This window comes from Alnus glutinosa, chromosome 9, assembly GCF_958979055.1.
Source record: "Alnus glutinosa chromosome 9, dhAlnGlut1.1, whole genome shotgun sequence".
In the NCBI taxonomy this organism is placed as follows: Eukaryota; Viridiplantae; Streptophyta; class Magnoliopsida; order Fagales; family Betulaceae; genus Alnus; species Alnus glutinosa.
In genome coordinates this window covers 613,770-682,733 of record NC_084894.1, presented here as the reverse complement: position 1 = coordinate 682,733, position 68,964 = coordinate 613,770, and the positions used below count along the sequence as shown (strand labels likewise).

Sequence of the window (68,964 nt, the reverse complement as noted above, 5' to 3'; positions counted from 1 at the left end):
AGCAAGAAGCTGTGAAATGTGATTATTTTTTATGGTGTGATCCTGAAATGTGTGTATACGGTCTAAGAGTTGTGTCGAGGTTGAGAAAGTGGCACGAGAGTTTGAAGCTTGAACGGGAATTGAGTGGAACCCAGGTCTCGGATGAAGCAGATAAATATAAGTCTGAAGCTGAGATAAATAAGAATGAAGCTAATAAATGCAGGGAAGAAGCTGAGAAATACAAGTCGAAACTAGAGAGACAGAAGATGAAGCTTCGGTCAGTAGAGAGGAAGTACAAATTTGCCTTTGTTTGTTCATGAGTGATATTTGTGTTGTTGCTTGTATATCATCAATCTCACAGCCAGTGCAATGCATCGAGGATGATGTTGGCATGAAACTTTTTTGTAATGATGTAATGCCTTGTAATGTTTTAAGTGTTGGTCGGATTGTGTTCAAGGGTGGTAACTGGTTTGTAGTTGTTCGCCGGATTATGAATTTCCCTTGATAAGTGTATTGTAGTTGTTATCTTTGAAATATTGTTGTTCATGGGTGATATCAATTGCTATGTTGGTTCCAAAGAACTTGTAAATGACCAAAATGGTATGTCTTTGTAAACTTGTTACTACAATTTGTTACCAATTATCGTTTTTGGTTCAAAATTGGTACCAAAATTGGATGAATGTTATTGGTCATTTAATTGGTCTATTTGTTAACAAGAAGTTCACAGAGTTATAAACAACATTTGGTACCAACAAATTAAGGAAATAATGCCAATAACAGACAATACCAGAAATAGCATCATAAACAATTTGGTTTCAAAATGGTAAATGTTATCATTGAGTGATATTCTGTAATGCTATGTTGGTTCCAAAGAACTTGTAAATGACCAATTTGGTATGTCTCTGTAAACTTGTTGGTACCATTTGTTACCAATTATTGTTTTTGGTCCAAAATTGGTACCAACAGATTAAGGCAATAACAGACAATACCAAAATGCCATCATAAACCACTTGGTTTCAAAATGGTTTATATATGTGTTCCTGTAAACCTGTTGGTATAAAAAACCTGAATAGGAAAGCTAGACTCATCCAATCACAAACCAAACAAATTCCTCCAATCATTACACAAAAGTCAAATGACATCAAAAACAAACCAATGCATAACAATTCCTTAACCTTCCATTACTCAAATAACATCAAAACACATCAAATGTAGCTACTAAAATTACAAATTAAACCCTTCCAAAAAATAGTACCATAAGTTAAATAACATAAGTTACAAATCATAACCATGCTGTTAAATATCATGAGTTAAGTTAATACATCCTGAAAACCATGTTGTCCATGCCCTTCCAAAATACACAACACTAACTGAAAATATACATCATAACAATGTTGTCCATGCCCTTCCAAAATGTACAACACATATCCAAAAATACACATCAGACTTGCCAAATCTTCTTCTTTCCTTTATCCTTTTTGCCTACAGGTGGAGGAATGTCAGAACTTGTTACTTTTATCTTGCTTATGTCAAAGTCAGGAGGAGTTAGTCTGAAAGTTATGCCACCTGCAACCCTGGGAGGACCCCATGAGCATGCAGGTCCACCTCCTGGAACCTTGGGTGGTCCAGAAGGGTTCCTAGTGAGGTCAAGCATCACCTTTCCTCGAGTGTTTGGGTTAGTTTGTGTAGGATGTGCTCTTAATCTTCCACCAACTCTGCTTCTAGTTGCCAAACTGGTACTGGCCTCCTTCCTAGTATATCTTGTGCTTGCTCCCGTTCCTCTAGTGCTCTTCTCACCCCTACTTGGTGCAGTAGATGTAGTGCTTGTACCCTCTCCTCTTGCTCTTACCCTCTTTCGACCCCAACCCCTTGTTGGTACAGTAGGATTGTCAGTAGATGGGGCAGTAGATGTTGGTGCACTGAAATGGCCCACAGATGGTGCACTGGAGGATTCACCCAACTAAAATGAACACATCAAATGTCAGAAACCATCACAAAACAACACAAACATATTAAACTCACAGTATAAAGAAGCATATGCCTTTAGGTACTAAATGTATGCTAAACAATCACAAAGAAGAAACATTACCCTGTCAAGATTGCAATCAGTATCTGCAGCATGTTCTCTGTAGGAAGTTCTCTGTAGGAAGTTCTCCTACGTTGTTGTCTTTCAACATGCCTCATCCTAACAGTGCATGTTCTTGTATTGTGACCATATTTCTTGCACATCCCACATTGGTTCTTCTTGCCACCCTTTCTAACTGAGAATGGATTTGATGTCTCATCAGCACCTCTATTTCTAACTTTCTTAGGTCTACCTATAGTTGCTCTTGACTTAAGTGGTTCAATCTTCGGTTGATTTGTCCTAACCCATTGCTCCTCACTTGGTACAGGGTAAATGATGGGTGCATATGCCTTTAAGTACATCTCCTTTCCAAAGTAATGACTCAAATAATCATCTGGGTTGCATCCACCATGCCATATTGCCGAGATGGCATGACAACATGGGATGCCAGAGACATCCCATTTTCTACACCCACATGTTCTCTGGCACAAATTGACCACATACTTCCTGCCCTTGCAATCAACCTCAAATAAACCATCACCAGCAAAACTTGGTGTATAATGGCTGGCCTCATCTTCCTCTATCTCCAACTTCTCTTTAATTTTTGGCCCCACATTCCCCTCCATGGCCCTTATAGCATCTCTCTTCCTTTGGTACCTTCTCATTAAGTTGCCCCTGATTCCTTCCAACATTGTCAAGATGGTCTTATCCCGAAACTTAAGGATCCAGCTATTGAAGCACTCAGCCAAGTTGTTGTGCAGAAGGTCACACTTTGTGCTTGTGTTGAACCATCCTCTACACCAGGTTCTAGGGTCAACCTTTTCTAGGTACTCATGTGCTTTAAGGTTTAGTCCCTTGAGCTCCTCCATTGCAGCATAAAATCCAGTCTGTGTGTAAGATGAAACAGCTCTCCACAGCAGGTCCTTCAATAACACCCCCCCTATGACCATTGTCTTTGAAATTGGCATATAAGTGCCGCACACATGTTCGATGTTCAGCATGAGGACACACCTCATGTAGGCTTGGTACCAATCCCTGCACACATGAAAACAATATCTCTATCAAATTCATTAGATTTAACATACCAAATCACATACAAGACATGTAAATCATAAAAAAAGATATATTTAATATTTACCTTTTGTCTATTTGAAATGAAAGTCCACCCATGTGGACCCCTAGGGCCAAGATCTGCTAATAAGGCCTCGAGAAACCATGTCCAGCTGTCCTTAGTCTCTGCCTCCACCACAGCTATTGCAATTGGATACATGTTATCATTGACATCCCTTCCAATAGCTGCCATTAACTGTCCCTTGTAAACTTCCTTTAAGAAACATGCATCAAGGCTTATGATAGGCCTACACCCATCTCTGAATCCATTTTTCATGGCTGCCAATGACATGTACATCCTCTGGAATCTACAAGGCACTTCGGGCATAGGTCTCTCAACCATCAGAATAACACAACTCCCAACATTTGTGCTTCTAATTGCTGCACAGTAGTCCCATAATCGATAGTATTGCTCACCCAACTTTCCATAAATGGTCTGTTGTGCCTTCTTCCTAGCCCTATATAAGGAACTATCCTGGATTTCAACATTCCACTTCTTCTTCACCTTTTTCTTCAGGACATCTATAGGCATGTTCGGCTGATCCCGAAAACAGTCCATGCACTCCTCGGCAACCCAATTCAAAGTGATCAAGTGATTCTTGTACCTCCTAGGGCATGTATGTCTAGGCCCAATTGAAATTAGCATGAACGTGGACTCATCTTTCAACTGCCTCCCATAAACTCTGCACTTACAATTCTTGTCTGCACACACTACAATGCATTTAGTCCTGGAATTCTTTTCGTAAGTCAAGTCCTTCCCTTTCAATACAGAGGCCTACTTAATGGCTTTTCTAAACTCATACACATCCCGAAAAGTGTTACCTCGCTGCAAAATCGGATCTTTCAAATCATCCTTACTAAATGGAACCCTCTTGGTGACACAGGGCCGTCTTGAAGACTCAACCTCAGCTGCACCCTCTTCATCACTAGCAATAGGTGAGATCAGTCCATCACTACCGAAAATATCTGAATAATCCTCACCTTCACCCTGTCCCCCACCCGCACCTTCACCTTCACCTTCACCTTCACCTTCACCTTCACCCTCACCCTCTTCCTCTTCTGCTTCACCAACTGCTGCTTCTACTCCAACCTCCTGATCCACAACATCTTTTGGTTGTAGTCCAAACCCTTCATCTACTCCAACATCATCATATTCTAATCCCACCTCTGCATCTAAATCATAAGCATCGGAGTCATCAGTTAGAACCTGATTCCAGAATGGGTCACTTCTGTCTACAGACACTCTCTCATATTCTTCTTCCTCTTCCTCATCAACAATACCCTTTTCTCCATGTACTTCTACTTCTACATCTACTACGCCAAAGTCAACCAAATATAACTCTACAATTCCATGCTCCCTATGGTGCTCCACCATTTGAATGACATCATGATCAGAAGAAATAAGTTGTAGCCTTTCATCCAGACTCTTGGTAGGTAGATTATAGTAAATTAGGTCACCAGGACCATACCCATAAGTCCTAACTACCCTCTCTATCTCAATAAATGACAACTCATCTCTATCATATGGGTCAGGGTAATGTGATATGTCCCCACCAACTTATGTGACCATATGCTCCCTATTAAATCGGCCACCATGGTTGTAACGATCCACCCCCAATGACACAATATTGTCCGCTTTTGGCTCCCCATACCAGACTTCCCAGGAGGTCACCCATCCTGGGATTGCTCTCGCAGAAGCACACTTAACTGCGGAGTTCTGATAGGTTAATGACCATCACGGCTTTAAAACGCGTTGTGTCATAAAGGGTGCATTTATACATATAAGCACATCCTCATTCCCAGGCGATGTGGGACGTCACAATCACCCCCTCTTTGGACCCAGCGTCCCCGCTGGCGTCCCTCATTGGGCTTGTGCACGCTCCCACCATCTCAGACTGAGCAATGGCTCTGATACCATTTGTAACGATCCACCCCCAATGACATAATATTGTCCGCTTTTGGCTCCCCATACCATACTTCCCAGGAGGTCACCCATCCTGGGATTGCTCTTGCAAAAGCACGCTTAACTGCGGAGTTCTGATAGGTTCATGACCATCACGGCTTTAAAACGCGTTGTGTCATAAATGGTGCATTTATACATATAAGCACATCCTCATTCCTAGGCGATGTGGTACGTCACAATGGTGCACCTCAAACATTAGCAATTCTGGATACATTACGTGTCCTACAAATAGACAAGTTGACAAAACAATGACACGTCCTAGTGAGCAGACAAAAACAAAAAAAAAAGTAAAGGCATTGGGTCCACAAGCAAAGTAAAGCAATTCTGCATACAGCATGCATAATAAAGGCATTAGCCAGCAAACCAAAACAAAAGTCACCCCATAATGGCAAACACATCAAGACCCACTAACCACAACAAATAGTGTTAAAAAAATCGAACTTTTCTGCAACCCTAAGCAACAAACCCAAAATGGGACCACAAACAAAAAAAAAAAAGGGAAAAGGAAACAACAAACCTGAAACAAGATAATGACAGGAACAAATGGGACCACAAATCCAAACAAAATAGGACCACAAACCAAAGAATATATAAAATACACCATCTCAGCAACTTCAATAAGACTTAGATATTGCCGATGACCAAAGACATGGTCCCGTAACAACCTAAACCCTAAACAACGGGAAAAGTGTCCCTAAACCCCAAATAACGCCCAGCATTTCGAAAATAAAACAAGTAATCCACAAATAAACAAATATGGTTAAATAAATATTCATTTACACTGAAAAAAAAAAAAAATGAGCAAAAAAGTTCATTACCTTTAGTCAAAATCAGCCTTTGATGCTTGATTCTTGTTGTATACTGTCGAAACAAGCCACAATGTAACAGCACGGTTAGGGTTCTTAGCGCACGAGTACGGATTGGGAGCTCTAGGGTTTTCGGATACTTACAAAGCAATTTGGGGGAAAATAGGAAAATACGATACGATGGCGGAATTTTAAGTTCGAAATTGTATCCGTTGAAGTCATGGGCAAAGAAAACCAAACCCATTAAAAAAGTCACGTGGAAGTCACGTGAATCGACTTCCGTTGCTTTTTAACGCCGAAAACAGACGGAATGCCCTTCTGGGATTCATTTTGATAGTTAAAACCCCGGGTTCGAGAGAAATGATAATTCAATACCCTTCTGTAAAAACGCGGTATAATTCAATACCATTTTGTGAAGTTATTCCAATTATATATATATATAGGGGCGGAGCCACACTTTGGCTTGGGGGGCCCCAAGCCAAAGGTCTCCCCCCCCCCCCCCCAAAAAAAAAAAAAAAAAATCTAAAACAAAAAAAATAATAATAATTTTTACCCTTATTTTTTAAAAAAATTATAGTTTTGGCCCCATCAAATTATTTTTTTTCAATCTGGCTCCCCCAAAACCTAAAAGTTGGCTCCGCCCCTATATATATATATATATAAAAATAAGGGAATCATTAGAGTAATGCATAAAATTGCAACAAGTGACGTTATTTCATACTGTCAAGTGTATTTTTAAAGTAGAAAACGTGCGTTCCATTAGAAACCGTTCTATTACAAACCGTGTATTCAGTTTTTATACCCACCTAATTTTCCCATTTCCGACTTGCTCAATATCCACTATCCACCGCCTGTAACCATTATTCATTAATCTCTTTTGTTCTTACCCACTACTTCTATCATACCTGGGAAACTGTGTTTGCATGGTAGTGTTTAAAGAGAATGTAAATAATGTGCAGTAGAGAATGGTAAATAATTTGTTTTTTCGTCTTTATTTTCTGTGGGTTTTTTCTTCAGATTCCATTTCTGGCCTTTTCCTTCTAATTTTTTAATTCTATTTTAAAATTAGTTTCTTTTACGTTATATATATATATATATATGGTAAGGATGATGAAAAGAAAATATCTCTACGTGATAGGACTTTTTTCTATACTTATGAATTTCATTGGACTGATAAAAGTGTACTAAAAAGACACTTCTTCTCTATTATAGAGATACTAGCTCATAACCTGCGCAATACGCGGGATTGTTAATTATAATTTAATTTCGAAACTTAAAAAAAATATCCATTACACATAGATCATTGCATGAATATATAAATCATATAAAATTTTACTATCAAAAGAACCATAATTTTAGTTTTAATCCATATAAATTAAAACATTTAAAATATTCTCAGATGTGTAGTTTAAAATGGAAAGAAGTGTAAAGAGAAAAAAAAAAAAAAAATTGCAAGAGAAAAACCTGGATTCTGATTATCAAAGCATTAATAGTAAGATTAATAGTAAAAATCCCTGATATTGTTAGTATGATATGTATTACGTTTTTTAATTTTATTTTTTTTAGTGTGTACCATGTAAGACTTTGTGTACAAAGTGTGTGCAAGAAACATTTCTCTAAATTAAAACATGTTAAAATCTTTGTTCCCATAGGTGTAGTTTAGAATGAAAACGAGTATGAAGAAAAATAGTAAGAAGAAAATCATGATTTTGATTACCAAATCATAAAATAGAAAATTAGGAGGAAATTTTTATATTGTTGGTATAATATCTATTATATTTCAAATTTTCAATCCTATATAATTATGAACATTCGAAAAAGTAAATGAACGAAAAAAAAAAAATTAAAAAAAAAAATGATAGGTTCACGCCATGTGTCACAATTTTAGGCCAATTCTATGTTGGAATTTGGCTTTTATATATAAGAGTAATTTTTCTTGCACAACTTTTTTTTTAGGAAAACAAATCCAATGGTTAATCATTAAAAAAAGTAGTTAGAACTCAACTTATATATATATGATGAGTAATATTTCTTGTACAACTTTTACATAACTCTGACAACTTTTTTTTAAGATTAATTATTGAATATTTAGGGCTCATTTGTAGGAAAACAAATCCAATGGTTGATCATTAAAAAAAGTAGTTAGAGTTGTGCAAAAATTGTGCAAGAAACATTACTCTATATATGTGTGTGTATGTGTGTGTGTGTGATGATGATAAGGAAAAGTTTTTAATTTTAGATTTTTTTTTTAAAAAAAATCACCACTTAATGCTATAATGCGAAAAAATCTTTATTTGAATCTCATGAAGATTCACACTCAGGATGTTTTCATTCAAGCACAATAAATTTATTAAAATCATGACAAAAACTGGTTCAACCTTTAAAATTCACCGGTTTTTTACTTAAAAGACCGGTTCAGTGTTTAAAAATGATGGGTTCACGCCACGAGTCACAATTCTAGGCCAACTATAAGTTAGAACTCCGCTTTATATATATATATATATATATATATATATATATGATAAGGAAAAATTTTAATTTTAGATTTTTTTTTAAAATTCTCATCACTTAATGCTATAATGCGAAAAAAATCTTTATTTTGGTCTCATGAAGATTCACACCCAGGATGTTTTCATTTAAGCACAATAAAATTATTATAATCATGACAAAATCGATTCAACCTTTAAAATTCACCGGTTTTTTACTTAAAAGACCGGTTCATTGTTTAAAAATGATGGGTTCACACCACGTGTCACAATTCTAAGTCAACTCTAAGTTAGAACTCGGCTTTTCTATATATATATATATGATTACTCAACACAGTGACACTCTACATTAGGGTTAAATGTCATGAAAGAAGAAATGGAATCCATGGCTAAAAATTAAGTTTGGGATCTCGTTAACTTACTAAAGGGAGCTATAGCTGTAGGCTGCAAATGGGTTTACAAAATCAAGAAAATGCTTCCGGTAATGTTGAACGATATAAAGCTAGACTTGTGGCCAAGGGTTTCACACAAAAAGAAGGCAGTTATTATCATGAAACCTTCTCTCCAGTATCAAAGAATGATTCATTTAGGATAATCATGACAATAATAGCTCATTTTGATCTAGAGTTACATCAAATGGATGTGAAAACAGTCTTTCTGAATGGTGATCTTGAAGAAGAGGTTTATATGAAACAACCTGAAAGTTTTGATGATAACACTCAGAAAGCTTGCAAACTAAATAAATCTATTTATGGGCTAAAACAACCCTACCTTCAATGATATATCAAATTTCACAAAGTTATTACCTCATATGGTTTTACTAAGAACTTTGTTGATCAATGTATATACCTTAAGGTCAGTGGAAGTAAAGTCATTTTTATAGTCCTATATGTAGATAATATTTTACTTGCAAGTAATGATTTAGGTTTACTACATGAAATCAAACAGTTCCTCTCTCAAAATTTTGAAATGAAGGATTTAGGTGAAGCCTCTTATGTCATTGGCATAAAGATTCACAGAGACAGAAAACAAAGAATATTAAAACTGTCTCAAAAGGCCTACAATTGAAAAGTTTTAGAGAGATTCAGACTAAAGAACTGTTTGGCTTTTATAGCACATATCATTAAAGCAGACAAATTCAGTAATGATTAAAGTCCCCGAAATGTATTGGAATAAGAGCAAATGAAAAACATTCCATGTGTATCTATAGTCGGCAGTTTATTGTATGCACAGGTCTGCACTAGACTTGACATTACAATGACAGTTGGAATGCTCGGTCGAAATCAAAGTAACCCAAGATTGGAACATTGGAAAGCTACAAAGAAAGTCAAACAGTATTTGCATGGACCCAAGGACTACAGTTTGACATTCAAACACATTGACCATTTAGAAGTGGTTGGATATTCAGATTCAGATTTTGCTAAATGTGTAGATAGTAGAAAATTTACTTCAGGGTATATCTTTCTTCTTGCTGGAGGGGCTATATCTTGGAGAAGTAACAAGCAAACTATAGTTGCTACATCTACAATGGAGGCAGAATTTAGTATGTGCTATGAAGCCATTACACAGGCATTATGGTTGACAAATTCTGTTGGTGGTCTCAAAATTGTCGATTCTATAACGAGTCCAAACAAGATTTTCTGCGATAATCATGATGCCATATTCTTCTCTAAGAATAATAAAAGTGGAAGCAAAATGGAGGAACATTCTTCTAGATGATTCTGGTGAATTTGACAAGCTTCTAGAGGAGATACATAAGGTTACTTGTAGGGAACCATATTCTGAGGAATCTGGACCAAGGATGGTGTCTTTGGAGGGAAGCTTGTCTAATGTCATTGAGAAACTTCAAGACTATGGGGGTTTGGATGAGAAAAAATCTCAATGGATAAAATTAAGCAATCATCCATTGAAAGGTTTCAACCAGAAAAAATGAATATGTTTAATAACCGCTCCTTGACATCTACCTTTGCATGAACTTTACTGATGGTGTGGCTGTGGGAGCTGGAAGTCCTTTGGCAAAGTCTAAAACCTTATAGAATCACACCTTTTTATTTGATCGTCAAAATCTAAACGGCTTAAAGAAACCAAATTTTGTGAATTCATAGAAGACAGTCGGCTCGTCTTCAAAATCGGCAAAAGATGTACCTTGTGGTTTTGATGAGTTTAGTGGGACAAAAGTTGGCCAAGAAAGTTCAAATTTGTTAAAACTGAATGCTGAAAAAAACCAAGAAGTGGCATGGAGACTATTTTCAGCAACTTGGAAATTTCTCCACTACTCTGCCATTTGCTCCTGCAAGGCAAGCTTCCAGTTGCCCTCTAATGTGCCAGTCCATGGTGTACAGTTTTCTGCAATGCTTGATGAGCAACAATTCTTCTTGGATGCACAATCTATTCTGCCTTATTTTCATCCAGAACAAATAAACCAACCTGAGGTGCATCAGCACTACCAGTACCTGCCACAGCTTCACTGTCAGCGGTTTGAAGCTCAGCATGCTATTAAAGCACATAGATATCTCATTGATAGGCCGATGAATTAGAGCCCAAGGCAACTATATTTTGAGTTGCCAATCTCTCACCAAATTGACAAATCTAAACAAAAGCCATTTTGGAACCATTATACAAACTATAGGAGTTCAAACCAATCAAATGCTTCTGATTCTTTCGCAGATTTTAACGCAATGAAAGTTTTGGACAAAGAGACTAAACAGAAGTTTCCTAAAACATTTAACTCTGTTGATGAAATAGCCTGAAGTGTTTATCTTATTGCTAAAGACTAGCGTGGTTGCGGCTTCTTACAGTGGAAACTCGCCAAGGGCAACCCATAAGATATTGAGAAGATTTTTCTTGAAATCATAGATTATATTGTGGAGCTAATGACACATTCTTATGGAAATTACGTTGTACAGATGCTGCTTGAGGTTTGTGATAAGGCTCAGTGTATCCAAATACTTCAAAGAATCACAAGAAAATTTTAGGATCTTGTTTAGATCTTGTGCCATATGCATGGGTTGGCTTCTCTCTCCCTTTTTATCTCTAATATGTGTTATTGTGCAATTAGTAGTTATTGTTTTGCTGAATTTTTCTTCCCAACCACAAGGCTTGGGCTGTTACCAAGGTCATTGAAACCCTTCAGACTCCAGAGTAGTTCTCCATGCTTGTTTCTGCACTGAAGTCTGGTATTCTAACTCTAGTAAAAAATATGAATGGCCACCATATTGCACTGTGCTGCTTACGGTGTCTAATGTCTGAATAACACAAGGAAAGGACTATATGCCTTGTCCACAGTTTCGATAAGTAGTACTATATGTGCAAATGCAATATCAAATCATGAACCATTTTCTGTTACATTGTCCAATAGCTTGGGAGTTTTGGTGTTTTGTGTATTCCTTATTAGATGTGTTATGAGTGTTTCCATTATCACTATTTCAGATGTTCTTTATCGAAGATTTGGTAGAAAGAAGCCTCGGGGCTTCTTGTCAATTACGTTTATGCTTGCTGTAGCCCCTGTGACTTTAGAGACAATCAAACTTATGAGGTTGGTGTTGGTGTTGGTGTTGTTTGTGAGCTTGGTATATGTTTTTAGCCCACTTCCTAACATGGTATCAAACGCTGGTTGTCTGTGAGGTTCCTATTTCATGTATCGGTAACACTTAGTTCTATTAACTTCTCTTGTACATGTCCATGGCTCTTTTATGCATATGTAAGTTTGATAGAGTGTTATTGGCTAACCTTTTATAATGTAAGCTTTTGAAATTAATTCTTTTCTCATAGCATAAAATTAAGTTACTTATAAAGAATGGTAAATGCTTTAGTATATTCAATTTGGCAATCAAATGTAATTTTCAACATTAATGCTCTGTTTGTTTCGATGTAAAATGATTTCGACGAAATTATTTTTAAAAAAATGATTTTCTCGAAAATATTTTTCGGCGTTTGGTTCGCAATTAAAAAATTACGAAATGCAAAAATCAGAGTTTGGCAAATGTCGCCGGAATCCGGCAACTTCCAGTCGCAGTTGCTGAATTCCGGTGAGAAAGTTTGACCGGATCCGGTCATATCCGGCCAGAATCTTTCGGATCCGGTCATATCCAGCCGGAATCTTCTGGATTCGGTCATATCCGGTTGGATCCTAGTCGTTTTGGCCAGATCCGATTGGATCAATAGCCAGATCCGCCCAGATTCGGCCTGATCCCGGCAGTTTTGGTCAGATCAGGCAATATTCCGGCCAGAATTTGGTCCGCCGGTGACCAGATACCGGCACCGACAGAATTCTGGTGGACTGATTCCGGCGCCGTCAGTATTCCGGCGACCGGATGTTGTCGGACTCCGGCGCCGACTAGATTCTGACGACCGACAATTGCTAAATTCTGATGATCGAATATCAAACATGCGTGTAAGGACGAAGAGCTTAATTTTGGAAAGCGATTTGCGGTTTTAAAAATCGTAAATCGTTTTCCGAAAATTAAAGAAGCTTTTACGGTCAAACCGAAAATGATTTTCGTTGACCATTATTTTCGCCCCTACCAAACACCGGAAAATGCCAAAATCAATTTCCAGAAATCATTTTACGCCGAAACAAACGGAGCATAAATGAAACACTAATTACATTTTTTTATGCAGTTTCTTATTGAAGCCGCAACTGGCAACTGTGTTGAACTTGCAAAGGACCGTCATTGCAGCTATGTACTTGAAAACTGCTTTAGCTATTGTGATGGTGAGTAAATGAACCGTTTTCTCAACGAATTGAAGGGTGCATACGCGGACTTGCCAATGCAGAAATTCGGCAGCCATGTGGTCGAGAAATGTATGAAGTATGCATGTGCTGAATGTATCGAGAAGCTCAGCATGCTATTAAAGCACACTGATATCTCATTGCTAGGCCGATGAATCAGAGCCCAAGGCAACTATATTTTGAGTTGCCAATCTCTCTCCAGATTGACAAATCTAAACAAGAGCCATTTTGGAACCATTATACAAACTATAGGGGTTCAAACCAATCAAATGCTTCCGATTCTTTCGCAGATTTTAACGCAATGCAAGTTTTGGACAAAAAGACTAAACAGAAGTTTCCTAAAACGTTTAACTTTGTTGATGAAATAGCCGGAAGTGTTTATCTTATTGCTAAAAACTAGTGTGGTTGCAACTTCTTACAGTGGAAACTCGCCAAGGGCAGCCCAAAATATATTGAGAAGATTTTTCTTGAAATCATAGATTATATTGTGAAGCTAATGACACATTCTTATGGAAATTACGTAGTACAGATGTTGCTTGAGGTTTGTGATGAGGCTTAGCATATCCAAATACTTCAAAGAATCACAAGAAAATTTGAGGATCTTGTTAAGATCTCGTGCCATATGCATGGGTTGGCTTCTCTCTCCCTTTTTATCTCTAACATTTGTGTTATTGTGCAATTAGTAGTTATTGTTTTGCTGAATTTTTCTTCCCAACCACAGGGCTTAGGTTGTTACCAAGGTCATTGAAACCTTTCAAACTCCATAGCAGTTCTCCATGCTTGTTTCCGCACTGAAGCCTGGTATTCTGACGCTGACTCTAGTAAAAAATATGAATGGCCACCATATTGCACTGTGCTGCTTACGGTGTCTAATGCCTGAATACCACAAGATAAGGACTATATGCCTTGTCCACAGTTTCGATAAGTAGTGTTGCATGTGCAAATGCAATATCAAACCATGAACCATTTTCTGTTACATTGTCCAATAGCTTGGGAGTTTTGATGTTTTGTGTATTCCTTATTAGATGTGTTATGGGTGTTTCCATTACCACTATTTCAGATGTTCTTTATCAAAGATTTGGTAGAAAGAAGCCTCAGGGCTTCTTGTCAATTACGTTTATGCTTGTCGTAACCCTTGTGGCTTTAGAGACAATCAAACTTATGAGGTTGGTGTTGGTGTTGTTTGTGAGCTTGATATATGTTTTTAGCCCACTTCCTAACATGGTATCAAACCTTAGTTGTCTGTGAGGTTCCCATTTCATGTATTGGCAACACTCTATTCTGTTAACTTCTCATGTACATGTCCATGGCTCTTTTATGCATATGTAAGTTTGATATAGTGTTAGTGGCTCACCTTTTTATAATGTAAGCTTTTGAAATTGATTCTTTTCTCATAGCATAAAATTGAATTACTTATCCAAAATGGTAAATGCTTTAGTATATTCAACCTAACAATTTAAGGTAATTTTCAACATTAAATGAAACACTAATTACATTTTTTTATGCAATTCCTTATTGAAGCTGCAACTAGCAACTGTGTTGAACTTGCAAAGGACCGCCATGGCAGCTATGTACTTGAAAACTGCTTTATATATTGTGATGGTGAGCAAATGAACCGTTTTCTTGACGGATTGAAGGGTGCATACGTAGACTTGTCAATGCAAAAATTGGGCAGTCATGTGGTCGAGAAATGTATGAAGTACGTAAGTGCTGAATGTATCGAAGAGCTTATTGACGATCTTCGGCTGGATCAAGTTATGCAAAGCCCTTATGGAAACTACGTTATCCAAGTTGCATTAATTTAGTCGAAGGTTAGCAAATGCATGGTTTTTATTAAAGTATTAATTAAATGATTAAATTTACTTCTTCCTATCAACTTAAGCATTAGGAAAAGTGGTGATTTAACAGTTTTAAACCATCTTTTGTTTTAGGAACTCCAAAATAAACGTTAAGAAAAAAAATGAGACCATAATTGTCATGATATGACTAGACTCTTTTTGTTACTTATTTTTATTATAACTTGTTGAGCAGGGTCAGTGAGCTCTTCATATGAGATTGTTGGTAGCCATAAAAGAGCAGGAACCTGTGTTTTAGGCAAGTCCACTATTAAAGCACAAGACACTTCTAGTGTGTCTCAACTACGTAAAGAGTCCTAGTGGGTCTCTTGATAGAGTATATGGATGATAAGGATAAGTACATAACTTAGCATGAAGAGTTCTAGTTGTAATTAGAATACTATCTAGGTGTTGTATCAGATTAGTATTACCTATCTAGCTATACCCGAATACTATAAATAAGAATTATCTTGTAAACGTGTTTATCTTGTAAACTCTATATATACATCAATACATGCTCACTAGATGAGCAAAAGAGAAACTATTCTACATGGTATCAAAGCTCCTCATAGACTAACGTCTTATCCTTCCTCTTTTTGTCCTTACCCGTCATTATGTCTGGTTTCACTGCTGCTTCATCCCCAACTCAATCCGATAAACAACCATCTTCCAATCCTTCTTCTTCCAATGTTATCTTCACTATTCCGAACATGAACCACAACTTGAATATCAAAATCTTCAACAGCAACTTCACCGGTTGGAGAACTCAGATTCTGGCTTATATCAGAGGCCAAGATGCGTATGGCTTTCTGGATGGCACTTCTCAACCTCCAGCCCAGACCATCCCGAATACATGCACTACTGCAGGTGCACCCGCAACGATGGCAAATCCAAAGTTCCTTGCCTAGTGTCAACGGGACCAAATGATTCTAAGCATGTTGATTTCCACGCTCACCGAGCCACTTGTCGTCCATACAATAGGCTGTGTTACTTCCCACAATCTCTAGACTACATTAGTCACCATATTTGCTTCTCAAGCAAGATCTCAAGTTATGCAGATCCACTACCAGCTTGCTACGACCAAGAAAGGTAGTTCCTCCATTACTGAATATTTTCAGTCTATTAAATCCATGAGTAACAATCTTGCTGTTGCCGAACAGCATCTGAATGATTTTGAAAGTGTATCCTACCTTCTTGCTGGCCTCGGATCAAAGTATGATCCGTTTGTTACCTCTGTAACAACTCGGTTGGACCCTCTTTCCTTAGATGAATTATATGGTCATCTTTTTGCCCACAAGATAAGGATTGAACATCACTTTTCATCCAATGAGCTAACATTGCCAACGACTCATTTTTCAGCTCGGGCTCCCATGCCTTGTGGTCGTGGATATCATGGACATAACCACAACAATTACCGTGGCAGAGGAGCTCCTTCAAGTGGCTATGGCCGTGGCACATACTTCCAACAAGATCTAGCAGTAGCACCCTCTCGCCCTATCTGCCAACTCTGTGGGAAGATTGGCCATACTGCTCCTAGGTGTTATCAGCATCCTGATTGGGCTCTAGCTGCACCAAATCCTCAAGCATATTACTCATCTCCTTCGCTGCCCTTTGAGGAAAATTGGTACCCGGATACTGGTACCACACATCATATCACCAATGATCTGCAGAATCTAAACCTGTCTTTTGAGACATACACTGGCTAAGATTAGATTCGCCTAGGGAATGGTACAAGTTTGTCTATTAAACATTCTAGTTCTAAATCCCTTTCATTCTCTTGTCGCAAATTCCTTCTCAAACAATTACTTCATGTTCCTCTCATATGAAGAAACCTTATTTCAGTATGTCAATTTGCTCTTGATAATTCTGTTTTCTTTGAGTTTTACCCTTCTCACTTTGTTATCAAAGACTACAAGACAGGGACTCAAATCCACCAAGGCCAACTTAACAATGACCTCTATCAACTCTTTCCTTCGCATGTGCATCCATCCACACCTCAAGCACTTGTTGGTGAGAGGACTACATCACATTGTTGGCACAAAAGATTGGGACATTTAGCCCTTCGGATTGTCAACCTTGTTCTATCCAAGTTTCAACTTCCAGTTTCCAATCATAAGGCACTACAACCCTACATTGCCTGCCCTCAGGCCAAGGGTCATCAGTTGCCATTTTCAATTTCAACTTCAAACATTTGTAATCCATTTGAACTACTTTATTCAGATGTGTGGGATCTTTCCCCAACTCTTTCAATAAATGGCAATTGCTATTATGCTTCTTTTGTGGATGCATTCACTCATTTTACTTGGGTTTATCCTATTCAATCTAAATCTGATGTTATGTCTGTTTTTATCAAGTTTCAAACCATGATTGAACGATTACTCAATATCAAAATTAAATGTGTACAAACTGATTGGGGTGGCGAGTATCGCAATCTCAATAAATATTTTCAATCTATTGGAATAATTTGTGTTTCCTACCCCCACACACATCATCAACAAGGGTGCGTTGAAAGGAAACATCGACATCTCATTGATAATACCTTAGCCCTTCGAGCTGACAATTCTCTTCCCAAGATTTGTTGTGATGAAGCTTGCCTAACTTCATGTTATTTAATAAATCGGCTCCCCACTCATTTGTTGCAAAATATATCTCCTTTTGAAAAACTTTTCTCTTGGGCTCCTGATTATAAGTTCTTCACTGTATTTGGTTGTGCTTGCTTCCCCAACCTTAGACCTTACAACTCACATAAATTCTCTCCTAGATCCAAATAGTGTGCCTTCTTAGGTAATAGCTCACACCATAAAGGCTATAAATGTTATCATCATGAATCCAGGTGTATGTTTATATCTCGTGAAGTAGTTTTCCATGAAACCGTGTTTCCTTTTTTTAAAAAAACACATCATAGTCAGCCCCATCTTCTCCAAATCTTACTACTTCAGCACCTTCACTCTTTCGATAATTCATGCATGTGTCTCGGGTTCCACTCCTCCAAACCCCTCACCTTTACCTACTGATTCCAGCCTCTCTCATTCTCCTCCTAGCTCTTCATCAATTCATGCAGAATCAAATGTTCCTCCTGTCCAAACTCTGGACTCGGCACCTCCTAGATTACACCCTATGCGCACAAGATCGTAGAATAATGTTCGACAAATAAGGCAACTCACAGATGGCACGGTAAGGTATCCTCTCCCTCGGGCATTACTCTCAGATTCTGCACTTTTAGAACGTACTTGCTTCTCTAATGCTGTCAAGGTTAGTGAATGGCGCAATGCCATGCAAGTTGAGTTCAATGCCTTACTCAAGAACCAAACATGGTCTTTTGTTCCTCCACGATCAGCCAAGAATATTGTAGGCTACAAATGGGTTTTTAAACTCAAGAGAAAAGCTCATGGATCTGTAGAACACCACAAGGCACGATTGGTTGCTAAGGAATTTCACCAACATGCGGGCCTAGACTATGATGAGACCTTTAGTTCTGTGGTAATACTGACTACAATACGAACTGTTTTGTTAATTGCAAATTCTGCAGGTTGGTAAATAAAGCAAACTAACATTCAAAATGTGTTTCTGCATGGTCTCTTAACTGAAGATGTGCATATGGCACAACCACCGGGCTTCATTCACCCAAATCATAGTCAACACATTTGCAAATTGCATAAGGCAATTTATGGTCTAAAACAGGCACCACGGGCTTGGTTTTCTTATCTCAATCGACAGCTACTAAAGATTGGTTTCATTGGTTCAAAAGCCGATTCCTCCTTGTTCATCTATCGCACAGCAACAGTAACTATGTATTTACTAATATATGTTGATGATATTATCATCATTTCTTCAATTCCTACTGTCATTGATGAACTATTACAGCTTCTATGGATTGACTTTGCGGTTAAAGACTTGGGAAATCTTCACTACTTCGTTGGAGTTGAAGTCCTACTCGTGAAGGATGGTCTCTTGCTCTCTCAACAGTGATACATTAGAGACTTATTACACAAAACCAACATGAGAATGCAAAAGCAGTTACGTCTCCCATGTCATCATCTTCAGTTTTGTCAGCATTCATGGGTGATCCTATGGAAGATCCATCTCTATACCGCAGCACAGTCGACTCCCTCTAATATTTGTCACTCGCTCGTCCAAATTTGGCGTTGTCAATCGTATTTGCCAATTCATGCATAAACCGACCAAACTACATTGGCAAGCTGTCAAGAGGATCCTTCGTTATCTCAAGCATGCAATCACTCACGGGTTGCTACTGCAGAAAACTCCTTCCATATCTCTTTAAGCATTCTCAGATGTAGATTGGGCAGGTTGCCCAGATGGCCAATGCTCTACGGGAGCTTATTGTGTTTTTCTTGGCTCCAACTTAATTTCTTAGAGTTCTAGAAAGTAGCCTACAGTCTCCCACTCATCTACAGAGGTAGAATACAAGTTAGTTGCAAACACTACAGCAAAATTACTTTGAATTCAATCTCCTCTGTAGGATCTTGGACTGACACTTCCTTCTCCACCAAAAATTTGGTGTGACAACATTGGAGCTACCTATTTGCCAGTCAATCCCCTTTTTCATGCAAGAACTAAGCATGTGGAAATTGATTTCCACTTTGCTCGAGAACTAGTTGTTGCCAAGTCATTGGAAATCCTCTTCATTCCAAGTTCCGAACAGCTAGCAGATGTGCAGACCAAGCATCTAGTCTCCAAAAGATTTCATCTTCTTTCTTCCAAGCTCAACATCTGTTCAACCCCGCTGAACTTGCGGGAGGGTATTAACGCACAAGACACATCTAGTGTGTCTCAACTACTTAAAGAGTCCTAGTGGATCTCTTGATATAGTATCCGGATGATAAGAATAAGTAGATAACTTAGCATGAAGAGTTCAAGTTATAATTAGAATACTATCTAGGTGTTGTATCAGATTAATATTACCTATCTACCTATACCCGAATACTAGAGATAAGAATTGTCTTGTAAACATGTTTATCTTGTAACCTCTATATATACATCAATACATGCTCACTAGATGAGCAAGACAGAAACTGTTTTATCAACCTAAAGACTCTGAGTTTCTACACCCACATGGGAAGAAACTTCTGGTTGTCTAAGCACTTTGAAGAAGGATTGTTTATGATCCTAAGTTTTATTTGCCCTAGAAATAGTTCCTTGGTCTTATTTATTTTCTTTCTTTCCTTTTATTTTTTCCGACTTACTGTTTCGACTAAAATAGTGATTGTTTCTTTTTCTTTTTGTCTTTGTTCGATTAATTTCATGGTGGAAGAGGTAGTAATACTTTTGTAATGCTCAACACAATTGTGCTTCATGTCTGAGTGTTTTTTTTTTCCTTCTTTCCCCCCCCCCCCCCCCCCCCCCCCCCCCCCCCCTGTTTGTATTCTCATCGAATTACGTTTTGTGACAAAATCATTTGTTGAGACCAATAATCTACACAAAGTTAAAGTTAGATGCCCATGTCTCATCCTTCATCTGGGAGCTTTGCAAGATGCAATGGTGTGAAATTTTTGTTTTTGTTTATCATTAGGTCTACAGCCACTTCATATAAATTTTTGTTTTTGAGAAAGTATGCTGTACATAAGGGATCACTAAATTTTTGTATACAAATTTAATTGACACACGCACACATTTTGATATACGTCAGGATGTGGATTGTGGAAAAACCCTGCATCCAATTTCAGTTTTTTCTTATCATGTTGGACACTTTGTTATTATAGGAGAGAAAATAGGATCTCATCTGCTTGAGCTTTAAACTTTGCTAATGACTATCTGCTAAAAGTAATTATATTTTGTTACCATCGAGTATACTAAGGATAATAGTGTTGCAGTTTCTTGAAGGAACATCAAACTGTGGCATCCTGATCCTTTATAAAGGATGCACATATGAGTTTGCTGGTTTCATTAAGTTGTACTAACAATACTGGAATTTTTTTCCAAGGGAAGTAGAATCCTCTTCATTAGGATAAAATCAATCATTTCTAGTATTGTTTATGAATCTGACATGGGGTCTTGGTCCATTGCAAGGTCAATGAGGACATAGTATATGAAATGAGGAAGAAAATCAATTTATAAATTTAAACTATCAATAATCAATATCATACTAGATATCATGTTTTAGAAAACCTTCAAGACTTTCCGAGCGTTTAATACTATTCGTTGCACAATGCAAACAATGTGAATTTATGTGCTTTAAAATACTTTTTATCTTCTTCCGAGCATTTAATTCAAATTGACGATGGTTATGCACGTTGAAAACTTTCATGAATGTGAAAATGAGACATTCTAAATAAGTAAACAAGGGTATTTTTTAAGAATTCGTGGACGTTGAGACTTTCAATTAATAATTATTATTATTATCATAATTGGGGGACCTTAATTAGAGACTATTTACTAACTTTTTACTATATTAGAGCCTTAAACATATATATATATTTTTTTAAGAACTTTTTGTTGTACAATTATTAATTGGAAGCCTTGTTTTATTTAGGCAATCGCCTAAAGCTTGAGCCAGCCCTGCATGTGGACTATCACATAAATTTATAAGAAAATTGTAGTAAAAGTTCCGCAAAAATGCACCTCAGTAATGTTTCATGTTTCTCAACCATTCATTTCTTATTCTTCGTAGATACTTCGGTAATTCAAGCATCACTAGATGTACCTCTCAATCTCTCATGAATGGATCATTCAAATTTGAAATGCCAACAACGATGTACCGCAAAATTCTACTCCCAACTGACATCTGACGTTTTATTTGGCCCCTCAAACCCTTCCCAACAACCTGTTAGAAGCTATTCAGGGAAACGTTGTAACAATCTTAACATTGTTCACATTATCAATTAAAGAATTGGAAAAATTGGATCAGTAACTTATAAAATAACAGGTCAAATTGTGGAAACCACCATGGAACTGAAACCAGTACCATCTCTTCTCCATATAATTTGAAATGAGCAGGTTAAAGTCTTCACAATATATGCACGAGTCTATAATTGCATTCATAGTTTCATTGGGGTTTGAAAGATTACACCATTTTGATTTTCTGTCAAATTAGTAGAATGGAAAAAATTTGAAGTATGAATTTGACTCAAAGAATGATCAGGTGATGGTAGTATGGTAGCATTAACATTAAGGGAAAGGAGAAGAATAACCTGAGAGTCAAACAATAAACAAAGGGTCGAGATTTGATTTGAACCCCAAGGAGTGATTTGATAAACGGTCAAACCTCAAGGACTGATACAGTATTTTTCCCTACTACGAATCACCAACCAACCAACCATTATATTATGACATATATTCTTAAAAAGGTTTTTTCACATTTCATGTTGCATGCCATTCAGTAGGTCTCTTTCAGCCATTATCAAACATTCTGGGTCGTCAGAAGCTTAGACTAATATTTTAGCAGGTTGCCATGTGAAATTTGCAAACATTTTTTTTCCTATCCATGAGTTAAGATGTTAGAAACATATCTGCCATTCGAAGGGCACTTCATCAGGTTTCACCTGAGTCACTTGGCAAAGCGCCTTGTCCACTCTGCAACAAGTTCATCGTGTTTAGCTCTATCTGCCAAGTACAATCGAGCAATGCCAGGGATAAGCGGATTATCTGCTGCAACGAGAATATTCATGTATTCAGTACAAGAAACACACATATACTTCCCAAGTGTTATCTGGTGACATCTCAGTTATCAGTCAAGCCATGAAGGTGTCTGCATCGCTACAATTTGAGAAGTGCAAAGGCCAACTTTAATGTGTTTTATGTTGTAAGGAAGATTGGATATTGGCTAGTGTCGTTTGGTGAGGTGTAAGCCTGTAAGGGATGCATCACATATCCAAAACCCTCAACCCCCTTTCCCAACATACAAATATAGATTAAGAAATTTAAATATCTTTAGAGTATTCATTGAAAATATGAATGCCCAATAGAAATCCTAAGAACTTACAGGGGTCAGGATTTGTGAAAAATGATCTGATTGCAAGTAGCACCTTAGTGATTGTAAGAGCTGGACTCCAACTATCCTTTAAGATGTCTAAACTCAAATTACCAGCAGTATCAACATTGCAGTGGTAGATTCGAGTTTTGAACACTACCTGCTAACACAACGTTATAATCAAAGCAGATAGGAGTAAACAATGGACTTTTTTTTTTTCTTTGTTCCTTTTTGCAAGCTAATAAACAGTGGACATCAAAGCATAACAAGGAGTTAATAATTCCCACAAACAGTAATACAACACATCTGCATTTATTTTACATAAATTTTTTTTTCCAGAAATTCAATATTCATTTGTTATGAATCTATGGATTTTTGGACTAAACCTTAGATCTCTTTGAATCATAAGACTGGCTTCAAACATTAACTCAGCTGCTTAGTTGTAAGCTATCATGGTATGACATACGAGAACTGAAATAGTGAATATTTGATTATGCGTTTTGGATGGTCTGTGTATGTTCACACATGCAAATGTAATAACGCAGAGCACCCACCATAGGCTTATTGTTGCATTGAGATCACTACTTGTTATTTTTCCAAAAGTTCCCGTGCTTTTTTTCTTAAATTCTCACACCATTCCCATTGCATTCTCAAGATGTTTATAAAATTTTATAACTCCTTCCATTTCCATATTTTGACCATAAAACATGTATGATATTTGGAAAAAAGGAAATAGAAATCAGAGCTTTAGATTTTCAATTTATCTCATGTTCACCTATTTTAAATGGTGATATTGCTGCTAGAACCACCCCCCAATGCCGGCCCAAATGGGGTGGGGAGGATATAAAAGATATATGGTGATATTCTTATAAAATATGTATTCTGATGTTCAAGATGACATACTACTTCAAATTGTCCAATCCTATTAGATAAACAACAGATTACGAATCCGCTTAAGAGTTTTCAATAAGTTGCATACCTTCGGAGGGTTGAAAGGATAATCACTTGGAAATGTTATGTCTAGGAAATATATACCACCTTCGTATGGTGTTCCTAAAAAAACATGGACACAAAAAATTTGGTCAATATAGTCAAGACAACCATGCCACATGCGAATGACAAAACTATATCCCTCACAATCATCTTTGCTTGTATCTAGCATTACAACCATAAACCAAGGTACTCGGAAACATGGAAAATTCAATCATATTCATTTGAACAGTTCATTCAAGTTATAAGCCAAGAAGCCAAAGTCAAGACCTTTTTTTACTCCTTAACTAGCGCTGGTAGCATCCGCTTTTCCTGGAAAAGTGTTTGGCGTACTCAAGCTCCTCCTAAGGCTACTACTTTCTTTGTGTGGACTGCGGCTCTCAGTAAGATACTCACCCAAGACAACCTTAGGAAACGACATGTCATCGTGATCAATCGATGCTGCATGCGTAAGAAGACCGAGGAAACGGTGGATCATCTTCTTCTTCACTACGGCGTGGCTTCTGTCTTGTAGAATTCTCTCTTCAGCCGTTTCGAGATGTCTTGGGTTATGCCTAGACGGGTTATTGATTTGTTTGCATGTTGGTGGTCATCTGGTAGATCAAGGAGTGCTGCTGTTTGGAAAATGACGCCTATTTGTATCTTTTGGTGCTTATGGTGGGAAAGAAACAATAGGAGTTTTGAAGACTTGGAAAGATCTTTAGAAGAGATCCTTTCTTTGCCCTATCACTCTTTGTATTGTTGGACTTCGGCTTATGTCCATCCTTTGTATATTTCTTTTTCTAACTTCCTCACTCGCTTTTCTATTTCTAGTTAGATATTTTCCCTGTATACTACCAGTGTACTAAGGAACGCATTACATTTTTTATTTAAAATTGATTTCTTACCTATCAAAAAAAAAAAAAAAAAACAGGCCAAGAAGCCAGCACTGAATGGAATCCAACTCAAAATAACAGGGGGGTTGGTGTGTGTGCTGGTGGGGAAGAAGAGCCCACAATGAGCCCGGCCCTGACATGTTTGTTGACTCTAATAAACCTTTTTATCAGTATTCTCTATTTCTCTAAACAGGATCTTGACAACACATGCAAGAGAACAAAGAAAAAGGAACCAAAGCTATGAGAAACAAAAGCAAATACATTTATTTGGGGTGTGGCTAGGAAATGAATACCACCTTCTCGCCCCCCCTTGGGCTACTTTCTCAATATTGAAATTATAAGGCTAGGTTGTTTACTGAGTGATCTCTGTTCTAAGCAACCCAAAGAAAGTGTATCTTGTATGGTATGTAAGGGGAAGAGGGCTAACAAAAGATTGAGAGACTCTTAATTATTGAATGAAACAGATCCAACCATAGAGAATGAGACCCATATTCAAGAAACCAAAAGCATGAAAGCCACTTCATCACCAATACCTCTATCGGAATTATGAAATTGAAGCTTAAGCCAAGGCAGGGGGTAATTTTAATCTAATTCTCAAAACAAAGTAAACTCAAATCACAAGATTGAGCTGAATACCAGAATTTCACCACCAGCCCCATTACTCAAAACCAGCAAGATTCGAGCTTAAATTGATAATCAAGTTTAAGCCAACACTCAACCGATATGGAAACCCAAGTTATGGTTGAAGACGAGAAACATCACACACAATCATCAAAATTCAAGCTCATTTGCTAAAGCAACTTTACGCTAACATTCAAATGATATGAAAACCCAAGTTATGGCTGAAGAAGAGAACTTCATTACCAACCCCATTACTCATCACTATCGAAATTCAACCTTAAATTGAGAAAGTGAGCAAATTTAAGCTAAAACTAGAACAACAAAGTAAACCCAAATCATAAAATTGGGAGCTTTAAACCAGAACTCTACCACCAGCCCCACTAAAAATCATCAAAACCAAGCTTTATTTGAGAAAGTAAGTCAATCTAACGAACAAAACAAAGAAAGCCCAAAAGGAGAGGGGGGGGGGGGGGGGGGGGGGGGGGAATCCAGCTTGAAAATCAGAACTTCATCACCAGTCCCCTTACTCAAATTCATCAAAACAAAAGCTCAAGAATTGAAAAGGTAGGTCGAAGCTAACACTCAAACAAAAAGCAAGCCCAACTTTACCATTACCCCGAATCCTCAAATATCAAGTTTAGATTCAGCAAAGTGAGTAAATTCCCAAGCAAGAACTCAAAACAAACTAAACCCAGAAGCGCATTAACTGAGCCTGAAAAACAAAACTTCATCACAAACCCATCACTCAGAAACTCAGGAACAACAGAGTGAAAAACACACAACAAGCCGAATAGTACCGAAACCAGTAAGAAGGAGGAAGTGGGGACCTTGGGGGCCGACGATGGTAGCGACCCAGTGGTAGAGATTGTCGCCCTTGGGCCCAGCGGAGCAGTCAGGAGGTGGGTCCATGTTCAGCTCCGCCATTTCTCTCTGGATCCTCTTTCCCGATGCTGATGATGATCTTCCTCGTCTTCCTCCTCCTGATATCATCATCATCACGCTCCCGCTTGTCTCTGAGACACAATCAGAAAACCGATAGAAAGAGAGAAATGTCAAAACGCACCGTTTTGTGCCTGGAGGAATAGAGGATAAGGGTGACAAAAATGCTGGTAGTGGAACTGTGGAAGCTACTCTTATATATCAGAGCCAGGTTTCGATCCTGGGACCTGTGGGTTATGGGCCCACCACGCTTCCGCTGCGCCACTCTGATTGTTGAGAACTTAAGCATAAAATTAATATTTATTTGATTTAATACAAACTAAAAATATATTTATATAAAAGAAGAATATTGAAAAATTCATTTTGTCCAATTTATTTAAATCATTTTACTTCTTTCTTTAACTGGTCGATATCGATATTGTCAAATCCTTAAAAAAATAGAACATAATTTTTATTTTTGTATGTCTTTTAACGTTGATAATATGATGATTTTATAACAGAATACATATAACAAAACTTGATTAGTTAATAAAGATTTATACCGATCTTAAGATTTAATTGAGTTTAGTATAATATCTTTTCTAGAACATTGACATGAGGTGATTTTAGGGCACTTGAATTTGATTTTTTTTAAGATGGTGGTTGTTTATTAGTTTTGAAGATCCTGTAAGGTGTGGCAATGAGCAATTTGTAACCTCTTAATCATTATTTTACATAATAAAGATTTCATTCAAACTGAGTTTACCTTCAATCCCGTCTATTAAACTGATATCTCGTTTTTAAAAGATGTAATTTTCACATATATTTTTAATAGAGTATATGACTCTTACAAATATTTTTTAACCACAGGTGAAAAAAACCAAGCGCTCTAAGAACAAACGTTAGCTTATAATTAGATTGGATTGAAAGAAAATGCGGTGAACTTTTTCGTATTTTGAAGGAATCTTGATAAGAATCTTAATTGCAATTTAGACAACAAAAATCTATTCACCACTTCCTAAAAAGTATAATAACAAACAAAAGTGGAAGATGAAAGGAAAACCAGAGACAAACAAAATTGATGAACAACAATGATCGAGACACGAGCATTTCATCCATGTCACTGAGCCTGTCCAGTCCCTTTTGAATTCATCAGATTACAATCTCAATAGTGCTGCTTTAACCGCTCAATATGGTAGAAAACTGGAAGGATCTCCAAGTCAAAGCAATAGTAGAGCAAAAAATGTAGCAGATAACAGATGCTGAAGCTTTAGAACCTGCAGGATTGAACTCGAACTCCCATCAATGAGGTTTGTTGCAGGTCCAAGTGCTACTGCAGGTGTAAGTCCCCCACTTGTGCTGGAATTCGAACTGTTTCAGAAGATCACATGTTTAGAGCCAAGACCCTAAAAATATTAACTTTCGTTTTTTTTTTTCCTGGGAGTAAATTGATTCAGATTCTCACCTTCCTGAAAATTTACAGGATCCATAACCTGAAAGGTGGTAGCCACCAACAGAATCAAGGAACAAAAAAATCAGAAAGAGATGATGGAAGATGAATAGACAGTTAAAGCTGTTAGAGTATATGATAAGGATATTGAATAGAATTAGATTGGATTTGAATAAATTCAAATCATTTGTAAGCTCTATAAATCCTCATCAAATCACTAAATTTAGGGTAATCCAATCCTCATTTATGATAAGGATTTCTATTCTTATCATATACACTAACACAAGCCTCCAAGAAGACTACTATCCAAGTTTGCAGGTATTGCCACCAACAGGGCATCATTATAATCTTTACATCAGTTAATGGTAAACACAGCTTAGACGAATCTGGAAAGATTTCCTAGATACATGCATGATATTACAAAGAGAAAGGATATGAGAACTCACTGGGATCTCTTGTGGTGGTCATCGCTGTACCACCAAAATCACATGTTCCACCAAGACTACGCATCTTTTGATAATAATCATTATAAGCAAAAGAAGCATGGTTTACAAGAGTATCAGGGTTATAACATGGCTGCCCTGATTGTATGGCAGTGCAGTTAGCTTGGCCTGGCCCACAAGCCCAGTTTAGGCCATCTCGCAACGCATCAGAATCTTCACCAGGTTTTGCCACACAGAAAACCGCAGAAGAATTTTCTGTAATTCGGTCAGAAGTACTCAAAGGATAAACAGCCGTCTCATTAGCGAAAAACACACCCCAATTTTTTTCTGACACTGGCCCAGGCCTCTTATCTTCATTGAACAACTCATAAATATAAGTGTTAATAGGAATACTTGGCTGGCTTGGTGGACCTGAATCATTTAGAACTCGTCGGATCAGATTATCAATGTAGGTCCCAGCATTTTCTACAGTTGCATCAGGCTCATCTGCTCCACCTAACCATGGCCAGCCAGTCTCCGTCACGACAATAGGGATTCCAGAAAAATTAAAACCTTCTATAGAATAATAGGCAGCATCCACCATAGCATCAAACATGCTGCTATAGTGGAAAAGAGTGTTTGGGTCAACAATCTGCTTGACTGAGGGTAGTGGTCGGAAAAGAGCATAATCAATCGGGAAAATGCCATCTCCTTTCGTGTATCCATAATAGGGATAGGCATTTAGCAGGTAATAGGAGTTTGTATTTTTCAAAAACTGGAGGAGTTGGTAAATAGTGGAGTTCCATGAAGAATTAAAGGTGGCAGTGGAGGGGGGGAAAGGTCTAGGGATTATGTCCATGGACTGGGGAGTTGAAACTTTGACCTGAAAATTTAGGTTTGCAGCAACTAGGGCTTTATGAATGTAATTCATAGCGGAAACTAAAACTGGGGCAGCATTAGGGATAGAGGTAAGAACCTCACTGCCAACTGCAATGGACGTTATATTGGTCGAAGGCAAGTAAGCTGCAACATTTTTATTAATCCAGGCTGCCGCTACTGATGCAGATTCTCCAATCCCTAACACTTGCTGATTTGTGACACCAACCATTACCTCAATCCCACTGTTAGACAGGGCTTTCAGCATGTGAGAATCAGCGTCATAAAGGCGCACGTGAGTAATTTGATGGGCTTTGAGAATTGCAACGATATCTGAAGCTGGTGGCAGATTGGAAACATCAGTTCCAATGTTTATCCCTACAAATGCACCTACAGGTTCACAGCTATGTTTCAGTGACAAAAGACAATCTGTGAGAAAAATAATAACATGACATTGTATTGAACTATCTCCTAGATTTAAATGGCCCTAACAGTTTCCACATCTAACAAGTCCCAACCTTTCCATTATCGTGAAGAACTACTGTATGATATTGTTTTTACATCTGGAAATTTTGTTTGCCTTTATGAGATGCCTTTACTTTTGCAACACTTTTCTCTTAACTGCCTAATTAGACAATAGGGTATAAAATGCTTCATGACCAGCCATTATAACATCCCAAGACCATACCATCTGAGGCATTACCTAAACCATAAGTCAAGTACAATTTCATATGATAGGTTTAGCTATTCCATTCTGAATCATCACAATTTGCTTTTACAATCATCGGTAACAATCCTAAGCAATGAACTTGCAAGAGAGATATTGTAGCCATAACAATGACATTGGAGTTTACAAAATCAAGATCAAACGCATAGACACGAACTGGGCAATGATAAATCAGTTTAATCCTTTAAGATAGCCGTCCTTACTGTTGATATCTGTAGTACTTACTAGAAAGACAAGCTCCCAATTCTAAATCCAGATTGTGCCTTGAAAATGAAAGCATGCGTGGCAAAAGAGACCAGAACTGTATTAAATTACCTAATGCATGGGTAAAAATGCCAACAACGAGCAAAAGCAGACTTCCAAGACATTTTTCAAGCAACATCCGATCCAAGAAAAAGTCAATCTAGCCTCCACTTCTGAGCCTTTCACTCTTAGAGGAACCTCAAACTGCCAAATTCAGCAAGCACATACCAAATGCAATCAGATCCTAATAGCCAACATACTTAAGATAAAGCAAACAACATAAGGATAACACAGGAGGGGAGGGGGAGGGGGAACTTAAAGAAACATTTAGTATGAACTAAAAATCATATTGGATTGAGAAAGGCTTCTGTTCAAGGGGTAGGATAGCCGTGTAGTTGCATTTTCACAAGTGAAATGGGAGATTTCTTAGAATATTCAAGTGTAAGTGGTGTAGTTGGTTAAGTCAGTTAAGTATGAATCTCGCATCAAGTAGTAATGACAACAATGAGATTAGATATAACATTGTTAGTGAAATTCACCTAATGACGCCAAATAACACCTAAAGGGGGGTGAATAGGTGTTTTCCAACAATCGCGACGAGTAAAATTATTGCAACCACACACAATCATCAAAATCAAATTAAACAGTAAAGATATCAAACACATCAATTTTGGTGACAAAGTGGAAACCTTGTCTTTTTGGTGAATAGGTGTTTTCCAACAATCACAACTAGTAAAATTATTGCAACCACACACACAATCACCAAAATCAAATAAAACAGTAAAGATATCAAACACATTAATTTTGGTGACGAAGTAAAAACTTTTTTAAGAACTCTTCAAAAGTAGAATCACTCCAACAGCAGCCAAACCCAGGAAACTTATCCACCATAAAAGATTCAAATTATAATCAGTTATACTTACTAAACCTTTGTAGTAAACATGAATTGTACCCAACAAACGACTCGTTTGTTTCTTACCGCGGTAGCTCCAAAACTCTGGCAAATCCTTCTTTTCTTTTTTTTATCAAATTTCCTCTGCAACCCGAAACTCTAGTGGCTAAAGGTTGTTTGTTTTCATTTGTGTGGTTTAAACAAAGTCTAGGAAAGGTTTAAGAATGAAGGCATAGTAAATCTAAGGTTCTCTCCAAGAGCACAAAATAACATCCAAAGGGTCATATGAAAATCGTGTATAATGACGCTTATATAGACCCTAGGAAAAACTCAGAATTTCGTGCAAGTCGGCTTATGAAAAAACTCAGTTAAAGCCACAACATTCAAACAGGTGAGTAAAGAGTTCGAACACGTGCTATGGTTTCACGGTTTTCTAAGCGGCAACGGTCAAACATGGTACGATCGGAGTTACAACCGAGTGTCTCGGACCTACCACAATAAAGATAGTGTTTGAACCTTCTGCGAACAGCTTGTAACCAAGCTTCTATGCGGCTCTTGTGAAACATCTCCGTTTGAACGAACTTCGAATGGTCTTGCAACCAAGGCTCTCAGGTAGACTTGTAAACACCCTAACTTCTTCCTCGTTCGGACTTGGTACGACCGGCCTTCTCAGGAACTTGAATTTCTGAAGTATGAAGACCTCCATTCGAACTTCCAACGACCGAAGCTCTCGGATGTCAATTCTCAAATCTTGAATTTCCTTGTAGATCGAGTTCAATCGGCTATCAACCATCTTGCGAACGGCAACTTCAGTTCTTCAACTTTAAACACCAAATCAAGTTCCAACTTAATCAACTAAACCTAAACTTACAACCAACTTAATTTTGACAATGAATTAGCCAACATAAAACCTAACAGTTAGGCCCAAACCTGAGAAAATACTTCCCAAGCTGTACATTCAACTCTCACAAACCCTAAACCCCAATACTAAACTACTATTGCATAAGCCAATACAGGGACTGATTGCGAAACTCAATTCCAAGCAAATAAAACTACAAATAACAAGGCATAAAAGCTGGAATGTACAACCTTTCGGGTAGATATTCCTACTCATAATTGCAAGAAACAAAGAGACAAGTTTTATACCTCCAAAGCTGAGCCTGAATAATCTAAAATCTAACAGTAATAAAATAATTCTAGTCTTTACATGCAAATCAGCCATTCAATATTTTAAAAAGGTAAAAATAAAAATCCAGTACCTCAAGGAAAACAAAAAGAAGTACAAAACAATAAATAAAACGCCAAAAGTCAGAAAACCCAGGAGCACAATCCCCAACTTCCCCTAAAAAAAATCAAATTGAAAAGCACCCAGATGCCAGCCAAAACCCAAAAAAATCAATTATCAAAGAACCGATAAACCCAAAGGAAAAGGAAAGAAGAAAAACTGAACCCAGATGTAGAAATGAAGAGTGAACAGAGAAAGAGTACCTGATCCAACTTGCCCAGCTGAAGGGACTGAGCTATCTACACTGTACCGCTTGGCGCTTCCAAAGAACTAGCAAAACAAAACCCCACAGAAACACTAACAAAGTTAAACTTGAGACACAAAACTAAGTTCCCAGAACAAGGAATCTAAGAAAGAACCTAGAAAGATTATCAAAGCCCCCACCAAGGTAAAAGACCTATTCCTTAAATGTGGAAGCCAGAACACCACAAAAAACAAACTTCGAGAGCTATACAAACCCTTTTTGGGAAAAAGAAAAATAATAATTCTTACAAACTATACCCCACTTTACCAATTATATTATAAAACAAACATAACTCAGATTTAACAATACTAATGAAAGGTTACAGGGGAGACCCAAAATAAACAGAAGGTGACAAGAGATGAAGAAACCTCCAATGGCAGCTTCTCTCTTAATCTGACCAACTGGGTGTTACAGTCAACAGACACACAGAAACAGACACGGTCCTATTTTCTTTTGTTTAAAAAGTATGGATGCATGAATCTTAGTGGCACGCATCGAGATTTTCGCTCATTCACTTAGTTACTTATTATTTATTTATTTTTTTTAATATTTATTGACATAATATTATTACATAAGAGCCATGCAAGAGACCATTTTGGTGATTTTCCCTCCAAAAGTCATATTTGTGAGCTTGAAGGAGTTGAAAAGTCATGGCCTCGTGAGAACGGTTCTAATCAAGTTTATGAAGAAAGATACCCAAAAGGTCACCCCTTCATAATTAGTTCAATTATTATTAGGGGATTTTTAATTTAAGAGAATAAGAGCTATGAGTCTAAGTTTGTGGTGAGCTTTTTTTTTTTTAATGGGTTTTTAGGCCCATAACAAAAAAATAATAATTTAGAAAATTGTTTTTTTAATGGGCCTTCGAAAAGGGCCCACATAGAATAGAACAGTTGTTGCTGCTGATTACTGAGGAAGTTGATCTTCTATTGGTTAGAAAACTCCAGAGATAGTAATGTAGGTGGCTCTGGAACAAATGGCGACCAATTTGGAGTGAAATTTAACTCTTTCTATGGATTCATGCGGGATAGTGTCATAGCTTTGTACCTTATGCCTAACACATGCAAGGACAGAATAAGAATTTCTCATGAAAGGCCAATGTATGAAATTATGAATGGGTCCTTGTATATATTCAAAATCAGGAATTTAGGAAGTACAATAAATGGGTAGTGAAAGAGAAGATCAGCAACCACCCTTACTAACATGGACGGAACAAGGGGGCCATGGCCCCCGAGGTCGCTGATTTCGCCTCTTAACCCATAATTTCATATTTTGTGTATTTGACACATGGAGTGTGCCATTAAGCTGTTTATATGAATTCTAAGTATGATTTTAATAATATGCGTGGCATTAGTATAAAAAATAAAAATAAAAAATAAAAAAATTATTTTGAGCTTTCATGGTTATATATCTTTTGTTATTAAGTTTCTTTGCTGGACTTGGTGGATATGGATCTTTCTGCATTTCATGGTTCAAAATCTTTTTTTTTTTTTTTTTTTTTTGGGTAAGTATCTCACTTTTTTTAATGGACAAGTTCAAAATCTCTATAATATTAGACTTCACACTATCTGCCGGTGTGTATATATTGCATACATTGACACGTTAATTAAAAATTTTAAATACTATAGTACCCATGTATACCATTAAACGCTATAACATTTAATATGAAAGTATAAAATGGTTTCTCTCAACTTTATTTGAAATTGAAATTATCATATTTCGAAGTCAGTGGTTTTAGTTGGAGGCCGGAGGGCTATTTGAAGGTGGGGGTCAACCTTTTTCATTTGGCTGCCAAAAGAAAAACATAGTTTAGACCAAACCCACAAAAGTAACAAGCAGGGTGTCATAAATCATTTCAATTTAACACAAATGGGTCCCAAATAACATAACGAGGAGAGAATCAAATTGAAGAGATAACACAATAAGCACATATGCTGCTTAGTTGTAAAGTGAAATTTTGTGGATACCAAACGTCAAAAGTTCTTTCCTCTTTATAGATACACTCTTTTTGCAACTCCTTTTTACTAACGGCAACAAAGATTTAAGATCCCCCCCACCAAGGAAAACAGAATACTGTTTACATTACAGTCAAAAGAAACAGTTTAGGCTTGTTTGGTAGCTCTCATGAGCACTGGCCGGTGAAAGTATAAAATAAATTTTTTTTTTCCAAGGCCTATTCAACTTGCTTATGCTTATCAAACGATGCTTACAATTTTTATTTTTATAAAAAATAAAAAATAAAAAATAAAAGGAAAACGACAGACATAATAGAAGGAAAAGGGCAGACATAAAAGCAAGACATGTGCAACCTTATCCGGAATTCATTGTCCAAATTACTTGTAACTTAAACAACAAATGTAAGAGAATTCTTATGAGTCCCACCTATTGACAAATTATCTTGATATTTGCTTAGACAGTGAACTCCGCAAGTACACTCACATTCTTGGTTCTAGATTGCTAACAATTCAAAATAACAGCTCAAACCAGTCCCTTTATAACAAACATAAACTATCACATCAATTTGAAAAGAAAAAAAAAAAATTGTATCGATTTGTAAAGTAATTGTAGAGTCTTGTATTAGTGTCCGACACTCGTGTCCACTACGAAGGACTTTAACCATTAATGACCAAAGATGAGTCTAATTGCTGCAAGTTTCTTGGAAATCCAAAATTATAAGTGATGGATAGAAACTAATCACTGCAACATTAACAGTACAGCAATGGCACCTGTCATAACATAATTATTTGCTGATCTTCTCGACCTTACTGAACTTGAATGTCAACCTTATGAAAAAACCACAAAGTCTTCTAAAAAAATCATTGACTCTTCTCAATATCACGGGATTGACATAATTGCAAAATTAATATTATCTCCGTGGTTAATTGCCTTCGTCATGCTCCTCAGTCTGGTTCTCTTAATGCACACCCTCTGTTCTATTGTAATGTTTAGATTGACATGAAACAACACATTAGTAACTCCAGTCAATTCCTATCAACCATAGTTTTGAACATCCCCCTTTCAAAATACATCACAGATTCAAGATCTTCCAAAACCCACATGCAACCAATAAACATACTCTAAAATATCATTACAGAAACAGAATCTAGATCAAATTCAACTAACAGAACAGAACAGAAACAAACACGATTGACAGAAAGTGCAAACAAGATCCAACAAAAAGCTAGCATAAGAGTGGTCTGTTTCAAGTGGATCACTGACTAGGAGACCTATCTCCAGTTGGTTGCCTAGAGTACTCTTCATGGTCAGGACTTCGGCTTCGGTTCGGGCCCCTCGCTGGAGTCTGACTCCGGCTCCTTGAGCCATTATAGGGTGGAGATCGCGAATACGATCTCTCTCGACTCTGCCGAGGGTACGACCTTTCTCGACTGTACTTTCTCTCTTGGGGTGAAACAGATCTGTCTCGGAATAAGAAACACAAAGCCACATTGCAAAAAGTATTAGTACTAAAAGTCTAGCAAGAAAAATTAAGTTCTGAATCACTTTCAGTAGGGAACAGGCACAGCAAACAACCAGGGTAAAAAAAAATTATGGAAAGAAAGAACAGCATCTTTTCAATGCGACAGCACAGGGCAGCTAAGAATGAATATTAGACATAAGCAAACAAATTATAGATACAGAAAAACAACATAAAGATCTCTCACTTGTTTAAATAAGAATTTTAACATGAAATTATCTTCCTAAGCAAGCAATGTTTGGCTAGCACTTCACAGATACTTTCCGTTATTTTAAGAGTAAATATAAAATTATCTTCCAAAGCAAGTCAAGTAACCCCAAACTTCGAAACAATGCATGCCACACTATTAGAGAAAAGAAAAGTCAACAGAATTGGCTTCATTTCATACCTTGAGTCGTGCCTTTGCTTGGGGGGTGGGGAATAATCACGGCTTCGGGTCCGAGATCTAGCACGGCGTGGAGGTGGAGATCGGGAGTACCTAGGCGAGCGAGAATAGCGTGGGGGCGACCGTCTTCGATCATGACGACCCCTAAAATTTAAAAGGTCAAATCAATACTCATGATGAAACTGAGGGGGGGGGTGTCTGTTTGGGAGGGGGAGGGGGAGGGGGGGGGGGGCAATAAGATTATTCTAGTAGATTGATGCTTGGAGGACTACAAGTTTATCCTACTACAATTCAATGACATAGTGATATGATCATTGGAGATGGGGTCAAGTGTAACTACCACCTAAAATGGATCCATTTTTAAAGACCATGTAGGTCAAAAGGTATTACGATATTGCAGCTCTATGACATTATCCTTTAATGATTGGTAGATAAAAGACGAGAATGGAGGTATTCTAATGACTTGTGGAAGACAAAATCAGAGGAATCTCCTTCCTAGTATTATAGATAATACATATCTTAGAGAAACTAAATTACAATTCTTTCAACTTTTCAACAAATAATCTAACATCAACATCACTCATCATCCTGCATGTGTTGCTAAGTTTCACACAGGCTTCAAATTTATAATATCTCAAATTTAATATATATATAGAAGTACACAATTTATTCATAAATTTCAAAAAAGAAAATTAATACATAAGATGATAAATACAATAAGAGATAAGAACTTGTAATACCAACTTCGTAATAAATAATGGATTACTCAAAGGTTTAACAAGAGAACAAATTCCAATGAAAAAGGGAAACTTACCTTCCTCGATCCCGATGCCTCATATCAGCTGGCTTCTTCCTGTTCTCCTCCGCAAAGACAACAGTCAACTCACGGCCAAGAAGGATCTGACCATCCATGTGATATTTAGCCTCTGCAGCATCGGCAGGGTCTACAAATTGCACAAACCCAAAACCACGAGGATCTCTGCAAAAAATGAATAGGTTCAAGAAAAAGGGAAAGAAAATAGTGTCAAAACATGGGCTGTGCTGAAAGGCATAACTAAGCGAGGTACTTTGCACACCATAAACCTTACTGATGAAATTGTCCAAAATAAACCCCTGTAATATGGAAGGTCATGATAAAAATGCAAGCACTTGGCTGCTGACCTTGTGAGTGTCAGTTTTAAGATGACTTGAAATTCTTCAAGACTTGCACATCTTCACAATGTATTCAAACCCAACTTCCTTCCAATCTTCACTACCATTAACATCATCTTCAAAAGAACTCTTAACTACTTGATTGTTGTCTTCAAAACTTTAGTTTCACTGTTAAATCTCAAGAACTTCAATAAACACACCCAAGTGGAGATAAGAAAATGTAGCTAATGAAGAAAAGACCCCAAAACAAAACAGTTTAAAAGAAAGAACTTAGCAGAGCAGTCTAAATTTCAAAAAAACAAAGTCCCCAATCATGTTAAGAATATTGCAAATCCTTCACAAAAGATAAGGATGAAAATTTTAAGAAATTTGGCTTTCAGCCAAAATTGGGAAACAAATCACAAACAGAACAATGTTAGGACAATTAGTTAGAGAGAGAGAGAGAGAGTCTAGAGAGAGATCTTTTCCTTAAAAAGTTGAAAATGGATATCGAAAAAGAAGATTAATGTTTCTATTTTTCTTTTCTTTTCAAAAAATAATAAATTATGAAAATTGTTACTAAGCATGCCATCGACTGCATGAAATAAGGAAAAAAACTAACTGTAAAACTCCATTTTAGCTTAAAAATTTTAAAATTTACAAAGAGATTCTTGTCAGCCCAAGATAATCCAACTCTTCTAGGTAGTTCACATGTGCTATAATGCTCACCCAGTATAATAATCCTTTGGCAAGTAAATATCCTTGAGATTACCAAACTGCCCAAATGGTCTGCGAAGGTCCTCTGGCCTGCATAAAAGCAGAGGTTAAAGTACAAGGCATGTCAAAACACAGAATCAGAAGTGAAATGCTCTAGAAGTGAAATGCCAGAATACAAAGAATTAAACGTATAAAACCGAGACAAAATCGTTTTGACAATAAACACTTGGAAGAACGCAAAGCAGTTACAACATCACAACAACAAAGACAAAGCACTAACCATTATCCCACTTCGTCAAGAGAATATCTAACTCATAACCTCGAACATTCTAAAAAGTGTCTCAATAACACTTTAGAAATTCTGATCTCTGAAAAGAGTATGTTTATCTAAAATCCATTAAACATCAGTATTAACTATTAATCACCAAGGAATAGGCCTTGGACAGATCAAACCATATCAATCAACACCTTACTGTATGAAGCAGCATGCATATAAAAAACACAAGTATATGATCATGTTTCTCTACAAATGATAAGGCATGCACAATGTGATTCGTATCACAGCTCATCCCACCATTGCTTAACTCAAACTAACAGACAAGAATATCACATATTACTTAAATTGAGCACACAAAAAGTTAAAATTTGCATTCATATCACAAATTGTGAAGAAAAAACAAATAGTCTCACATTTAGAGATGGCCTAGAACCGTTCAATGGCATATGCATGGAAAACATCCTTATTTCCATACTAGCTTAGTACCACTCTACATTCAAATGCCAAACAAAAAAGTACAAAGCCATTGAAACTCCACAGAAACATCAACAGTGCAGAAACAATCCAACTTGCTCAGCTTGAACTTGTAAACGGATAACAATGGAATAGTAATCACCTAAGAAAAGCGTTGGCTACATCTTCGCTATCAATCCAAAAGGAGTGGTCAACAGTCACCTTGCAAGTGAAACTCTCTATAATCATTTATAAAGCATAGTCTCACCTAGTAATGAACTAACGTGGGAGTTAACAACCATGAGCTCCTTTATAATCCACCTATGCTACTCATCTTCCCAATGTAAACTTGGGTGTTACAAGAATTCTTGAATTCTACCAAAAATATTACTTAATAAAGTAGGAATAATAGTTTATAGGAACAAACCTGCAATCATGACGAAGGTTACGAACGAGAAGGCTAGTAGGACCATCCCTACCACGACCACCATTGCGACTCCTAGGGCTAGGGCTCCGTCCTCTCCTGCCATAGCCCCTTGGTGGTGATGGACTATAACTTCTCCCCCTCATTATAGATAGCAGTTTGCCCTGTAAACAATTTCAAGAGATCCATTATAATATGAAACTAAAAAATAAAAAGGCAAACAAGTAAAGTAACCAAGATCACACATGACAAACTTAAGCCATAATCTCAAGTGGCTATTTATTCAAAAAGCTTGCTATCAAATTAAACAGTTAAATCAAAAAAATATACTAATAAGGTAACTAACATGTACACCACAATGTCTAATGTCAAGTATTTTTATCAAAAGCTGGACAATCTATTATAATTCCTAAACCGTTTCTTTTAGAACAAAATAATTTATTCTGCAACATCGCATTGTTCAACCCAACAAATTACAAGACAGGCAAGTTTATTATCCCCCACCCCCTCCCTCAAAAAAAAATTATTCATTATTAGTTATATTGCTTCCTTTCTTTCAAAACCCAGAAAAAGTAACTTCTGGTTATTCCTTTACAAACATATCATATATTTCAATCACCCAAAGTAAATTACATCACAATTTAGTTAAAAAAAAAAAAAAAAGTATTCCAAAAAGAAAGAAAAAAATAGCCCATAAAGTCTTCTTAACAATTTGGTCATGGACATAAATAGTAAGTCAACATTCTAGATCTCTTACAAACATATTAGATTCACATAAATATACGCTACAGAACATAATGATTCAAACACACAAAATCGAATTTCCGTACAATAAAATAAATCTTCTTTTTTCTTTTCTTTTCTTCTCTACTCTTTTCTCACTTCAACACATATTACATTCACGCAATTCAAATTTAATGAAATTCCAATTACTCAAACCAGCGCAGTAAAACCCTAGAAACAATGCAACAATCCCCAAAATAATAGTAAAACCATTCATCCGCCAAAACGAAACAGCTATACTAAATCGAACACTATATACGCTACAGAACATAATGATTCAAACACACAATCGAATTTCCGTACAATAAAATAAATCTTCTTTTTTCTTTTCTTTTCTTCTCTACTCCTTTCTCACTTCAACACATATTACATTCACGCAATTCAAATTTAATGAAATTCCAATTACTCAAACCAGCACAGTAAAACCCTAGAAACAATGCAACAATCCCCAAAATAATAGTAAAACCATTCATCCGCCAAAACGAAACAGCTATACTAAATCGAACACTGGTCGAATTAATAATTTAGAGAACCGTGAACGGGGACGTAAATTGAGCATTCGAAACAAAAAGAAAAGAAAATAAATTAGGGCACAACATAAATCCCTAAACCCTAACTACTGCACTAGCGTATATACACAGAGAGAGAGAGAGACCTGAAAGGTGCAAATCGGCGAGGGTTTGGTGCGGCGGGCGAGAATTTGGGGAAAAGCGAGAGCTAGACGTTTGGTTTGTATACGCTTTACACTGAGACGGCTATTCTCGAGTGCCTGCGTGTATCCCCTTGTAAGGCTGGTGCGTGCGCATTATATATAGCGTCTAGGGTTTGTATGACACGTGCCCACTAGCAAGACATGTGCTTTACATCTCTTTATTTTTTAACTTATTTATTATACTGTCGGTATATGGTTCGAGTGTATTAATTTATTTATTTTTAACCAAACAGGATTCTAATCATATATTTATACCTTGTAACCTTTTTTAAAAAAAAATAAAAAATAATAATAATAATACACTTCCTTGTAACCTTAAATGTTAGCATTTTTTTTTTTTTTTTTTTGTTAAGAATACTCTTCATGTCACTACGTGATTAGAGTGTATTAATATTTTTCTTAGTAACTTTAGTTACTCCAATCACGTGCTTACAGTGGCGGAGCCAGGATTTTAAGTGAGGGGGGTCAAAAAAAAAAATTAATGAATAAAAAAAATCAAAGTTGAACAAAAATTAATTAAAAATTTTAACTAACGCAATAAATAAATAATTGATCAAAATTAAATTAATTTTAAAACATATAAATGTAACTTACAATTTAATTGAGTTGTCCTTGACGAGTCTTCATTCCTTGAAATCGTTGCATGATTTTTTTCATTATTGATAGTCTTGAATATATCCTTCTCAATGTACGTGACCAAACAATCATTCATCCACTGATCTCCCATTCTGTTACGTAAACGATTTTTAACAATATTCATTGCTGAAAATGCTCTTTCAACAGTTGCTGTCGCAACTGGTATAATCAATGACAATGTCACCAATGAATAAACCAATGGATAGGTGATATCTTTTTTCATCTCCACCATCTTCTCAGCAAGTTGTCCAATCCCTTTAAGTGTGGCAAATTCTTCACTAGAACGCATGTCAATGATATATGTTTCAAGTTGGTTGTCCAAAGTCATAAGTTGAATTGCTGAAAAATCATTCGGATAAAACTGAGCAAGACGAAGTATATTATCCTTGTTAAAGGCAGCAAACAAGTCATTCGGACTCAAGCACGCAACACAAAGTAATAATTCAGAATTCGCCTCAGTAAAGCGACTGTTAAGTTCTTGGAGTTGCATGTCTATAACAGTATAATAAAGCTCCACACGATAATGATGCAAATTTGTCATGCTTTGAGCTTTTCTCTGTGATCGAAATTGGTACATATCATCCATATTGGGCACAACAATATTTTTTTTGGCACAAAACAGATAAATTTCTTCAAATAAAGAGTTCCATCCTTCTTCTCTCATAGCCTGTAAACGCTGCTTTGAAACTTCAACCAACTTCATTGCATTTAGAATATTTTGATCTTTTCGTTGTAATGCTTGAGATAACTCATTTGTAATCCCCAAAACACTTTTCATTAAATGTAAATTGAAAGCAAATTCAAAAGTCTGTAGCGACTGAATCAATATATTTGCTTCTGCTCTCTGTTCAGAATATAAACCATCTTCCACAATATCTTCAACTGCCTCGATGATAGAAGAAAACATAATAATAAGATTAATAATTGCACCATAATGAGAACTCCAACGCGTATCTCCAGGTCTCTTTAGATTCATTTCTTGATTCAAGCCACGACCAGTAGAAATTTCATTATTTTGTAGTGCTTCAACAACTTCAGCAATTCTTTTTTCACGAAGTGTGTCACGACGCTTGCATGATGCTCCAACAACATTAAAAACACTATTAACCAAGCTAAAAAAAGTTTGCAATTTGGATGTGATTTTTAGCAACAGCAACTAAAGTCAATTGAAGCTGATGTGCGAAGCAATGAACATAATAGGCAGATGAGTTTTCATTCAAAATAAGTGTTTTAAGTCCATTCAACTCACCTCGCACATTGCTAGCTCCATCGTATCCTTGTCCTCTCAATCTGCTAATACTTAAATGATGCTTGATAAGTACTGACTCAATTGCTATCTTCAATGTTGCAGCCGTGGTATTGCTAACATGTTTAATGCCTAAAAAACGTTCAATCACATGGCCCTTCTTATCTACATATCGCAAAATAATTGTCAATTGTTCTTTAACAGATATATCATGAGCTTCATCAACTAGGATAGCAAATGACGAGTTTCCAAGATCTTTAAGAATAGCATATAGAGTTTCACTTGCTGCAGCATTTGCTATTTCTTTTTGAATGTCCGGTGCAGTCATTTGATGATTTTTAGGAGCATTTTCCAATACTACCTTGTCAATTTCTTCATTATGTTTCGCTATAAAATGCAACAATTCACGAAAATTTCCCTGATTACTTTAGGTTTTAGATTCATCATGGCCACGGAATGCTAATCCTTGTTGCTGTAAAAAGCGAATACAATCAACTGATGCATTCAAACGAGTTCTATAGTCCCTTTTTTGTTGATCTGATTGCTTGTCAAAAAATGTTATGATGCTTTGTTTCTGATTTAACAAAGCTTCACATCTTCGTCGAGCTTGATTATGTGCACTATTATGAGTCCCCACATGACTCTGTAACTTTTCTCTCTTTTTCCAATTTTTAAACCCTTCAGTAACAAATGAGTCTCCTCCTGCTTGATTTCTAGTGTCCGGTCTGAAGAGATAACAAAACAAGCAATACGCAGCATCTTTTAAAATGCTGTATTCCAACCAGTCATAATATTCTTCGAACCATGCTGGATTAAAACGACGCCATGTTTTTCCAAATTGTGTTTGTGGAAAATTATGCTCAACTGGTTGACAAGGTTTTTTTTGTAGATATGCTCTTCGAATTTTGTCTCTATCACTAGGATGGTAATCAGAAATTTTTTTCCTTAAGCTTGGATCGGTTGGCAGATTTGCTAAATCTACCTCAATACGAGTTCGTTTAGAATTTGATTGTAGCTCAATTGAATCATTGATCTCCATAATCTCACACAACTACAATTATATATTTTATACAATTGATAAATGAAACCAAAACTATAAGTCTATATATATATTTATAAACAATTAAATATAAAAACAATTATTAAAAATAAAAGCAATCTAAATATAAAAAAATAATAAATTCAAAAGATAAAAAAAGTTTAAATCTCAATCAAGATAAAAGTTAAATACATATTTACATACCTGATAGAATGATAGGTAGGTTGAACTTTGAAGGTTTATTTGAATAGATGAACTTTTAACAGTTAACGCCTGAGTAACTTACAAGCCGGATCCTTCTCCCCTTCTCCTCCTGGACCTCCTCTTCCTCTCTTTGATATAAGACTCTCAGTCGATAACTTGCTTGAATTTTGTTCTTGTATTAAGTACTTAAGTTTAACCAAACATCCGTCTAAAAGCTTCAAATTTTTAAAATTTCTGAATGAGATTTGACACTCACGGCAGTTTATGCAACACTTAATTGCCTCTAGCTGTCAAGTAAGTCGCACTGTTAGACTGAGTTTACTGAGACACGCACGTCGTCCCAATTCGCAATTCCCACATGCTACAACCGCTACACTAATAATGACTAATTGATATATATTTTTTTTTTCCAAACAAAAAGAATTCAATTCATTTGTTTTTTCTACATTAATTTATTTGTTTTGTACACATGATGATTCATTTACATTAAATATATTTGGTTTTCATTAAATTTTTGCACGATTTGGTTTGTTTTTTAACTTTTTTTTTTTTTTGGCCTTTTGCATTAAATGTTGGACAACTTTTAGTCTTTTACAGTTTCCCTTCACTTGTTTATTTGCCTTGCATTTAATGTGAATACAGAAGACTCTTCCGTCTTCACACGATCACACCAGCGGCAGGCTCCAAGCCACCAACTCCTCACTCGGTCAGTCGGTCTACTTGATAGCTGCTGCCACTGCCAGTATGAATCATGATTGCATCCACTTCCACATACTCTATTAGAACGGTGCGTTTTGAACTTTGGGATAAAGAAAAAAAAAAAAAAAAGTGTCGTCTTCTACCTTTATCTTTATGAACAACTAACCTACCTGTTTTTTCAGTCTTCTTACAAAGTAAGTAAACTGTAAACAGAAATGAAAAAGGGGGAGGGGGGCATTTCAGGGGTATAGAAAAAAATATACCCCTTGCAAAAAAAATTTATAAGAAGTGAGGGGGGGCATTTGCCCCCCTACTCCCCCCTCCCTCCGCCCCCGCGTGCTTATACATTGTGTGCAAGCATTATTGTTCTTTTCTCACATCAAAATTATTATTTTTAACAATTTTATCATATCAATGTTTAATTTTTTTTTTCCCTGTATAAGTTAAATGTTATTATTTAAAAATATCATAGATATACTACAATGTATAAAAATAATCTCGAAATGAAACAACAATATAAGTCCAACCATATTAGTGAGGCCGAGGGTTGATCAACACTTTATATGAGTGGATTTCCGTTGTATCTTGCTCTTGTATCCACTTCTAGTAAAGGGCGATTTCAATATTTTCTTGCCTGTTATCGGGAGTGGAGTCCGGCCATATCGAGCCCTCAATGGACTGGCTTTTTTCTGCAATTCTATCCCTGGGTATTTTTGCAATTCCAGTGAAAATTTTTGAACCCTTCAAAATAAATCTAAGATTTTTCTTAAAAAAGAAAAATAAATAAATAAGACATACAACAATCCTCTTATAAACTAACTAAGGGTCCGTTTGGGTTTGCGATTTCAAAAAGTGCGATTTAAAAATAGCGATTTTAAAATGTGCGATTTAAAAAAGTGATTTTTAAAAACGCAGTTAAGCGTTTGGCAAAATCGCAATTTGGCCTTTAAAATCGCAGTTTAGTCTTTTAAAATAATGCGTTTTCAAAAAAGCACCACATTGTTTGCGATTTGAATAAGCACTTTTCTGCGTTTTCAAATCGCAATTTTTTAAAAACGCAGTTTCCAAAAGGTTCATTTTCTGCGATTTGGTTTAAAATCGCACTTTTTCTCTACGAAATCGCAATCCCAAACGCACCCTAAGGTGTCTTTTTAATTTGTTTAATGTTTATTACTTATAAAAGAATGCCAATACAATAACAATAATAATAATAATAAAGAACAATCATGGTGGGACTTGTAAAGAGGTAGGTCAACCTGATAAAGATTGTGAAATGTTGAAAATTTAGATAATTAATTTGGTGCGATTACATTTGAAAAAGAAAGTGTTATATACGAAGTCCGTTAGAGATAAGTCATGGGCATTCTTCCTTTCTCAATACGTATTTTGAGAATGAGTAGTGTTTTTGAGTATTGATTTGAAAAGAAAAGAAAAAGTCATGTTTTTCGAAAAGGTTTTGTGATTTGTTTTGAAAAGCGTGATAGTAGCATGAGCTAAATCAAAAAAATTATTTGGATAATTAATATTTGAGAAGCGAAAAAATAATTTTTGAAAATGTTGTCAAACAAACCTTTTTAATGCCTTTTTTTTTTTTTAATATTGTCGGCAAGTTTAAGAAAATATAAAAGGAAAAGGAAAAGGAAAAAGAAACAAAAAGAGAGGAGTGGAAGGATTTGAGCAATAAAGCTCGATAATGTATTTTAGAAGATTTTTTATTTATTTTTAATGTGTTTTAATATAACATAAAAATATTTTGAAGTGTTTTGTATTTTAGTTTGGTTGTTATTATTATTATTATTTTAACCGAAAAAGAAAAGAAAAGAAAGGAATAAGAAAAGGGTTGGCACAAACCCCGAACATGTGTTTCCCAGCGTGCCCCTGTTCTTAGAAGGTAGTTACCAATTCTGTCCCCGAGTGAATAGCTCCCCTGGCTATTTCTTTCGCACCTCTATCTTCTCTCGAAGACCTTTTGGAAGCTCAAGGCAGGCCAGGAAGGTACTTGGGTTATTTTATGTCGAATTCTTTGTGATTTTTGTTTTCTTCTTGAATTGGGATTTTTACTGTTTATTTGGGATATCTTTTTTTTTTTTAATTTCTTTTTTTTTTTTTTAAAAAAAAAACGGTTTCATTTGGGGTTTTTGGGGCTTGGCTAAGGGACTTTTCTGGATTGCAGGTTAAGTTTTTCGACTTTATGGGTTTCACTTAATTTGGGGATTTTTTTTTTTCATGGAAAATGGATTGATTTGATGCGAAAAAAGAATAAATTAATTCTCATTTTCCTTTTGACTTCCTTGGCCTATAGGACGACAATGCAAAATTGCAGAAAGAGATTCTGATCAATAAATGTAAAATGTTTGTTAATTATTAGTAATTTGTTATCTGGGTTGCAATTATTGCCTGTAGAAATGCAATTTGTAATCTAAAGGTGATGTTTTTATAAGGTGAATGATGCTTTAGAGCTTTGTGGAAATTTGTGATTTTTATTAATTTAGGCCAATTTTTTTTTTTAGTAATGGAGGAGCAGTTCATACTCAGAGTTCCACCTTCTGTTGCAGAGCGATTAGACCGCCTTTTGAGTGAAAGTGAAAATGCTTCATCTTCTGACGACAAGTCATTGGATTTGTCCTTTTCTGGTGAGAAATGCGCTCTTTCTTCATCAAAGACACTACATAATGAGTTTCTGATGTGCTTGGAAAACAAAATGTGAGTAACCTAAAAGAAAGAAAAAAGAAGAAGAAGAAGGCATTATCCCAATTTGGTTTTCTTATGGCATCTCGTTACGTTTAAAGATGGCATGACTGGTGTGTCAAATCGTTACAAGTTCTTTGCTTTTCTAATGGTCTGAATCTTGAAATATATCATTGATTTAGGAGTGCTATGCATTTATATTGTTCTGTTTTGTCCCTAAAGGTTATGACCAAGTGATATTTAATTAACTTTCTCTTTCTGTAAAGTGCTGCCTATCTTCTTGCTATGTGCTAACAATATGATGTTGAGGTTTTTTTTTTAAAGAAAAAACTAATTCAGGATTAATCTCATTTATGTCCCTGAAGGTAGTCATTAGTTGCTCAGTATATAAGCCGGTTTTTCGCGGAAACTACTTCATGATTAGAACTTGTCCCCCCCCCCCCCTCCAAGGAATCCTCGTCCATGATATTGTCGTTAGCTTTGTTTCATAAATTTAGGAGTTTATTTCTGCCTTTTTGCAGTACCATATGTTAGGTTACTGCTACAGATTTATATTTTTAAGGGAAGTTGTTGCCTAACTCAACTTTGTATGCTGAGTTAAGCAGCTGGGTTTTATGAAATTTTATATTTTACTCAAATTGCAACATGCATCTTTGTTATTGCCCTTCACTTTTCACCACTTCAAAACCTCCCTTCTCCACTTCTTTATTTGTGCTCTTCCAATCACTCTTTAGAGTAGGTTTTAAATTCAAAGGCAACATCTTTTATGTTATTGAGTAGGTAAATAAATAGTTGTTAAAGTAGTTGTTTTGCCTAGTGTAGGAGCAAATGATAAGGGATAAAAAAAAAAAAAAAACATTTCATAGCCAATAATTATTATTGGGTGACCTGCCTTCTTGGTCTACTTGTGAGTTGTGACCTTAAAGCATCTTACATTGCAGAGGATGGAAAGAGTGGCACATTTGTCATTGGCAATGATCATTTCCCCGCATCACTCTTGGATCTTCCTTGTGTTGTGGAATCATATAAAACATATGATGACAGTGTACTGATCAAGAGTGCAAACGTTGGTCAGGTAAAGTGCTCTTTGGCATTATCATTATCGACATAATTAAAGACGTGATTTCTTCATTCTAATGCAACCATATGAACTGCTGGTTGTAACAGATGATTATGGTTAGAGAAGCAGGTGATGCTGCTCCAGATGTGGTGGAGTATAGACATGGTCTCACCCCTCCTATGAGGGATGCTCGAAAGCGGAGATTTCGCAGGGAGCCAGATCTAAATGTATAAATCAGTCATTTCAAAGCTTTCTTAAGTAACATGACAAATATTTTTTGAAGGAGGGATGGGGGGGGGGGGGGGGGGGGGGGGGAGGATGGGAGAGAGAGAGAGAGACTAATATACTATTACCCTGTGATAAGAATGTTTCTCTCTACAATAATATGGCTTCCTCTTTATTTAATATCTTGTAACTGGAAAAAAATATTTACTATGAAGGAAAGGATTAATAGTAAGAGAAGTAACACTTTTGTGTGCAATCTCTGTCTTCCAACGTGAAGTGACCACGTCATCAACATCGGAAACTTATGTCAAGTTGGAGATTGCTTAGGATGTTACTTTCTAGTTTACTCTTCACTTTCCTTTTCAATCTGATGTTTGTACTGACTGCAACTTCATTACATTTTGCAGCCTGAGCTTGTACAGCGTGTCCTGAAAGATTTGGTGAAGATCCATGCTGGTGCAACAGCGGAGAATGTTGATATCCTTATTTGTTATGTACTCTTACTTGATTGGTGTTGTTGTGAGATTACACTCATGGGGAAATAGTCTAAGCTTTGAATGTAAGTTTAAGATTCCAGTGGCTGATTGGTATTGGGGTGGCATATGAGTTAATGGTTGCACAGTTTGATTTAAATCCAAAAAAATATGATGGGTGAAAAAGATTGTTATAGTTCGTTTATTTGGTTTATATGCTTTTTATCTTGTTTTCACCTCTAATTCAACTTGTCACTAAGCTGAGCATGTTAGGTTAACGCACTTGGTATATTGTTTCACTAAAAAATATGAGGGTATGATTTGATGTATTGCTTGTTTGTAAATGATGGAATTAGTCATAGTTTCCAATGTCTGGTGATGAAGGCTAACATGTCATGGTTTTGTACATTGATTATTCCTTGATTGAGTTGTTCACATGCTGAAGCTGCTGAGCAAGAGGAAGATGTAGATGGAAGTGTCCGAAATGCTAGTAAAAAACCTGTGCCTGCGCCTGTTGTAAAGGCGGATGCCCCAGAGGCTGGAACAAATGCTGGGGAGCCTGACAGAAGCGACTCTGATGAATCTGATGACTCGATTTGACTTGATAGAATTTAAAGTATGTTTATACGAATAGTAATTTGAATATTTTGGTTTTTGTATCTTGTCTTGATTTGTAATTCAACACACTAATTAATTTGGTTCTGTTAGGTTATTATTAGCTATATGGTGTGCATTGTGAAGAATTTCCACAAAAGGTGGTAAAGTGATGTCTTGAGCAAGCATATTTTTCTTGAGAAACCACAAGGGTGAATTAATTTGTTTAATTGTTGAAATTACCGAGGCATAGATTTATGCTAGGCAGGCGAGTTGCCGTTTGTATTCCAAGTTTCCTTTTGTTTTTGATGGAAATTATGGATATCAGAAATGGTGTTGGATTAAAGTATGTTGGCAAATTAAGAGCATTGCCTAGGTCTTCACACTCTTTTATGTGTTCCCTTGATTTATGCGATCAGAATCTCCTTAGTTCAAGAAGAAATAAGGGTTTGGGCCAGATAAAAATCTGGCAGGGCGACAGAATTTGCAATCCTGCAGGCTACAAGTGTGCGTGGAATATTTCGGACTTTGCCTTCTTGTGGGGAATATAAAGTTGCTCCTCCTATTATCATATCAACCTATGAAGAACCTTTTTTATTTTTTCCTGGGCAAGTTAAAAAATACAAGACGGAAAGGCAAAAGAAATAAAAAGGGTGGAGGGGAAGATCCAAGTTACAGAGTGGAGTAGGAGGATGGGAATGCTTCTAGTAGAATGCTAGAAGAGGTGTACACTATAGATTTCATTTGCTTATGCAAGATTTTTGAAGCAGACGAGGAAGAGAGTGCCAAGGAACTGGAGAAGATACCTAGTGATGTGAGCAATTTGCAAGTCCTAGGAAGGTGCAGATTCTGGATAGCGAAGATATGAGAGAGAGAATTTTATCTTACTTTGTTAACGTGGCACTACCAATCAATCATTAGATCAGTCAATATTAAAAAAAATGTCAAATCAAGAAAATGTGATAAAAGTGTGATGTATATTATTACTCGTAGAATACTTGGAGACTTTGAAATGTCTAAACAGATTCTATTCTAGAGATTTGCCATGGTCTACCTGTGATAGAGAGAGGAATAAAGTTATTGACATTTGAAATCAGAAGAGGATTTTCCAGTTTTTAGGCAGGGAAGGAGACACTTGCCTCAGCTTTTCATTCACTTTGGTGTGTCTCATGCAGGCTTTAATCTTGCAATTAGGACAAACTATAGGTGAGTATTGTATGCAACTTCTCCATCTACCTTCATTCTCATCAAATTAGCAGACCTTACTATAATCTTTTTGCTGTTTCTTTGTAGATTAAAAAAAAATATATAATATGGGTATTATTCGTATTCACTTTTTCTTTTCTTTTTTCTCCTGTTGGGCGTCATCTTCACTGTTTGTATCTGGATGTTGGTTTTGGGCCTGACAGCAATTTCAGAATCAGTCAGTTTGGACAGGTTATGCAGCCCTAGACTCAATTGGGTGAGGAGAGACATAGTTTGTACTATGGATATATTATATTGCATAACAGGGCACACCAGCTAATCTTCTGACTATCATGCTGGAAAATCCTGGAACATGTCTTCAATGTGCTCCATGTGCTCCACGCTCCTTTGATGGAACAGCTTTAGAATTAATTGCCAGATCTGATTTTCCGTAGTACCATATGCTGCCTTTGTACCATTACATGCTGTAACAGTGTATGTTTCCTAATCCTTGGATTCCTCTGTACTCTGCAGTAGCACTCTGCAGTAATGGTCATTAGTTTAGGAATTTGGACAACCCTAGCTGTACAAAGTACAGGGATAGGTGCAATGACCTGTTGGGGCAGCCATGTGAGAGGCTACCCAATGGAACAGGAGTTTGGGTAGTCATTGCACCCAATCAGGATCCCTGTACATCCAAGACATTATATGAGAGCAATTTTCTTTCTTAGGTGAAAATGATCACATGGGCTTAGAGGCTAGAGAGTGAAGAATTGTTTAATTGGAAGCAGTCAAGTCTTGATTGCATCCTTGAGCTTGTGACAATCCATGCACATATAGTAATCATTCAAATGCCTAATGCTATTCACTGGGGGATGGTTGGTGGCTTCATGAATTGTGCCTGCCAGCTTGTTCATTAGGTATGGGCTTGAAAACACAGCTTATCATGCACACCCCTCAACAGCCAATTTGATTTCTTGTCAAATTTCTTACCAAATTTCTTATTAAATATAAGAGTTAGCTAGAATTCATACTTTTGTCATATGATTATCCTTTTTCTGCTGATGTGACAGTTTCAGTCAGCCCTTGTTAAAAAAATAAATAAATCTAAGGACTGATTGACATTGCCACATTAGCAAGGTGAGATAGTAGTGAGATAAAATTATAGTTTATAGCATTATTCTAAAAATAATGGTCAATGAGTCCATAGATCTTGAAAGATAAATACTAGAAACCACGCTTTTATTTTATTTTGTTGATGTAGTATTGCCAACCAGTCATTATTTAAATAATTAAAAAAATAATAATAATTAAAGGCTGATTGGCATGTCATGCCAGCAAAATAGAATAAAAATGTAGTGTATATAATTACTCAACATGAAAACAATGGACTTGCAAGTTTGTTGTTGCCTTTTTCTTCTTTATTTTTTTGCTGAATTATTTATTTGATTATGTCTTGGGCTTGTGTTAAAACCATTACAACGGTCTATGAACATATATTTATAATTATTAGCAAACATTATCCATATTTATAATTAGCTCAACTACTAAACATGTTTATGTTTTGTTTAGCTGTTGCTGTTCTCACATCATGCATGCCCCTTAATTTGGTATTGTATTTTTAAAGCAGGTCTGCATTTTGCATAACTACTTGATGCTTTTCTTGAATTCTTAATACAAAGGTAAATTCTTAATACTTGATTATGTCTTGGGCTTGTGAAATGGAAATGAAACTATTTTCTGGTTAAAATTTTATTTTATTGCATCTAATGGTATATATTATGTCAAATCATTTAAAATTTTTAAATAACGTGATAATATATACACTCTGTAACATTATAATATATATGACGTGACAATATATCCATTACGTGCCAATGTCTAGGATGTGCCCATTTACCATACTTCTATCTAAAACATTACACTCTTAAACTTAATTGAGTAGTTTAAGAGCAAAATTACTATGTATTTTCTCTTTGCTTTCTCCATCAATTAATTAAACTAAACATTACAATGACTATTTGCATTAAGTAGTACAAGTAAATTTGAAGTTATAATCAATGTCAACTTGGTGAGTTCTTTATTGAATACTTTGTATAAATATCAAATTAAATACTATAATTGGGAAAGTCAACAGCCTTTTGCAGGGTTTGAGAGGAAATTGTAAGGTAAATTTAAGGGAATGTATTTTGTAGATCGAATATGGGTACCAAAATGGATATTCCATTAGGAAAATAACTGGGTATTTTAAAAAATAAAAAGTTAGAATAGAATGATCATTTATATTATATTATTTGGTGATAATATATATGTTGTATTAGAATTGAACCAAAATTATTAAAATATCAAAAATTTATTTTAAAAATAATAATTATGAATATTCTATGAGTGGCCGACAACCCTAACAGAACACTGTGGGTGGTCTTGTCCACTCCCGATGACAACGGGGTTGGTCGCACTAGCCCAAAGGGTGGCCGGCCACTTATGAAATAATGTAAGCACGAAAATTAGCATTCATATGAATTTAAAGGCCGACAAACTGATTGGTTTTCATGAAAAAGAAAGCATGACCTACTTTTGACATTTTTATAAAGTATGAAGTAGGTACATCAGGAAATTAATACTTTCACTTGTGACTATGGATAAAATATTTTTTTTAAAATTAGGTTGAAGGAAAATTTTTAAAATCCAATTTATTAAATTGGCACATCATGTAATTCTCACATGTATATTTTAAATAATTTTAAGAATTATATGCTATCTTAATTCTATGAAAAATGCAATTCAAAATCATATGCTCTAAAAACATAAGTCGTCGGTTTCATAAATCAATTCGAAAGAAAACTTCATCTATAAGCCATGTATAAATCAAGATAATTAATCGTGCCATGCGAAAAACACACCAGTAATCCATGATGGCAAATTCATTTTCATTGTGTCATTAGCGTCGCTAATAAAAAACCTTAAAAATGGTAAAGTATTCATGTTCGGCTCATTAAATTTTCTTTTTAATTTTAGTTTAAAAAATTTACTTTCTTTATTTTTATTTTAACTGTTTACTTTTTAAAAGCATTTACTTTTCAAAGTCACGTGCACGTCTTATCTGGAGTTAAAAAGTTGTAACAGTTTAAACTAAAGTAATTATCCAAATTTACGTTGTGGACACATTATGCAGTTGAAAATGTCATTTTGAATGGTTGGTCCGTCAATTCAATAACATACTTTGGCGTCAAAAAAAGGCAACAAAGGAGAAACAAAAAACATGACTGACCTTTTCCTAATTCCTATGATTAATTATTAGTCTAAGTTCTTGCCCATTTTTCCTACTTTTTGTCGTCTGATTTGACTGACTCGATCGAATGCTTGCTTGACAAGCTGCCATGGCGCAAGAAGACTTGGTGGAATTGCTTGACGACCACTCTAGACTCTAGAGGAAGGGGAAAAAAGATATTGTGGTTGGGGGTAGGCACTAGGCACTAGGCACCATGCTCCATACTACCAATACATCTTGATTTTTCACAGCACATTAATTAAATTAAATACCCTATTTTAGGTGATAATTAATAAAATTAAAATGTGAATTATTACGAGACAGTTCACATGATACTTAGTTATAATGTGAATCAGTACCTAAAGCATTTTCCCTTAATAAATTTGTTAAAAAAAACCTTAGCTCACATTGCCAAATCACTTTGAATCTAAACATAAGCTTTCTTGGAAGGGAAATGCTTCACATCTTTATTTTTTAATTTTTTTAATTTTTTTTTATCAAAATTTAGTTTTCAAATGATATGTCACAATTAATGTGATATATTTTTTAAAATGATAGATTGCATGAGATTGCGACACATCGTTTGAGAACGAAAATTGGAAGAAAATTTTAAGAAATCTAGCATTTATCTTCTTGGAATAAGGTGTAAATTCAATTAATAAAAGGGAGAAAATTATTCCTATAACGCAATTTATTATATCCATTTGAATCTAAATAAAAATAAAATAAAATAATGGAATTATAGGTGAAGTGGGAGTGAAGAGTAACATTTATCTTTCCATTTTGTTGCACTCGTGTATTTTTTTATTTTATTTTTAATAAATAGGTGAAAAAATAGTAATGTTATTTTTTACACCCATTTCACGTTAGCTGATACAACGTGTTTTAAGTAGTTAGTACTTTTTTCAATATTTGACATAAAAAGTCACTTAAAACACGTCACATCAACCAATATAAAATGAGTGTGAAAAGTAGACTTATTCTAATCTAAAGGTTCAGTTGGGGTTGCGATTTCATAGATAAAAAGTGCGATTTTAAATTAAATCGCAGAAAATTAATCGTTTAGGAATTGCATTTTTAAAAATGTTGAGATTTGAAAACACAGAAAACTGTTTTTTCAAATAGCAGATAATGTAGTGTTTTTTTTAAGAAAAAAAAAAAATCAAAATTTTAGAGGCTAACCTGTAATTTTAAATTTCAAACTGTAATTTTTTCAAACGCTTAAATGCGATTAATGCGATTTTTTTTTTCATCAATACCAAAACTCTTCGTAGATTTTTTTTTTTTTCCCGTAACTAACACGAAAAATCACTTAAAACACGTTGAATCAATCAATATGAAACGGACATAAAAAGCAGCAGGATAATCATAACTTTCCTACCCACCTAGGAAAAAAATAATTTTCCATTCTTCTAGATTTCTAGTCCTCATTGATTTCTCTGGATTTGACCTATCAACACAAATGCTACTTTCTAATTTCTATAAGGATTCAGAATTAGAGTTTATAAAATGAATCCAAGAACTTCACCAGGAAAACTCAGAGCACTACTCAAAGAGGCGATGTAGTCCATGTGGATCGACTGGTCAAGGAGCCACTCACACCGACTATTCTAGATAACGTACACCCAACATATCAACGATCGAGTACCCCTGTTGACTCTCACTTGTTTCGGGTCTCATTGCGTGGCGGCCGTCCACACTGAGGGGAGCAGAATGGACGGTGTGATGGTGATGCTTCTGTGGGCCATCCTGGGTTCAAAAAGTCCTCTTGTGGGGCCACGTGCCGTCTGCCTATCTATCTGCTGCCCTCAGGCCACCTACCTTCCCAATATATGTGGTTCAATCATCAATGCAGTAGAAAACTCATGGCACTTCAGGTTTTTTTCCAAAAATAAAAATATTGACAATTTTTTTTTTTAATTTTTATATTCACAATTTTAAAAACAGTAAAAATAAATAAAAATAAAAATCGCACATCCAAAAAAGACATATACTCACAATTAATATACTTAAAATTGTTTGTACTTTTATGTTATTTCAAAATATATTTTTAAAATAAAAAAATAAAAAAACAGTACTACAGTCTTTTTTTTCTTGGCTATTTTGGGTCCATTCCTTTGGTATTATTGTTCAACCCTAGTAATTTTAGTTTATAATTCCTTAATTATTGTTTGCAAAATATGTTTTGATGTGACAAGAAGAAGAAAACTATTTTTTTTTTAATTAAAAAAATAGCCCTCTTTGTTAATGCATTTTATTTTTATTTTTTTGGAGAAGTGTTATGATATGACAAAAAATGATATTTTTTATATTTTGAAGAGTGTTTTAATATTTGCATTGTTTATTAAGATTTTTATTTATACAAAAAAATAAAAATAAATAAATAACAGACGAAAAGCGAAGGAAACACAAATGGACATAAATTTCCTATAACCCACGTATAAGATTGACATGTATTTATTGGCATATGAGAAACACATGTTATTTAAATAGCATATGCTTCTTATATGTTTTTTTAATAGCATTAATAAAAAAAATTATGCTTCTCACATGTTTAAAGGACACATGTTCTTTTGATATGTGAGCTGTAGAAAATTTCTTACAAACTAATTTATAAAAAATTTTTGTCAAACACAAATTACCCCATCTTCCCAACAACCATAAGGATTAAGCAACCACATTCTACATATAAGTTCTTACAAAAAAAAAAAGAAAAAGAAAAAGAAAAAGAAAAAGAAAAAGAAAAAAGAAAAGTAGTATATATGTACTGTACATATAAAAACAAATTAAGATAAGAGTTGACGAGTAAACAGAGTGTGGGATGGGGTGTGATGACAAGGCAAATCCAGCAAGCGTCAACGCTTGACTTTATACAGTTCAATTAAAAAACTTAAAGGCAGAATTGCATGCAGCTGACTTTTTCCCACGCTTTTCGTGAATCGTTCACCAACGAATACACTTCGTCGGTGCCCCCCCCCCCCCCCCCCCCCCCCCCGAGTCCTGACAAACCTAAAGCGCGTTTTTCCGGGGGTATTTCCAAGAGATTTACACGCACACAGAGACGCACACCACCAGCTGTCATGGTTATTTAATGTGACTCTAGCGTGCTCTCCAGCCGTGTCGGGTGACGGTTTCTTTAAATTTTTTTTTTTTTTTTTTAATCCCTTATACGACGCCGTTAATTAATTAGTCTTCACCAAACCCGTCTCAAGAGCCGAGAGGGAGGCTGCTTTGTTGAAAAACAAGCAAATCATCATTTTAAATAAATAATTTCATGGCATTAATTTCAACCAAAGGGGGGGGGGGGGGGGGGGGGGGGGGGGGGGGGGTTGGGCCGGTTGGCACATTAATCTTTTCGTGTGAAAACACACTAAAACACAAAGAATCAGTAAAATCATTACTGCTTAATTTGATTTTTCTTCTTAGCTAGGGGAATTATCCATAATCAATTAGTTTACGTATCTCGATACTGTTCCGATTCAACTCTAATAATCCTTAGAATTTCTTGACCACAAAGAAAAAAAATAAGAATGACTTGTAAGGAGTGGCTGTTAGGGTAGCCAAATTACATTGTCTTTTTGACCACATGAGGTGGTTTGTGCACGCCAATAGCCACATCTTGCATTTCTTAATTTACATATCTCAATATTGTTCCAATTCAACGTCAAATAAGAAGAAGAATAAACAATTACTTGTAATATAAGGGGTGACTGTTAAGGTGACTGAATAACCTTCTTTGACCACAGTCGGTGGTTTGCTCACCCTAATATATATCCACATCTTGCATTGCAAGCTAAGTCACACTTTTTTCTTTTTCTTTTTCTTTCTTTATTGTATTGATTTGGACAATTTATTGAAAATGAACGATTTAAATAAAAGGTATTGCACTAAATCTCAATTCACGTGGCTTGCACCTTGTGATGAAACTATATTACTTAGTTTCGATTAAAAATATTAGATTTCTAATTCTTTTACAACTTGAAAAAAAAAATAGTAATTAACGTGGCTCCTATCATGTACTGAGCATGTTAATAATTTGTAAAATAATTAAAGGCTAATTGTAGGTCTACATTACTCAAACTATATAGAACAAGAAATTTGCTCTTAATTAACACTTTCCAAAACACGGTAACAATCGGACCCCATATTATTCATGTGATTGGACTGTGACGCAACAAATGCGCAGTACTAATTAACATGAATAATTTTCATGGAAATTAAGGTGGTGCTTTTTTTATCTTTATTTTTATTTTTTATTATTATTAATTTGTACACACGCCGACCGGCAAGGGATTTGCTTATCTAAGTTTAGGTATGCTTTTGTATGAGTCGTACCAGGCAGCACATCGTGGTCAATTGGCCACTGACACGTGTAAAGTTCGTACGATGCAAAGTACCCATCTCATTTTGCATGGAGAACCACCGATCCAAAATGACAGTTGGACGTGACGAGTACTGTGCGAATTTTTTTTTTTTCTGATTTTTTAATCACATTTTATTATTAAATTATAAAAGTTAGATGGACCAAATATTGCCTATTGGGGGGTGTGCATGATGTCGTTGACTTTATGTGGTTCAATCAAAACGACAGCCATGTGGACGACGTTCATTTATGAATCACGTTGGCAGAAGTGTGATCCTAATTAGGGTTTTTTATTTTATTTTTATTTTTACAGATCATTTTTTGGGGATTCAAGATTATTTTTAATTGAGTTCTTTGGATTTCGAGATCTTTCAACGTGGATTTTGCCTTTTGGTGGGTTATTGTCAAAAATTTCATTAAAAGAGTTAGGCTGTATTCTACTTTTTCCGAGACATTAACATGAATTTATTGTACTTTTCATAGTAGATGTAACCATTAATTAATAAATCTAGCAAGTGCAATACCATGGTCCATTGAAATATGGTAGTTCGCATTGTCTCCGTATATTTTCATTCTTAATTTTTTTTTTTTTTTTTTTTTTTTTTTTTTTTTAATGTTCAGGGTTGTCCAGCCCTAATTAATGTAATTTATTTTCACGTATCTATAGAAGAAAAAAAAATATATGGTAGGTCGATTTGGGACTTTTTAGATTAGATGATTTTTGGGTGTAAAAGGACTCCAAAACTAGCCCATTTTGGACATATACTTATTTTATTAGGAAGGCTTATACCTATATATGTTATATTCGCAAAAATAGTCATCTTTGTAGAATTATAATAATAATAATAAAAAAAAAGTCTTAAAAAATGCCAATTTTGTTTATCAAGGTAAAATTGAGTGTCTTGTGTTTGTAATTGTTTGTTAATATTGTTGTATTTTTTCTATATAAAAAAAAAAAATTAAAAAAAAAATCCCAAAAAAATGTTGCCAAATGGGTAGGTGTGTTTGTTAATGTATTTATTTATTTATTTTTGAAAAAAGTGTTATGATGGAGGTCTTTTTCTCTTGGGGGTTCAAATGTGATTTAATAAATTGTAGAATATTTATTTGAAGAAAGAAGTAGGTAGAAGGCACCTTCCTCAGCACTCCCAAAATATGTTAAATTGCACTCTACTTAGCATTATTAAATTAATGCAGGTGCTGAAGGTGTCCTTCGATCTATTCTATACCTACTTAAATTCTTAGTTACTACCTTTCGAGTCATCGTATATCATCCTCGATCTCTTACGGAAGTAATGTGGAGATAAGGTTGAAGCTGTATTAGGGTAGAATTCTATTAAATAGGGATTAATTAGATCTTAATTTAAGATTATTTTGGATTAGTTTTATTATTATTAGTTTTCTAGAATTAGATTTATTATTAGTTTGAATTTATCACTTTGTACGTCTATATAAAGACTGCTCAATGTTAATAAAAATAATCATAAAAGTGTTTTTTCATTTTTCAAATGTGAGTTTGAATGAAGATTAATTCAAACCTTGAATAGAACAATGGCTTGCAATGGAATGGTGCCAAAAAGCTTTTATATATATATATATATATATATATATATAAAATTAAAATTAGATTTAATCAACTGACGTCAGCGGTGGCCCTCTATCGACACTGACCCGATAATTGCCTATAGCTCGCCCCCTCTTGACACGGCGTAGGTCTAAGGGCAACAACAAAATGAAAGCCTTGGCACATTTAATTAGCTGACGTCAACAGTGGCCCTCTATCGACATTGACCTGATAATTGCCTATAGCTCAGCCCCTCCTGACACGATGTAGGTCTAAGGGCAACAACGAAATGAAAGCCCTGGTGTCACGTGAACTACTATACTTTCCAATAATTGAAGCCACCAAATTTGAAGTTTTAGTTGGGAAATTAAGGCTGCTTTAGTGCAAATTATGCTCACCCCAAAATGCATGCACAATCCCCATAGCATTTAGATATAAATATATATATTATCTTTGACAGATCATATATTCATTATTTGTATGAAGATTGAATGTTTCTAAAGTGTTATTAAACTAAAGAGAAAGCTTTGGACTTTTTGTTCTTATTAACCCATCAAAAGCATCAAACCTTCCCATGGGGATATTCAAGTCAACCTGTGGGTCACCCTAGAAGAACCCATCAAGGAAGTTTCCAAGGCCTTCTGCCTTCACTTTCCATAATATTCAATGAATGACATCTGGCAAACAAATTCCCATTAATTTTCATTCAACTCCACATCCATCCAAAGGACTCCACGTGTGGCATGCATCATCCAACCCAACCAAAGCCTACTTAGCTTCCTCAATGTCTCCCACCAAAAGAGACAAAATTTTATTCTAATTTTTTAATTTAGCCTATTAAATTGATATAAATTCTTAAATTCTCGTACCATTTTTTAATAAGTTTAACATAACATACGATTTTCACGTATATTTTTTTAAAATATATGTAAAAATCACGTATTCTAAGAACGTATGTTAATTTAATAGACTATGTTAAAGAGATCTTTTTCAACCCAGTATGACGGTAAATTTTGTCCCACAATAAACGTATAGTTTAAGAATCTAAAGCGTTATAATTTTTATTTTATTTTTAAAAAAAGAGCGTTTTGATATGACATAAAGGTTTTTTTTTATTTTTTTATTTTTTTATTTTTTTTTATATATCCTTAAGAATGTTTTGTGGACGAGTTGTTTGTTAATATATATAAAGTAAAAATTTTATCAATTGGAGCCAAAATCTATTGCGTTATATCTTAGATAAGCCTGGAAGGATTAGTCTTAACCAAAAGCTTGGGAGTCAAGTTACGTAATAAGCAATTAGGCAAGTAAGTGGAGATAGGAGAATCATCAATGACCTAAGCGCTGGCGATCAATGATCATGAACAAGTCAAATCGCCCCGTTTTGAGTGACTATGACCTGAGTTTGAAATTGACCTTTTATAAGAGGGACTATGATCATTTCCAAGAAAGAATGAGCACATATTCCTCTGTTTTACCATAAACAGAGGAGTGCAAGGAAAAGCAACATAACATCCCCACAAGTAATATACCAAGTGTTTTCTCATTTTTCTTATTTTATTTCTTAAACCTACCCAAGCCAAGAAAAAAAAATAAAAAGGGTCAAATGTCTATCAAAGCTTAGAGATTGCTCAGAGGCACATTCTCTATATGCTTGTTTAAGGTCCATTTCTCTCTTTTTACTTAAAAACAGAGGAGGTGTTATTTTATTTGTTAAACCATGGCACATTCTCTATATGCTTGCCTAAATTTACCAAATAATTTCCTTAGGTAAACCCAATACAACACTTTTCAAATATGGATCGCATTAAAAATAGTTCTCAGCTTTCCATCACATTAAAAAAAGAAAAAGGAAAAAAAGAAAAATGCTATATACCACACCAATATTCCATTATTATCCTATTATATTGACGTTGTATTGTTAATCCATTATTTTTTATATATATATATTTTTAGCAATGACGGAGCTAAGGGTGGATTAGCAATGCCTTATCGGCATAGCAAGATAATAAGAAGATAGTGACGTGGTATATAACATTAAAAAAAAAAAAAAAATTAAAATCAAAACAAAAAAAATATTTACATTTCAAAACACTTAATAAACATGGCCTAATATTTCTTTTCTTTTTTCTCCTGAAAAACAAAAACCTAGAAAAAAAAGCTAAATATGGTTATGGGAATATGGGATTACAAATTACGTCCTTCAAGTAGTCCTCCCACGTGCTTGGACGTTTCTGTCAAAAAAACAAAAAAAAAAAAACCAAAAACAAATTCAAAACTCTCTCTCTCTCTCTCTCTCTCTCTCTCTCTCTCTCTCTCTCTCTAAAAGTTCTATATATATATATATGTACAATCAGCAGTCTAAGTTGCCAACGATCGGCTCTTTTGCTTTCAAAGTGCAAGCTTTGTGTTGAAAGAGAGAGGGAAGCTCTCTCTTTGCAATATTGTCCAATTCCAGCCCTCACAAATCAATCAAAAATAAAATCCTCACCCACCCATCAAACTCGGAATTCTTTTCCATTAATACACACATTTGTTGGTTCTCTCACTATCCTCAATTTAAGGTATAGCCCCTAATATCTTTTAGCTCTAAAGTTATTTTCTTTTTATTGTCGTGTTTGTCTTGTTTTTCTCTTTGTTGTCTCTGTTTTCAAGTTAACAGAGAGGGAGATACAGAATGGTATATGCATTTATATCTCTGCATTATTATTTGTTCTTATGCTGTTTTAGCGAAATGCATGTTCTGGGTTCTTTGAATTGGATCTTAATAGCATGGTAATGTTTCTGCTTTCTTAGATTATTTGCTTGAGAAAATGGTTTTGTTGCTTGAATGAAATGGGTATTTTGGATTTCCTTTATTGGGTTTTCGTTTCAAAGATACGTGTTTGTTGGATCGTTCATCTTGCAGATCCACGGTCTTTTCTAATGGGTTTTTCAGCAACTTACTGTTGGGTTGATAAGTAAATGGCTTGCTTGTTTTCCCTAGTTATATGAATCATTGATACTTCTACCATATAGACAATGCTATGTTAGGAGAAAGTGGGTGTTATTGGCTTTTTTAGTGTTACGTTCAATTACTTCTAAATCCATTTGGTTTGCACACCTTGTCGATTATTTATTGTTATTCCGATAAGTTTTGTAGATTCAAGCTCATATTGATAGTTTGTTTTAAAGTTTGCTCTGGTTTATCAAATTGCAAAGAGTTTACAGTTCATACTTAGAGAAGAGCTTATTCCAGTCCTTTCTTTGATATATATGATGCATTATCAAATATGTAGCACTCCATTCACTACTATCTATTTGTTTTATTTTGACAGGAATTTGGATTTATTAGGTTGCTAAGACACCTTTCCTTGTCAAATGGGAATTTATTTTTCCTGCCCATTTGCTGAATACAGTGATGTGGAAAATGGCTTAGAATCTATTGTTGTGAAGTCTATCAGTTTTGGGGATGATGATGCCAAGACTCCCGTAAGATCTGTCAGTTTCAAGAGTCGAGATTGTGAAACCACAATCCTGAAATCCTCAGGTTCTGCAAAGATGGTGATTGAAGCATCTGTCAGCTTAAAAAATAGAAAGTTGGAGAAAATGGTCTCAATAAAGGCTCCTTCCCTAGACAAAGAAAATAATACGCCCATTGCATCAAACAGCCAACAAAGCAAACTGATGGATAATCAATCCCCAGGATCAGATGGTGGACTGGTGAAGATCCGGTCATTGCCAATCTTGGATCCCACCCACCCCCAGCACGGGGCTGCACTAAAGTTGCAGAAAGTGTACAAAAGCTTCCGAACCAGAAGGAAGTTAGCAGATTGTGCAGTTCTAGTTGAGCAGAGCTGGTATGTATCCTATTTATATGCCATTTTTACAAACTTCTGACGTGTTTCTATCTTGTGCTAATGCAATTATATGTCCTAACTATAGGTGGAAGCTCTTAGATTTTGCAGAACTCAAGAGAAGTTCTATATCATTCTTTGATATTGAGAAGCATGAAACTGCCATCTCACGATGGTCAAGAGCAAGAACCAGAGCTGCCAAGGTGAGTGTCAAACAGATTGTTTTGTGCTGTTGTTTTTATGTTTTGTAATTTATTTCAAGGTTTAAGCATTTTTTTTTTTGTTATTGCAGGTTGGAAAAGGTTTATCAAAGAATGGTAAAGCTCAGAAGCTCGCTTTACAACACTGGCTTGAGGCTGTAAGTCAATTGCATTAGATAAAAAATCACTTTTAAGAATATATATCTTTTTTTTTTTCTTTCACCTTTACTGATTTAAATTTTTATTCTTCTGACACAGATTGATCCCCGGCATCGGTACGGACATAATTTACACTTTTATTATGTTAAATGGCTTCAATCTCAGAGCAAAGAACCATTCTTCTACTGGTAATATTCTTTAAACAAAATGTTTCTTCAGTATTAAGAATTTTGAATCCAGATGTCAAGAATTTGGATTAATGTAAGGGTGCTGGTTTTGGAAATGCAGGCTGGATATAGGAGAAGGGAAGGAAATAAATATTGTTGAAAAATGCCCTCGATCAAAACTTCAACAGCAGTGTATAAAGTACTTGGGTCCGGTGAGCCTTCTATATCTTTGCTTGACCATCCTTTATGTTAATTTGTTTTCATTTTATTTGCTGATAATCTTTTTCACTTTTGATAGATGGAAAGGTTGGCCTATGAAGTTGTTGTGGAGGATGGAATGTTCTTATACAAGCAATCAAGGGAGCTCCTCCACACCACTGGAGAACTCAATGGTGCTAAGTGGATTTTTGTCCTAAGCGCATCTATGACCTTGTACGTTGGCAAGAAGAAGAAGGGTTCTTTTCAGCATTCCAGCTTCTTGGCTGGAGGAGCTACATCTTCTGCTGGGAGATTAGTTATTGAGAATGGCATCCTAAAGGTATAGCTATTGCATTAAAGCTCATAGAAGAATCTTTTAAGTTTTTCTTCATTTTTACCATAGTTCCCATTTTCGGCACGGTTTCTTAATAACCATTTCTGCTATTTTTCAACAGGCAGTTTGGCCTCACAGTGGTCATTATCAGCCTACAGAAGAAAACTTTAAGGACTTTATCTCCTTCCTCAAAGACAACAAGGTGGATCTCAGAGATGTCAAGGTAAAGAAAAGGACTTTATATTCTTTGAAATGATATAAAATGTTCTCTTTCCCCTTATAGAAATTAAGTAAAAAGCCAATATACTGAGAATATCATTTTCTGTTGTATTCAGATGAGTCCAGTTGACGAGGAAGATGAACTCCATAGCAAGCGAGGAGGCAGTGTTCATCTCAGAATCAACTCATCTGAAGAGGACTTGACTCAAAAGTTGAGTGGCTCCGAGACTGAAGAGACCAATGCTGAAGACTTGACTCCAGAGAAAATTTATTCAATGGAAGAAGAGACTGCTGCAGCATTGGAACTGCCTATGTCAAGCCGACTAGGCAGTCTCAGTAGCAAATTGGCTAATCTTGAAATACCAGAAAGGCATGAATTGTATGATACATTAGAGAGCCAAAAACAAGATTTTGGACCACGCCGTAATAGTTTGTCACCAGAATCGCCAGTAGATGGTTACGAAACAGCAGACGAAGGCATGGTTCCAAAGCAGAAATCGTTTGATGAACAAGATGAAGAGAGTGAAGTGGAAATCATTCCTGAAGAATCCATTCTCAAAAGGATCAGTTCACATAAAGGAATGAAGTCATATCAATTGGGGAAGCAGTTGTCTTGCAAATGGACAACAGGAGCTGGACCCCGCATTGGCTGTGTAAGGGACTATCCATCGGAGCTCCAGTGCCGAGCTTTGGAGCAAGTGAAATTGTCCCCAAGAAGTGCTGCCCGTACTAGATCATGCTTTTCTCCTCGATTCATTAGTGGTCTGACCCCAAGGGTATCCCCATCAAGTTCTGGTAGAGAAATGGCAGCAATGGGTATATCACCTCCACTCGAGAGAGAACATTTCTTAAGAAGAATCGATCACAATTCAAGAACAAAGTCCTCCCCATTGATTAGAGGCACATCAGTAACTTCAACTTCTGATGTTTTATGAGTAGGAACAAATTTTCTTATTCATATATTCTTTTGTGTCAATAGAAAAAGATGACATAGGAATTCTTTCTCATTCTTTTCATTCAAAATCATGTATACATTTTCTGTCTGTTCATCTTGTACAATACAAGACGAACAATTGTACAATTTTGTGGGTTAATTTGATGCCCTTTCTTACAATACAAGATATTCTTCATTTTTCTCTATCAATGATTATTACTGAGCTCATAAAAATAGTATGCTGTTTCTGAGCACTGAATACAGAGAATTGCCAGGACTAAGTGGTCTCAATTCCTTTGAGATTTTCAAGTCCAATATTGATCTGATCAAATAATTTTCACCATTTAATCCATCCGATTCATGTGCCTTGCATGTAAGGAGAATTTTAAAATGCTTACGAGAATCACGTACTCTAAGAATAAATGTCAGTTTAACTAACCAGGTTGGAATAATTTCTTCTAACCCAATTAGAAGAAAAACTTGGTCCATGGAGCGATGAAATGAGACATTCGAATATCAGCAATTGCTTGTATTGTGAGTTCTCAAGGGTTTGTTTTGAGTTAGTCTTGTGCACTTGCAACTCCATCTACCAAACAATATCATCAAAAATTCGTCCCTTCTCTCCGTTCTCTCTCCTCTTTGAAAAACCCCCTGAACCGAACGCTATGGGACCCCCTTTTCTCTTCCTTTTTTCTTCTCTCCCCCTCCCTTTTCCTGCTGCTATCGCCTCCTTTGAGGCCCCTATTCAGCTAGAGTTTTCTCTAGCCTTATCTTCCTTTTTGGAGGCTTTACTATTCCTTCAATGGTTATGTTTATCTCTTCCTTGTTGCCATCACCAGTTATATGCTCTCTTCACCGTGTCTCTCGCCGGATTTGTCAAGGTTTTTGGATCGAATTTTTTAATGTTAGATCTATTCTGCTCTGGCAGCTCTGGCTTGACACGCGCGCCCCCCACGGTGTTCCTTGTTGCGCCTGCGAGTGGATCTCATTCACTGTCACGTGTTTCAAACGCTCCGTCACGTGCCTCCGCTCCTGCTGCCTTTTGCTTCCTCCTACCACCGCCTCCTCTCTCCTCCCTCCTCTGCCACTACAACTGCTGCTGATTTGCTGTGTGTTTTTATTTGTTTTTTGTAATTTTGTTGGTGTTTTATTTTTTGTGATTATAACTGGGTTTTGTTCTTCATCAACGAATCCTCTTCGGTTTATGGCAGTGTTTCTTCAGCAACAATCATCTCACGGTGGTTGTTGCTTTCACCGGTTGGGGTTCATCTTTGAGCCCTTTTACCATTTAAAACCGCCTTGTGCTGTTTCAGGAAAGGCTCGGCTTGTTTATGGTTCTTGTGAAAATTATAGATGACTACCATTGCTTATTGTTCTCTATTTGTGTTTGTGTTTTGCTACCATTTTCGTTGTGGTTCGGCTGGTTTGTAGTTTGATCCTCTTTTCCTTTTCCCATATTCGAGAAAAAAAAAAAAAAAAAGAAGAAGAAAAACTCCATCTACCAAACCGTGTCACAAGTTGCAGGATTTACATAATTACCCTTTTTTTTTTTTTTCCAAAATAATAATAATAATAATAAAATAAACAAAAAAAAAATCAAATGCTCCGTTTCTAATGGTTGAGCCTTAGCCTGTGCGAGAAGGTACCTTTTGAAAACCGAGTAAAGGGAGCACAGAATGAGTATATTCATCACCACGTCATACCGCGTGGTGAAGGTAGGTGGAAATTAAAAGCAAATTTTGTTGCATGTGGTCTGCATTAAAAAAGCTTAACGTAAAAAATTGTCTGATTTCTTGGAAGACATGTAATTAAGAACGGGTCTACATGGACAATGACTAGATAATAAATGATACCCTTTTTTCATCCCCAATGTGATCTTCGTGAGCATATCTATTCAATTTCGGTCGGTTTAGTTTTGCGGTCTCTAAACTTACATATCTAAACGTCTGATAAAATTGCAGTTTGAAAACATATAGTTTTCTCCATCTTCAAATAGTAATTTTTTAAAAACACCCTTAAACGAGACAATTTTCAAAATTTTATTTAAAAACGCATTTATGAACATGCGAAATTGCAAGGTCAAATGGATTCTTCCCGGTAAATATTTGTGACTTGCAAAGGAAGATAAGGAGATACATAAGTTCGTAGTAGATATTGTATCTTGCGTAGGAAGTTAAAGAGATATTAAAAGATCTTTCACGGATGTGTCATATTTGATTGACAAGCATTTGAAGTTTGAAATGGTAAGCAGAAAGAATTTGGTAAACTCTTATAGAATGACCAGATAGGAGCCTTAATTTTGACCAACTCAAGTGCTGGTCTACCATAGATAAACTATATTTCTTTTTCGTAAGATAGAACAAAATTTTCTTGGAAATTGAGTTGGTGAAATTTCAAGAAAATTTTCTTGAAATTTTCTTCAATAGTGGTGGACGAGGGCAAAGAGTCCAAGTTTGATTGGCTTGGAGTGCAACAAATTCTTCGCTCGTGACTTAACACCACTAAAGAGATTTTGCTACTTGAGAGAAGTGAGCTGGTGTGGCTGGTATGGTAGAGGAATGAAGTGCCATTAATGGGTGTTTGGTGGAATAATAGAGCTAATAATCTAACAAGTTTAGTGAGTTCAAACTTCATCTTCGCTATTTATTCATATTTCAATTAAAATAGTCAATGTTGTCTAACCTTACACGTGAATGGGAGTAATAGAGTATTAATTAAATTATTAAATTTACCATTTTCTATCGGCTTAAACTTTTGAAACAATTAAAACTTAACAAATTCCTCCATAATTTCTAAAAAATTTCTAAATAACAGGTAGACACGGACAATTTGCATATAGATTGGGAAACACAATGGCCTTAGCTCCG

General features: G+C 35.8%; 5 protein-coding genes, 1 non-coding gene and 1 pseudogene across 10 annotated transcripts; 2 read left to right on the top strand and 5 right to left on the bottom strand.

Annotated features, from left to right (window-relative positions):
* Positions 1–22,236: 22,236 nt before the first annotated feature.
* On the bottom strand, positions 22,237–26,487 carry LOC133877297 (constitutive photomorphogenesis protein 10). Of its 2 annotated transcripts, none has more exons than XM_062315551.1 (4): positions 26,217–26,487; positions 23,883–23,956; positions 22,916–23,063; positions 22,237–22,581 (listed from the first exon to the last, which is right to left on the bottom strand). In XM_062315551.1, the coding sequence occupies exons 1-4, from the start codon at positions 26,383–26,385 to the stop codon at positions 22,481–22,483; spliced, it is 492 nt and encodes a 163-aa protein (XP_062171535.1). In that variant the 5' UTR covers positions 26,386–26,487; the 3' UTR covers positions 22,237–22,480. The 2 variants fall into 2 exon arrangements, with proteins under 2 accessions (XP_062171535.1, XP_062171536.1); XM_062315552.1 differs by having other exon boundaries at positions 22,237–22,578.
* Positions 26,488–26,527: 40 nt separating this feature from the next.
* TRNAM-CAU (transfer RNA methionine (anticodon CAU)) lies at positions 26,528–26,599 on the bottom strand. Its single transcript has one exon. It is a non-coding gene; the product is annotated as a tRNA-Met (tRNA).
* A 631-nt stretch (positions 26,600–27,230) lies between these two features.
* LOC133877296 (glucan endo-1,3-beta-glucosidase 4) lies at positions 27,231–32,895 on the bottom strand. 3 transcript variants are annotated; one of them, XM_062315550.1, is made up of 6 exons: positions 32,815–32,895; positions 32,406–32,472; positions 30,098–30,229; positions 28,204–29,445; positions 27,773–27,800; positions 27,231–27,678 (listed from the first exon to the last, which is right to left on the bottom strand). In XM_062315550.1, the coding sequence occupies exons 3-6, from the start codon at positions 30,162–30,164 to the stop codon at positions 27,528–27,530; spliced, it is 1,488 nt and encodes a 495-aa protein (XP_062171534.1). In that variant the 5' UTR covers positions 30,165–30,229; positions 32,406–32,472; positions 32,815–32,895; the 3' UTR covers positions 27,231–27,527. The 3 variants fall into 3 exon arrangements, with proteins under 3 accessions (XP_062171534.1, XP_062171532.1, XP_062171533.1); XM_062315548.1 differs by lacking the exon at positions 32,815–32,895 and adding an exon at positions 32,587–32,690; XM_062315549.1 differs by lacking the exon at positions 32,815–32,895 and adding an exon at positions 32,562–32,689.
* Positions 32,896–35,414: 2,519 nt separating this feature from the next.
* On the bottom strand, positions 35,415–40,868 carry LOC133878249 (serine/arginine-rich SC35-like splicing factor SCL33). Its single transcript, XM_062316779.1, has 6 exons — positions 40,747–40,868; positions 39,312–39,472; positions 38,167–38,244; positions 37,121–37,285; positions 36,310–36,450; positions 35,415–35,862 (listed from the first exon to the last, which is right to left on the bottom strand). The coding sequence occupies exons 2-6, from the start codon at positions 39,452–39,454 to the stop codon at positions 35,658–35,660; spliced, it is 732 nt and encodes a 243-aa protein (XP_062172763.1). The 5' UTR covers positions 39,455–39,472; positions 40,747–40,868; the 3' UTR covers positions 35,415–35,657.
* Positions 40,869–41,400: 532 nt separating this feature from the next.
* LOC133877628 (uncharacterized) lies at positions 41,401–43,724 on the bottom strand (annotated as a pseudogene).
* A 2,762-nt stretch (positions 43,725–46,486) lies between these two features.
* On the top strand, positions 46,487–50,013 carry LOC133877099 (transcription initiation factor TFIID subunit 7). 2 transcript variants are annotated; one of them, XM_062315340.1, is made up of 7 exons: positions 46,487–46,622; positions 47,138–47,260; positions 48,257–48,390; positions 48,483–48,602; positions 49,008–49,079; positions 49,512–49,689; positions 49,782–50,013. In XM_062315340.1, the coding sequence occupies exons 2-6, from the start codon at positions 47,140–47,142 to the stop codon at positions 49,671–49,673; spliced, it is 609 nt and encodes a 202-aa protein (XP_062171324.1). In that variant the 5' UTR covers positions 46,487–46,622; positions 47,138–47,139; the 3' UTR covers positions 49,674–49,689; positions 49,782–50,013. The 2 variants fall into 2 exon arrangements, with proteins under 2 accessions (XP_062171324.1, XP_062171323.1); XM_062315339.1 differs by having other exon boundaries at positions 49,512–49,871.
* Positions 50,014–62,429: 12,416 nt separating this feature from the next.
* LOC133877908 (IQ domain-containing protein IQM2-like) lies at positions 62,430–66,271 on the top strand. Its single transcript, XM_062316360.1, has 9 exons — positions 62,430–62,614; positions 63,368–63,889; positions 63,975–64,089; positions 64,179–64,244; positions 64,345–64,433; positions 64,534–64,624; positions 64,711–64,950; positions 65,066–65,167; positions 65,280–66,271. The coding sequence occupies exons 2-9, from the start codon at positions 63,411–63,413 to the stop codon at positions 66,096–66,098; spliced, it is 2,001 nt and encodes a 666-aa protein (XP_062172344.1). The 5' UTR covers positions 62,430–62,614; positions 63,368–63,410; the 3' UTR covers positions 66,099–66,271.
* The last annotated feature ends 2,693 nt before the right edge of the window (positions 66,272–68,964 follow it).

Excerpts from the sequence above, each read along its gene's own strand:
- LOC133877099 (XM_062315340.1), top strand. The coding sequence starts at position 47,140 with ATGGAGGAGCAGTTCATACTCAGAGTTCCACCTTCTGTTGCAGAGCGA. Across the intron at positions 48,391-48,482 it reads AGAGTGCAAACGTTGGTCAG|ATGATTATGGTTAGAGAAGC; the intron begins GTAAAGTGCTCT and ends TGGTTGTAACAG. Across the intron at positions 48,603-49,007 it reads GCAGGGAGCCAGATCTAAAT|CCTGAGCTTGTACAGCGTGT; the intron begins GTATAAATCAGT and ends TACATTTTGCAG.
- LOC133878249 (XM_062316779.1), bottom strand. The coding sequence starts at position 39,454 with ATGAGGGGGAGAAGTTATAGTCCATCACCACCAAGGGGCTATGGCAGG. Across the intron at positions 38,245-39,311 it reads AACCTTCGTCATGATTGCAG|GCCAGAGGACCTTCGCAGAC; the intron begins GTTTGTTCCTAT and ends GCTTTTATGCAG. Across the intron at positions 35,863-36,309 it reads AAGCAAAGGCACGACTCAAG|ATCTGTTTCACCCCAAGAGA; the intron begins GTATGAAATGAA and ends ATTCCGAGACAG.
- LOC133877296 (XM_062315550.1), bottom strand. The coding sequence starts at position 30,164 with ATGTTGCTTGAAAAATGTCTTGGAAGTCTGCTTTTGCTCGTTGTTGGC. Across the intron at positions 27,801-28,203 it reads GACCACCACAAGAGATCCCA|GTTATGGATCCTGTAAATTT; the intron begins GTGAGTTCTCAT and ends ACCACCTTTCAG. Across the intron at positions 27,679-27,772 it reads TCCTGTAAATTTTCAGGAAG|TTCGAATTCCAGCACAAGTG; the intron begins GTGAGAATCTGA and ends CTTCTGAAACAG.
- LOC133877908 (XM_062316360.1), top strand. The coding sequence starts at position 63,411 with ATGGGAATTTATTTTTCCTGCCCATTTGCTGAATACAGTGATGTGGAA. Across the intron at positions 64,090-64,178 it reads CAAGAACCAGAGCTGCCAAG|GTTGGAAAAGGTTTATCAAA; the intron begins GTGAGTGTCAAA and ends TTGTTATTGCAG. Across the intron at positions 64,245-64,344 it reads TACAACACTGGCTTGAGGCT|ATTGATCCCCGGCATCGGTA; the intron begins GTAAGTCAATTG and ends CTTCTGACACAG.
- LOC133877297 (XM_062315551.1), bottom strand. The coding sequence starts at position 26,385 with ATGATGATGATATCAGGAGGAGGAAGACGAGGAAGATCATCATCAGCA. Across the intron at positions 23,957-26,216 it reads TACCATCGTCGGCCCCCAAG|GAACACCATACGAAGGTGGT; the intron begins GTCCCCACTTCC and ends ATGTTTTTTTAG. Across the intron at positions 22,582-22,915 it reads TTTCACAAATCCTGACCCCT|CAGATAATCCGCTTATCCCT; the intron begins GTAAGTTCTTAG and ends TTCTCGTTGCAG.